General features: G+C 37.5%; 1 protein-coding gene across 1 annotated transcript; it reads left to right on the top strand.

Annotated features, from left to right (window-relative positions):
- The first annotated feature begins 41,722 nt into the window (after positions 1 to 41,722).
- Positions 41,723 to 69,731, top strand: LOC110913856 (protein FAR1-RELATED SEQUENCE 2-like). Its single transcript, XM_022158675.1, has 4 exons — positions 41,723 to 41,832; positions 42,229 to 42,487; positions 42,642 to 42,871; positions 69,620 to 69,731. Exons 1-4 carry the CDS (start codon positions 41,723 to 41,725, stop codon positions 69,729 to 69,731), a joined length of 711 nt encoding a protein of 236 aa, XP_022014367.1.
- The last annotated feature ends 897 nt before the right edge of the window (positions 69,732 to 70,628 follow it).

Below are 70,628 nucleotides of genomic sequence, written 5' to 3'. Positions count from 1 at the left end.
TCTGAAAAGAAATCATCCCAAGGATCAAGCAGCACAAGATTTTCATCATTCGATCCAAATATTTCTGTAACAAAGAATGGAAGAAAACTTCAGTGCAATATTGTTCTTAGTCTTGAAAATGATCAAGATTACACTGAAGAGATTGCTAAAAATCAAATGTCTTTGTTGGGAATGGTTCTTGAGTCTTATAGTAGTTTTGTGGCCGGAAAGATCGGTAATCCAATGCTCACGAAAGAGGATTACGATCAAATTGATGCTGAGGAAATGGAATTAATGGACATAAAATGGTGCATGGCTAGTGTGATGAGATGAGCTGAGAAATTTAAACAAATTACGGGAAGAGATGATTTCCGTGATGCAAATGTTTCAACTTTAGGCTTTGATAAATCTAAAGTTACATGTTTTCGTTGCAGGGAAAAGGGGCATTTCAAGAGAGAATGCAAAAATCGTGAAGCTATTGGAGCCCAAAATCCTTTTGGAAACAATGATTATCACAAAAAGGCAATTTATCATCAAGTCACACCACCAGCACAGCATCAGGCACAAACTGCACATGGGAGAGATGTGATTGACGGGTCAAAAAGAGCATGTCTAAGCAAATATGAAAATTTTTCATGGGATAAATATATTCCAACAAACAGCAAAGTGTGTTTGGCAGAACAAGATGATGAAAAGTTGGCTGAAGGTTTCTGTTGGGACGATTTTTGCCCAGATCAAGATCTCATGGCCAAAGAGATGTCCAAAAACACTTCAAATGTTAATGCTTTCATTGCAAATGCTTACGATCTGAAATGTGCTGAAAAATGCAGGAAAGTCATGGAAGCTGCTGAAGCAAGACGGAGAAAGCTTGAAGAAGAAGAAGAAGAAGAGGAAGAGAGATTAAAAGCTGAAGCTGAAGCTGAGAAAAAGAGAATAGCTGAATTTTTACGATCAAACAGAAAAGTTAAAGAAGTTCCTGAATTTGAAGTTAAAGTTGATGCAAAACCTGTCAAAGTTCCTGAAAAGTGCATGAATTGTGATTCTTTAATCAAGCAGAACAATGAGTTGCTGCATAATATAAACAGATTGAAAGAATCCTATGATACAATGAACAGAGAAATCAACAAGTATACTGATTCGAGTGGTGAACAAGTTGTGGCAATGAATACACTGAAGATAGCGTACCTGAGACAGCTTGATGATGCCAATTTTCATATAAAGAAATGTGCTGATCTAGAGTTGGAATTAGCAACACAAAAGATAGAAACTGAAAAAGGTAAAAAGTTATTAGAAAGTTACTCATGTTCTACTTTTGTTGTTGACAGGATTTATCCGGTTATGGAGAATTTGAAGACGTTTGGAGAAGAGAAGACGTCCAAAGAAAAGAAATCTGTGACAAAAGACGAAGAAAAAGTGAAGATTTCTGGTAAGAAATCAAGTGTGGTCTACAATAGATGTCCGCCCCCGGTCGAAAATGGATATTCACCTCGAAATCCAAATTCCGAGAGAGTCGAAAAAGCTGTAAATTTAGAATGGGAGTCTGGGCCATCGGATAACTTGCCAGAAAATATTGATGTCACATACACGTCATCCGACACTGATCATGAGTCAAAGTTGATAAAAAGTGTGGTCGATCAGGTGTTAGATAAAGATGATAGTGAGGAGTCAAACATGGAGTCCAAACCCGAGTCAAAGTCTGAGTTTGATGCGTCAAAGTCAACAATCAAAAAGGACAAACGGGTTTATGACAAACAATTTTTGCTATCAAAATCTAATTTGAATGATGAATCATTCAAAGTGGCATATACTTTGAAAGATTCTGACAAATTATATTTTGATGATGCTTTTTTAATAAGAAGTGTCAGACTTGAAATGATTCAAAAGGTTTTCAAAATAACAGAAATTAATATTTCTGAAATAAAAGATTTAAATCTTATCAGAAAACCTAAACAATACACTTCAAGAGATCAACAAAGAATTAACAAGAAAATGGGTTACAATTGTGGTTATAGTTTCCAAAAGAAACCAAACCATAATCGTAATTTCAAAAAGAAAGGATTAGGTTTTGTACCACCGAAAAACTATAAAAATGAAAAAATGTATAAACCAAAAACTATGTTTGTTTCAGGGAAAACGACAGAAGCTGAGAAAGAACAATCATTCAGAAAACAGACAAATCAGGAATTCCTTGCCAAGAAGCAAGAAGAGTTAAAGAAGAATGTTGTTCAAGAGAAGATTCAAAAGAGAACCTGTTTTCAGTGTAAAACTGTTGGTCATGTTGCGAAGAATTGTCCAAAGACATTCAAGCCAAAACAGGAAGTCTCTGGTAAAATGAAAGAAAAGGTTGTCGAGAAAACTGAACTGTCAACCCGGAAGTTTACTGGATTTGAAAATTCAATTTTTGAAAAAGGAGAATGTTCAAAGAGTGCGTCAAAAAAAAAAAAATGTAAAAAATCAAAAATGGGTTGTGAAAGGTTCAGGTAACAATTTTGGTGATGAATCTGATTCCACAAAATCAGAGGAGCCACGTGTTGAGAAAAAAGTTGATAGAAAAGTTCCAACTATGAACGATGAAAATTTTCCACCGTTGCGTGCTGAAAATTTTATGAAGAAAGTTGGAAAAGTTGAAATTTCAAATCAATTTTATTCTGACAAGAAGAAATTTGATGTTGAAAAGACTTTTAACGGAAATGTGAAACACATTTTTGGCAAAATGGTCAATGGTAAGGCCAATGGTGTTAAAGAATTTTATGCTGCCAAAAGAGGGGTTCACAAGTCCGTTAAAAGTAAAGATGAAGAAAATGTTGTTACATTCAAGGAAGGTCATGCTTGGGTGGATATATTTTTCAAAGAATAAAAACTTGACTTGCCGGAGATCCCAAGTTGGTAATCGTGGATCATGAATCGACATCATTCTTTATCATGTTTGTATAATGTGTTTGAGAAGTTTTTGCAGAACTTGCCGGAACTCCCAGGTTTGTAAGCGAGGAGTAGGAATCGGCACCTTGAGAATTCAACCAACAGATGGTAATTGGTTGAAAAACAGGTTTGAAGATTTGTTTGTGCTTATCTGCATATGGTAAATCAAGGACATTAATTTGTACTTGAATTTTTCCTACAAGTGGTTGAAAGATAATATGATGAACTACATCCCCGAATTTGTTATTGACAAATCTACAAGTGGTAAAATCAACAAAACTTATTTTCCGGAAAAACCATTCTGATTAAAACAAACGTGAGTGTTTTGAAATCATTATGGGAAAATAGTTTGTTGTGAGGGGGAGTTCTGACTGTTTAAGCCAAACGGATGGAGAATTGAGGCGATTCGATATCAGTTGTCATGTTCTGTACAGTTTGTTTTCAATTTCTTTAAATGTTTTTGAATTTTAGGGGGAGTAAGAAATTTTAGAAAATCCAAAAACATCAGAAAATTTGAAAAAGACAAAAACATGATAAAACTGAAAAATGAGTTTTGATTGCATTTAAGAGGAAATGATAGTACATCAGTGAACTATCACGACATGCTAAAGAAATGTAAAGTCAAAATGTGATAAACGATCTTACTGTGGATGTGTCAGTAGGTTTTCGTACATTTAGTAAACTGTAAAGAGATATAAACCTAAAATTCAAACTTGCTTATTCTGTGGGTTAACAAAACTGCTTGGATATATAGGTAACCCCTGAAATCTTGTTTGAAAGGTCCCTTATTCTGAGATACTAGGTCTTTATACTCAGTGATATCTGGGGTATTATCCAGGGACTTCTGCTGTATGGAAATACTGACCTAGTCCCCGGATAATACTTTCTACAAAAAGCTTTGAAATATAAGCTTGCCCTCAGCATGCTGATGAAACAATAAAATTGATAGTCGTTGCTGTTGTAATTAAAAGATCCTCTAAAGGGGACACACCGAAGGTCGAAGCCGTCATCTCTCTGCGTATACGGAAGTATCGACCTGAGCTCTCACGGCCCTCGCACATAACCCCTTACAGATATCAACTGTGGTATACTCACCTGTAAGACTGAATATTGGGATCTGGATACGGGAGTATATTCAAGTAGTGGGACACACGGATAAGTTTAAGTATCTAAGACACTAATTGCGTATCTCGAGACAGTTGAAATCTGTGTGAAAATTTAAGAGGACAAACATACTGACAATCTAGGTAAATTGTTTAGAGCTTAAAATGAAATCTAGCTTAACGGTGTTGATGATATGTCTCAGAAACTGATATGATCCTCTTGCACAAACTCACAAAAATATTGTCTGTAAATATTTCATTTCTGCATTATTTTGTGTTTTTACAAGTAGTGTTAGTTACTTTCTTTCAGAAAATCCAAAAAGATTTTCGACGACTGATGTTGAGAAGCTGATTTTCGAAGTTCTAAGTGCTAAACATGAAGAACAAGGTTGGGAGAGTGCATGTGAAAATGATAAGAGCTAGGAAAAGATCTTGAATGTAAAATCATTACTGTAGTTTACCAACATAGTTTCTAAATTGTTGAAAAGATTTAATCTTTGAAGAAACTTATGTTTGGGTAGAGATTGTGCAGGAAAATATTTGCCAGGTAATAGAGCCAGGTATCAATCTTGAAGATAAATTTTGAAGCTGTGAATTCCAGACTACGATCCCAGCAGTTTGAGAGGGGGAGTCTGAAGACACCGTGTCAACATCAGAGAGAGAGGAGTTTGCTGATAATGAAGATAGAGTTTGCGGATTCTTGCAATGACAAATACTTCAGAGGAAGATTGAAGACCGATAAAGACTGTAGGTTGACAATCGAGAAGACTCGACACTGAAGACTCCGTCAACATCCGAGGGGGAGTTTGTTGGTGCACTACGTCTGTCGACTACGTCTTATATCGAGTCTAGAGTTGTATAGGTTAGATATGGCACGAAATCCTAGAAACATGAGTTAGTATAGGTTTCGCTTATGTGTCATTGATTGAAGTTTCTCTTATATGACAGAATGTTAGTTTCACTTATACGACAATGTGAACGTTCCGCTCATTTGTTCATGACCGTATAAGCGAGACCTGTCTGCCTATATATAGTGTATGTAAAAGCGAAACTAGTGTGTGTGCTGGAGGTGTTTTCTTCCGGTGAGCCACGAAGCACTGTCGAAGTGCTGTCAGAGTCTGTAAATATTATCAAGATCAATACAACATCAATTAATAGTGAATCTGATTGAAATCGCACCAAATCATTAGTTTCTGCCTCTTGATTTGGATAGCAATTCTTCTGATCGACTCAAACAGGGCCGAATACGATCCTAGAAAATTGAAAGAGGAGGCAATGAATAAAAGTGGAAAAGACAAGAGGGTTCTTTGGAACCTTCTTTTAGAACTTACCTAGGATACTATGAGTGAAGATCCCAGGAATCTCTGTCTTTTGAAGTGGTAAAAAATGAGCAGGAATTAGGCTGCATTTAAAGAAAACGACAGCGCGCTGGACACGGCCCCGTGTTGGTTGGACACGGCCCCGTGTGCAGTTAAAATCCTGACACATTTTGTCCGTATTCTGACAAAATCAGCAGAGAATCTTTTAGGTGGGCACGGGGGCGTGCTAACCTGGACACGGCCCCGTGTCTGGAAGCTGTCTTATGGAGTTTCTCCATTTTCTAAGGAACTTATTGATATCGGGTGGTTCCTTACTGGATGGAACAACCCCAAAGTGCCTAAGATACCTTAATTGTCCTAGACTAAGACGAGAACGCAAGAGGTTGTCGGTGAGGGTGATTCCTATGTTTATTTTAGGTGGACAAGTCCAACCCTTTTCCGGGCTCTCGTTAAAGAAGGTATATGCCGAATCGCTCAGGTCTATGTATGCACCGAACGAAGTCGATGGAGAGTCCTTCACGGCACAATCGGCACAGGGACGACTATCGTCCATGTCTTTGCTAGGTATGAAGGTAGGATTGGGAACAACGGCGTTGTTTTCATGCGACCCCAACATTTCTTCTTGGTCATCGTCTTGGGATGGATTAATGAAATCCTTCCTAAGCTCTTGTAACCAGTTTAGAACTAGATTTTCTAGTTGAAATAATTCGTCAAGGAGCATTTCTCCTAGAATATCTGGCTGGGCGCATTCGAGGGAGAGATAGTGATTATTTTTACTTTCGCCCCTCTTAAGGTTATAGGGAGACGGCGGGCCTATATAGTGGGGCTTATAATTTAGAAAGTAACATTCTAATTCTTTATGTTTGCCTCCACATAATTGACACCACGTACCATAAGAGTGCCAAAAGTAAAAAAAGAATTATCATCACTCATGTTTGTGTCAGAAATTACCAACCGTCGGGATCTAACGGTACTGTTTTCAGTAACTGAATCTTGGGCATGGGGGCGTGTTGAGTGAACACGGCCCCGTGTTCAGCTTACTGTCTGACTTAAAACAAGATTGCCAGTTCCAATGATTTGGGCACGGGGCGTGTTCAGCGGGCACGGCCCATGCTGAGTTCTGCAGAAGCCGAAAAAATTTAAGAAAATCCTAAAAAAGTAAAAAGAAAATAAAAAAATTAATTAGGCCGTTGATTCCTAACTTTCTTAAAATCCTTGTGTCCCCGGCAACGGCGCCAAAAACTTGATGCGTGCTAGTGTGTATATGTTTTAAGTATATATTTTAAGCCCTTTTTACACTTTAGCCAAGTTTTAAATTTATAAAACACGATATTTACTAACACTAAACACACATATGGGCAAGTGCACCCATCGTGGACGTAGTATAGTGTTGGTAAGATACCGAGGTCGTCCAAGGACACAAGAGCTTTTAGTACCGGTTTATCCTCAACGTCTAATCAAATCAAAATGTTAGAAAAAGATTTTTAAACTAAGAAAATAAAACTAACTAAATGCTGAAAAATAAAATAAAAATAAAAACAGATAGACAAGATGAATCACTTGGATCCGACTCGTGTGTTAGTATAACCTTTGATTATTTTCGCACTTTTGCACTTGTTTAAGAGATTATCTTAGTTATTGTAGTAGGCCCCTCTTTTGAAGGCGACGTTACCCTCAACCCAGTAGTTTGAGTCAGCAAGGATACAATCCTAAAGGGTCGGATTATTGAAAGATAATTAATTAAGTTATTAATGCAAATTATGGTAGGCCCCTCTTTTGGAGGTGACGTTACCCTCGACTAAGTAGTCTGAGTCAGCAGGGATACAGTCCTAAATAGTCTGAGTCAGCAGGGATACAGTCCTAAATAGCCGGGTTATAGTATTAATAGTAGTTAACTTATGAGGGGATCAAAGAGTTTGGACCCCCCCCCCCAATCCAATACCTTTGGGTATTGAAAGAGGTCCTACTAAATTTGACCCAGGTCCCTTGCAGGACCTCTAAACGCTAAACAAGGGCAAGACCCTTACCAAACCGTTCCCTTAACCCCCGAGCAGGTAGCCAACATACCTCCATATAGACCGTGGAGATATGAATGGTGAAAATCTTTTATTTTATATAGACAGTAAAATAATGCCAAGACACCACGGACAAACGATAAGGAAGAATCACCTTCAACATAAGCAACTAGTTATTAAAGTCATTAATACAAAACCAATTAAAAAGTGCAAAAGATTAAACATAAAAAGTATTATACTAAACACTTGTCTTCACCAAGTGATGTAAGAGACTTAGGCATACATGGCCTTGATTGTCAAGAACTCTTACGATCAATCTTGGATCCCGAGACGACTCACACACTCTATGATGGACAATGGATGATGGTGGTGGATGATGGTGTTGTGATGGTGGTGGGTGGTGGATGAAGTGTGAGAGAGGTGGTGTGCCAAGGGATGAGTTGCAATGGCTCCAAGCACTCCTATTTATAGGCTGAACAGAAGCCTGGGCACGGCCCCGTGCCCGTCTGACACTATCTCTCTTCATTAATTGTAATTCGCAATTACAATTAATGCACCTGCAGTACTTTGGGCACGCCCCCGTGTTCACTGGGCACGGCCCCGTGGTGAGCAATAGAAGCTTCTACAGGTTTGTCTTTTCTGCTGCTTCTTGGGCACGGCCCCGTGCTCGCTGAGCACGGGGCGTGTTCAGTCTGATGCCTTCTCTGTTTTGCTTGGGAGGATGCTGTCGAGGGGTCGGGCAGTCCACTTTTGTTCCCTTTCTTGTATTTATGTTAGATTTAGCTGTCTGTTTGCTTCTTTTGTTACTTTGAGCTCATTTAATCCTGAAAATACAAAAGGAAGACAAAAATACACTTTTTCCAACATTAGTACTTAAAAAGGGTTAGTTTTATGCCTCATTTGATGTAATTTATATTTTGCATTTTACACACATCAATTGGGCAGAAAAAATCAGAAAACATTTAAATGCTGAAGCTGAGAAAAAGAAGAAATATGAAGAAGAAGAAGAAGAAGAAGAGCAAATGAGACAAGCTGAAGCTGAGAAAAAGAAAAAGGTTGAAGAAGAAATTCAAGTGAGAAAAGTCGAAGAAGTTCCAGCGTTTGAAATTAAAACAGATGCTAATGCAATCAAGATTTCTGAGAAGTGTATGAACTGCGAGTCTCTGATAAAGCAAAACAATGAATTGCTACACAACGTAAAAAGGCTGAAAGAATCATATGATGTCTTGAACAAAGCCATGAATCAATACAATGAGATAAGCAGTGAGCAAGCCACATCAATGAAGACACTCAAAGGAGCATACATGAGACAGCTTGATAGTGTCAATTATTACACTGAAAAGTGTGTTGAGCTTGAGTTGAAACTGGAAACTCAGAGAATAGAAACCGAGAGAGTTAACAGATTATTAAAAAGTTACTCATGTTCTAATTTTGTGGTTGACAGGATTTACCCCATAGTGGAAGGAATGAAGACGTTTGAATAAGAAAAGACTTCGGAAGAGAAGAAGTCTGAAACAAAAGAAGATGATGAAGTGAAGATTTCTGGTAAGAAACCAAGTGTTGTCTATAACAAAATGTCCACCCCTGGTCGAAAATGGATATTCTCCGCGAAATCCGAATTCGGAAAGAGTAAAAAAGGCAACAAACTTACAGTGGGAGTCTGAGTCATCTGATAACTTGCTAGAAAGCATTGATGTCATGTTCACATCGTCTGACACTAATCATGAGTCCGAGTTAATAAAGAAAGTGGTCGATCAGGTGTTGGATAAAGATGAAATAGAGGAGTCAAAGTCGGAGTCAAAATCAGAGTCAAAGTCTAAATCCGACACATCAAGTCAAAAAGTCAACCAGGGCAAAAGAGTTTACAATAAAGAATTTTTGTTATCAAAATCTAATTTGAATGACAAATTAATCAAAGTGGCATATACGTTGAATGATTCAGACAAATTATATTTTGATGAAGATTTTCCAATAAGAGGTGTTAAACCAGAAATGATAAAAAAAGTTTTCAAACTAACAGAAATTAATTTTTCTGAAATAAAAGATTTAAATCTTACGAAAAAACCTAAACAATACACCTCAAGAATTAAACAAAGGATAAACAAGAAAATGGGTTACAGTTATTGTTCGGATTTTCGAAAGAAACCAAATCATAATGGTAATTTCAAAAAGGAAGGTCTTGGTTTTATTCCACCGAAAAATTATAATAATGAGAAAACTTATAAACCAAAAACTGTTTTTGTTTCAGGAAAATCATCAGAAGCAGAAAAAGAACAAGTGTTCAGAAAGCAAACCAACAAAGAATTCCTTGCAAAGAAGCAAGAAGAAATGAAGAAAGGTGTTGCTCAACAGAAAAAGGAGACAAGAACCTGTTTTTAATGCAAAACAGTTGGTCATATTGCCAGGAATTGTCAAATGGCAAACAAATCAAAAAAGGAAGTCTCTGAAAAACTTAAAAAGAAAGTTGTCGAGAAAAACGAATTACCAACCAAAATATTCAAAATTTTTGAAAATTCTATTTTTGAGGTTGGTGAATGTTCGAAAAGTGTTTGCAAAAGAAAAGAGAAACTTAACAACCAAAAGTGGGTTGTTAAGAATTCAAGTGATAGTTCTGGCGATGAATCTGATTCCACAAAATCAGAGGAGCTACAAGTTGTTATAAAAGAAGAGAAATCAGTACCGCCTTTGGATGATGCAAATTTTCCACCATTGCAGGCTGAGAATTTGAAATCAAAAGTTGGAAAAATTGAGATTTCAAATCAATTCTTTCCTGATAAGAAAGAATTTGATGTTGAAAAGGTCTTTAACCCCACTGTTCAAAACATTTTTGGAAAAATGATTGATGGGAAGGTGAAAGGGGTTAAAGAATTTTATGAGAAGAAATTGAAGAAACCAGATGGAGATGGTTCATCCCGGGTTAGTATCTGGGATAGAACCTATCACGAATAAACTCTGGACTTACCGAAGCTCCCAAGTTGGTAATCGTGGAGCAGGAATCGGCATCATTCTTGAATATATTTGTTTAAGTATACCTACTAGTGGTAGAAAAGTGGGTTGTCACCTACAAGTGGTTAATCGAGGTCATTAAATTAAACTTGATTTAACCTTCATTCAAGTGTTTGAAAAACAAAGTGATGAAGTAATCCCCTAATCTATAAATGGTAAAATCAACAAAACTAATTTTCCGGAAAAACCATTTTGATTAAAACAAACTTAAGTGTTTTGAAATCATAATGGGAAAATAGTTTGTTGTAAGGGGGAGTTCTGATTGTTTATGCCAAGTGGATGGAGAATTGAAGCAATTCATAACAGTTGTCATTTTTTGTACAGTTTGTTTTCAAATTTTCCCAGGAAATCAAAATTGAAACATATTTAGATTTTAGGGGGAGTAAAAACTTAGAAAAATTTCGAAAATTTGAAAAATCCAAAAACTTGATAAAATCCAAAAAGCCAAAAAAAAAATCGAAAAATGAAAAAAGAGTTTTGTTGTGAAAAAGAGGAAATGATAGTACATCAGTGGACTATCACAGCATGCTAAAGAGTTGAAAAGTTAAAAATGTGATAAACGATCTCACTACAGATATGCCAGTAGGTTTTTACACATTTAGTAGAGTGTTTTCGAGATATAAACCTAAATTCAAATACTTACTTATCTCGTGGGGAACATTTCTCGGATATATGGGCAACCCCCGAAATCTTGTTTAAAAGACCCCTCTTTCTGAGATACTAGGTCTTTATGCTTAGTGATATCTGGGGTATTATCCCGGGATTTCTGAGTTTGCGGAAGCAATGGCCTAGTCCCCGTATAATACTTTTCGCTTGCTTGAAATAAAAGCATCACCCTCAGCATAAAAATGATGAAACATTGCAAAATGCTAATCATGTGCTGTTGAAGAAAAGATTCTCTAAAGGGAACACACCTAAAGTCGAACCATCATCTCTCTGATTTTGCGACATCTAGGTATATTCACCTGTAAGACTAAATATTGGGATCTGGATACGGGAGTATATTCTGAGGTGGGATATGCGAATAAGTTCAAGTTCTTAAAACATTAATCTCATATCTCGGAACAGTTGAACTTTGTGTGAAAATTTAAGTGGACCAATATACTGATAATCTAAGTGAATCATTTAGAACTTAAAATATTTAAAGCTTAAAGGTGTTAGTGATTTGTCTCAAAGACTGATATGATCCTCTTACACAAACTCACAAAAATATTGTCTGTAAATATTTCTTTACTGCATACCTTTAAATTCAAAAATCCAAAAAGATTTTAGTGTGTTTTAGCATAAAATTTTTAAAAATACAAAAAGATTTCCGACAAATGATAGTGGAGAGTTGATTTTCAAAATTCCAAGTGCTAATCATGATGAACTGGTTTGGGAGAGTTTGAAAAGAGATGTTATTCTTACAAGTGGTCATCAAAGATTAAATCATTTTTGAATGATACCTGCAAGTAGTTTCTAAATTTGCAAAATTTTAAATTTGTGAAACTTATGTTTGTGGAAGAGGATGTGCAGGTTTGAAGATTGAAGATAGCCAGGTTCCGATACCTGAGGATTCTGTGGTTACAAAAAGCCAGATCACGATCCTAGAAGACAAATTCCAGACTGCGATCCCAGCTTATTGAAAGGGGGAGTCTGAAGATAGTCAGGATGAATGCCAGGTTGGGATTCTGATCCTGTGAATAGAAGAATAGATAAAGATTGATAGAGGATGCTTACAATGGAGGATCTTTGGAGAGAGCATGAAGACTGATAAAGGCTGAAGGTTTGACAACCGAAGACTCGATACCGAAGACTTCGTCAACATCCGAGGGGGAGTCTGTTGGTGCATACGTCTGTCGACTTCGTCTTGTATCGAGTCTTGTATTAGATAAGATAGACCAGGGCACGCAAAACGAGAAATGTGGGTGTGAAGGTATTTCGCACGAAATGGTAATTTCGTGTGAACTTAATTTCGCTTGAGTAATTTCGTGTGAAATTACTATTTCGCATGAGAAGGTTCGTGCGAAATCACCGGCCTATAAATACCTATCGTGCCAATTCATTTGTAACGATTCTGATTCCGGTAGCGAAGCTCTTCCGAAGTGTCTACAGCATTGTAATCAATCTGATATCAATAGAAAGACAGTTTAAAGTGAATTCTCGTGCATTACAGCTGAAATAACACTAATACATCTGTTTCCGCCTTTTGTATTGGTGAAGATCTCTTCTGATCGACTCGTTTGGGTCCCAAAACGATCCTATATATAGTTTTATCAGCATAAACTCCTGTAGACCAGGAATAACCACTTGAACCACAATTGTTTACGCTACCGAAATTTATTGTTCTCCATGACTCACGACGTCATGAGTAAACACGAGCAGCAGCTACATTACGGTAACATCTGATGTTCAGCACTTTCAGATCATTGAATTGATCAAAATAAAGTCCACTAGTATCAGAGTTTCGATCATGATTGTAATTGAAGTAGTCATCAGACAAAACCTTATAGCGCCTGGTAGTTGGATTCCAAAGAATCAGCTCACAGCAGTTCCCTTCATTGCAAACTAACAACAAACCATTAAATGACGATAGAATACATAAGAAGCTAGGGTGGACATTGTTAGGAAAACTTAAGGTTTTGCTTCTAACAACATCCAAATTACCAGCAACTACGTCGTCAACGACAATTGACGTGTCTTTAAAGGAGAGTAGTTTCTTTTGTAGTGAATCTCCACTTCGGAAAGCATGCATCATCTGAAATCCATGACTTGACAATTCCCTATAAAACTTCTTGGACAGACATTTGAAACGACCAATATCTTCTGCAGAGAGCCTTGTGAAAATTTCGTCAACAATCACTTGAAACCCAATGTTTTCCATTTTGTAGTGAACCAATGCGTCTTTGAAAGTAAAAGAAATTGTAATGATATTGATAAACAAAAAACTTTTGAAGATGATTGAGTAGATGGATGAAAACGATAATGATCAAAACCTCTGCCCAATATATTTTATATACCCAATGAAGGCGGTTATGACTAAATACATCGTCAGACGAAAGAATATGATGCGACACTCGTTAGGCTTTTAATGCATTTCCATGGGAAAAATATAAAATTAAACACGTTATTATAATTACAATTAACCTCTTCATTTACCATAAGACGCCTTTACCATAAGACAGAACCGAGTGAGTGACGTGCATTAATTGCAAAGTACATATCCCCAGACATTTTGAATTTGAAATTACCGGCAATTTCAAAACCACTGCTAAGGTATATGTTTGCCAAAGGAAACATCTGCTAGGTTATACTTTCTTGGCGATGGGCAGTAGTTTGCCCTCTTGAATGTGGGCCAGACCTTTGACATTTAAATATAGAGCAGTAGTTTGAAATTAAATGCATTTTAACTCAGATAAAAAATCTCAGATAAAAAGTCTATTCACTTAAAGACCAGCAATACAAAGATATTGCGAACATCTGTTAGCCAACAACAGATATTGCCAACAGTAGCAAGTCAAACAGCCCTTAGATTAGCAGAAGATCACCACTAAACAAATGTTCTCTTTGGGCAGACTTTACCCTTGACAGAGAGTTAAAGTAGGAGATGCATCAGTATTTACAATTGAGAGGAGGAAATTCTTCGAAAAGCTCTATTAGGCAACAACAGATGTTGGCAACAGTAGCAAGTCAAACAGCCGTTAGATCAGCAAATGATGATTTACAGCAGATGTTCTCTTTTGGCAAACTTTAACTTTGACAGATCTATACACTAACAGAAATTGATACAACATCAACATAATCTAATTAAACTCAGAGACAATTTCACTTCTACATCAAAAGTACCGATCTGCAATAATCAGATGATATTAAAAATTACATAATAATATTTATTCAGCTTAAAATTAGTAAAAATAATATGCTCCACAAACATTATGAAGATTAAAAGATCAATAATTACATCAAGTACTGAACAACGAAACTTTAAAATCTAACAACAACACCAAGAAATTTATGAATCTAACAGCAAAAATTTAGTGCTTTTAGCTTAAACTCCATCGAGTACCGAACTTCTCAATGTATATCTTCGACAATCGCCATGAACTCCACGGAAGTACTGAATGCATCAACATCAGGTTTCTGGAAACCTGGTCTCTCGTGAAGAGACCAAGATGCAGTACATGAAAACACTTCTTTAGTTGTTGAAGAGTAGCCCTATCCTCATATACTTAATACTTAACTTGCTTCATAAAGAGCTGCTTTAAACCAAACTTTATGCTTCTTTTAATACAAAAAAGGCAGGAAAGACCATTGCTCTAGTAAGATAAAATCTTATCTTACAGCAGTAGCATATCCTTTCTTGCGTTTAGTAGGAACTACTGTGGGTTCTACATCATCATCATCTGCCCAAAGTCATTTTAAATGTACATTTAATAATCTTTCTTTCTGTTTAATTTAACTTTATGCTTCTTTTAATACAAACCTATAATAACCCGCAACAGATTGTATGAATTTCAAACAACTGTGATTAGACTGAAATATAAAGCGAGAATTAGAGTATATCACTTCAAAATTAAAAATTCAAAATTTCAAAATTAGAGTAGCAAAAAAAAACATACTTTAAACGATGTTGGAACAATGATGCTGGAAACAACCGTAGAACAATCATCATCATCTACTCAGATCATTCACAAACATCATTTAGTCATAACTTAGATTAAAAAAACTTTAGTAAAAATAAAAAACAAAAACAAATATAATCATATATATCACATTACTATCATCAAGGCAAACCACAAAAATTTGTTTTGAAAGTGAGTCAGAGAGAGCTTCTGTTTTCTCTTATCCTTTATGAACAAATGTCGAGTATTGAGAAGAAGAGATTTGAGAGAGAGATACATTAGAAATGTGGTTTGAAAATACAAAAGAAGAGAACACGAGAATGTAAATATGAAGAGTGAAATGAGAATATAAATCAGTTTATATAAGAAGATGATTGACATAAGTGAGTGAGTGACATGCATTAATTGAAAATTACATATCCCCATGCATTTTTGAATTTCAAATTACCTGCAATTTCAAAACATCTGCTAACATATACGTTTGCCAAAGAAACCATCTGCTACTTTCTTGTAGATGGGTAGTGGTTTGCCCTTTAGAATGTGGGCCAGACCTTTAACATTTGAATACACAAGGCAGTGCTTTGAAATTAAATTAAATGTATTTTAAAGTGATTTATATATTAGGCTTTATGATGTAATAATGACATAAAAAAAATATTGTTGGACAGCCTTTCCTGCTGACACATCAGCTTTTCTTATGTAATTTGGTTTTCTCCTTTTACAGAAAGTATAGATAGATAAATAGTTATGAATGTAATTATTCATACATCCTGGGATGACTAAATATCATATTTTCATAAAAAGTATCTGAATCTAAAATTGACTTTCCACAATTAGATAATAAATCTTTGTAATAGCCAGGTTGACGATTCTTGATAATTTATTGACTAGGTGAAATGCCAAAACCATATTCGTTATTCAAATTATTCGTATAGTCTCCATCCCAAACGTGATTTCCTGCCAAAGAAGAGTAAAGCTTTTGGGTGAGTTATAACTTATAAGATGTAAATATATACGAAAGATGTCTTACTACGTTATCATTACCAAGAATATCAAATTAGAACAAAGTAGCAAAAATATGAAAATATATAGGAATTCCTAATGATCTTATACGTATGTCTAATATATCATTCAATATATGTAACCAAATAATACTAATCAAACTTATCATGCATATGTACGTAGGAACATTAGTTCCAAATATCCATATGTATCAAATTACTATGTTAGATGGGGCGTTGATGCCATATAAGCATTTACTATGTGACATGCCTAGCTTAAGAATCTTATGTTAAATGGTAGGAGAATCAGTACTTGAAGTGGATCCCAACGGTTACCGAATTCGGAAATCATCATGGGCATACCTCATATAGCAACCGGTGGTTATTGTTGCTGCAGCTGTTGCACCACTACAACACCGTTTCATCTCTCCTTATACACGGACTTGTAAACAATTAAGGCATTATTCTGGGTTTAAAGCACTAATACATTGCATAACCATGAACAAAGTTTGACGTGAACCATAAGGCATAGTTCCATAAGCATAGTAATCATACTTCTTTGTCATCACTCATCGCTTCTTTCGATAGTTTATTCACCAAAGCCTTCATGGTTTTTTCAAGCCCTTGAACATCCTTTGTTTTATTATCACTAGTTTCATGGGCAACAAACCAAGAATCAAAATTAATTACATTATTTTCAAGACCATATTGTACCATACATTTGCTCCTCCATGCCAAAGCTTGGTTTTGCTTTGGGCAGCTCTTTAGAAGAAGTGGAATTGTGTTGTTCACGCAAGATGCGCAATCTCCGGTTTTCAAATAGCCTGCACACAAACATACGGCGAAAACCACACCGGCTCTTCCAACCTGGATACCGTTTTTTACGGATACACTTAGCTTATCCATTGCAGTCATGATGTCTTTCTCGTATGGGCTGTTCGCTAGAAAGCTTCCTGAGTCTTTTTTGCATCGGAAAATGTCCGCGTAGAGTGGTTCACTCACGATGAAAGTTGCCTGACCATGAAACAATAACAAAATTATGGATTTCATCTTCATATGGTTCTTTCTTTCTAGTGATAGTGAATCCTTGTGTTTTTATAAGCAAAAACTTAAGGACGTAAAATGTAAAGTGGTTTTGAAGCACCAATGGGGTGGTGGTCCATTGCAAAGGCAAAACCTTTAAACACTCGGGAGAGGGAGGTCTTGGGTTCAAGTCCCATAGACGACATGAAATAAAAGAAATTTGCCGTTTAAAAAAAAAGCCGACCAAATTGCACTTAAACTTAGGTAAATTACTTTTATGTAAAGCTAAATTTTGATAACTTAGTTTTAAATTATGTTGACGAAAAACGGTTTAATCCCGATAATTTCAGTTATCCTACACGAACCTGCACGTCAAATGAGGATCTAACTCTATATGTGGTTCAAACCACACCGAACCAACATTGCACACAATATTTTTGTAAGAAACAATCTACGTGTCTTATAAAACCTTAATTTTTACAGATATTATTTTCTTTCCGTTTAGTGTTAAATATTTTAAAACATGTTGCGTTATTTATATAATCATAGTTCTAGTTGTTGAAATGGAATACGTATTAAAAAAAAGTTTGGCGTTCAAAAGTTCACAAGTTAAAATAGAGTTTGAGTTTTACACACAATTTTGAATTAGACCTATAACAACATTCCACATCACATATAAAGTAACATGTACCAAACAATTCTAACCAAAGTAACGTGACTTGCTAGTTTTTTTTTTTATTAGACAAAAACATGTGGTACGATCCAAATAGTTACATTTTGAAGTACAAACACATATAATATATATTTAATGGTTAATTAATATATGATAAAAAAGAAAGTGAATGAATAGTGCTTCACTTTCTTTTTTATCATATATTAATTTAGAATAGAATACATCATTAAGAGATCAGCAAATGGTATCGGGTATAGGTACCGGTCTTAAATTTACCAAATCGGTGTATTTTCGGTAACGGTTCTGCACAGTTATTCCCCGGTTTTTACCCTCAAATACCGGTGCCGTACCAGTACCGACCGGTACCGAACCGTACCATACTAGGTATATTCGGTACCGGTACCCACTTTTGGGGATTTCGGTAACGGGAACAGTGCTTTATAATTTATTTTTTAAATTAAAATTAGAATGGAATACATCATTAAGAGATCGGTAAATGGTATCGGGTATAGATACCGGTCTCAAATTTACCAAATCGGTGTATTTTTGGTACCGGTTCTGCACAGGTATTCACCGGTTTTTACCCTCAAATACTGGTAGCGTACCAGTACCGACAGGTACCGAACCGTACCATACTAGGTATATTCGGTACCGGTACCCACTTTTGAGGATTTCGGTAACGGTATTTTTGGTACCGGTTGGTACCGAGCTCATCAAATCCTGTAGCAACGCAGCAATGCAAGTTATTGCACCGTTTAGATTACTTTTCATACACACAGTAAGTAAACTGTATTTCGTTTGAATGAGGTTTTATATACACAACAACTTATTTTGCTTTCTTTTTTGTCTTTTTCTGTAATGAATGAATTGTAACATGTAAATTAACTCGCATATTTAGAATATTGATGAGCAAATCGTATAAAATCCTGTAAACGAATCGGCATCGTATCGGTACCAAATTTACTATACAAAATCATTTTCGGTACCAATTTGGTACCCACCTTTTGGCGTTTTCAGAATCGTTACTTTCGGTTCGACACCGGTCTAGCACCATACCTGTATTTATTGATTTTTACCTTCAAATACCATATCGTATTGTACCGAGCATTTTCGGTGCCGGTACCTAATTTCGATGATTTTCTGGATCGGTACTTTCGCTGTCGTTACCGGTACCGAGCTCATCCATATTTTAACGTTTTAGCACCGTAATAATTGAACTGAAAACAACCGAATTTCCAACGTGTAGGACGTGTGGGTCCTATTATTATATATTAGGTTATTTAAAATTGTTTTTTTATGACGGAGTGATTATCCTTACCACGTCATTTTATTTATGTTTTGATATTTGGTATCTGTTTGCCGTTGTTGACTCGTCTTTTGTAGTCATTGGGTCCCGCCGCAACGCGCGGGCGGAAAATAACTAGTTATATATAACATGATTCGTGGTTAGATGTCATTGAGAAATGGGAAAATGTCAAAGTATGCAAAATGTTCTAAGTCATTCAATTTTTTTTGTCTCTATAAATAACACTAAGGCTGGAGGGTGTGGGATAAAGCCCCTAGGGGCTTTATTACGTCATGTCAGCTCCACGTCAGATCCACGTCAGCCAGGTGACTTGATCATGCCTTCCCTTAACTTGCAGGGTGTGGGATAAAGCCCCCGTTATCATTACCTAATTATTTTTTATTTAAATTTAAACATTATTTAAGTTTGATATATTAATTTATAACTCATAATTTAAATAATAAAAACAAAATGCCATAATTTGAATAAAAAAATACAATGTCATAATTAAAATAAAAAAACACAATGTCATAATTAAAAAAAAAAAAAAAAAATACAAAGTCACTCGTCGTCTCCTCCTTGTTCACGAGCACCTAACCGATCTCGTTCAAGAACCGGTTGTCTGGTACGCGGTGTAGAGGATTGGACTTTTTCTCGCAAAAAATAATTAATCGTATCCTGCGTAATTGCGATAATCATATCGTCAAGAACACCGTCGGATGAAGAGCTCGAAGAATCGGATGATATTCTTAAAAATGATTGGGTAGAATTTATGTGTTTTTTTTTGTGATTGATGTGTGTTTTAGTTTGTGATTGGTGTGTGTTTTAGTTTCGGATAGGTTTGTATTTATATTTGAATTATTTTTTTTTTTAAAGTCAAATGTTGCCAATGGTTGGATTTGACCAACCTACCTCGATTATGCCAATTTGTTTCCGTTAACATGTTAGCGAATGCACCATGGCGCCCCTTGTTAAATCGTTGGGTATGGGTGGTGGCTCCCCTCCGGCGCTATCGGTGGTGAGGTGGCAGGGGTAACGCCCTCCACACCCTCCAGCCTAAAGGTAATACTGTCAAAAGGCTCATTCACATGCCACTCATATGCCAAAGACCATGCACATGCAAGTCATATGCATATTCCATAATCTTTTTAAACTCTTGTAACTTTTCTATATGTGATTATTAATTATTTTTAAAATACACCATAAAATCGAGTGTTTTATTATCTTTCCAACGAGTATACAATTGCTATACTTTTAAATTAAAAAAAATGACATGAACTGGGTGTTTAATAAAAGACCATAAAAACATCAAGTTTAGAAAAAAAAACGCCATGAAAAATAGCCATTGAAAACGCCATAAAACACCCAGTTCAGAAAAAATGGTATGAAAAATACTCAGTTGAAAACGCCATAAAACACCCAGTTTAGAAAACACCATGAAAAATTCAATTGAAAACGCCATAAAAACACTTAGTTCAGAAAAAGACCATGAAAACTTAGTTGAAAACGCCGTAAAAACACATACTTTAGAAAACGCCATAAAAAACTTAGTTGAAAATTCCATAAAAACACTCAGTTCAGAAAAACGCCATAAAAACACCTAGTTTAGAAAAATACCATAAATCTAGGTGAAAACGCCATAAAAAACAAAGTTGAAAACGCCATTTAAAACTCGGTTCATTTTTTTTAAAAGTATATCAATAGTATACTCGTTGGAAGGATAAAAAAACGTTGATTTTTATGGTGTAATTGTTTTAGAAAAATAATCACGTATAAAAAAGTTTGTGGCGTTTAAATATGATGAAGGAAAATGACATGTAGCATGTGCACCATTCTTTGGATCTTCCAATTTTACACCTCCAGGTAGTTCTAAGATACCCATTATTTAGAAAAATGTCACCGCATCATCTTAGCCACTAATCACAAAGATCTTATGGCTGAAAATCGTTCTCACCGTTTTCAAACTTCAAATCATTTTCTCCTGAATCCATGTATATATATATAGTGGAGGGTTCAAATAAGAAGAAATTTTTTGTAAAAATAAAAAAAATAAGTTGTAAACCAATAGAAATGCTCCATTTTACTTCATTTAATATGTGTATTTAATGTTATTAATAAGGGCATATAGGTAAATTTCTAATTGTAATTAATTAGCTAACTAATGAAACTTGTAACTCACTTTTAAATATAGTCTTTCAAGATAAAATAATTTAGGGTGAAGGACAATTTTCGACATGTGTAGGATAAATTTTAGTATGTGTAGGATAAATTCTTAAATGTGTATGATAAATTTAGATATGCGTAGGATAAATTTCGGTAAGTGTAAAGTATATGTAGGATAAATTTTGAAATGTGTAGAATAAAATGTTTTTTACTTTATTAATGAGAGATAACATAATTAATGGGAGGAGTTATAAACTATTTAATGTTTTACCATTATGTCATTTCTTCTTTTTCTTCTCACATTAAATTTTCTTCTCAAATGAACCATCCATATATATATATATATATAGGTTTAGGTAAAATGAAAACTAAAACGAGTTGTGAGAACTTAGAAAACTAGGTCTTACGAAAGATTTTTTTCAGAAATTTTTTTTACCAAATCCTAAAAAAATCAACTTTTCCAAAAAAAAAAAATTAAAATTTCATTTTTTAAATTTGCAGCATACATATATATATATATATATATATATATATATATATATATATATATATATATATATATATATATATATATAGGGTGGGAGTTGGCTACAAAGTTCATTTTTCCTACAAAGTGTCAGAAGTCATAAAACCCTATAATGTCAACCATAAAACACACTCAAAACCCACAAATAACAAAATGAAGATTACTAAAATACCATATTTATGGTTTTGTGTTTGGATGATAAGGCTTTGATTATCAAATGACTAACATTAGTGTGTTTTATGTTGATTATCATGTTTTGTTTTATATGCATAGTTCTACGATGGTGTATTTAAAGTTTTTATGAAATGTTAGGGTTTGATATTGTGTTTTTGTGATCTTCACTCAATTATTTGTGGGCTTTGACTATGTTTTATGGTTGAAATTATGGTGTTTTATGACTTTGTACATTTTATAGGAAAAATGGACTTTGTAGCCCAACCCCACCATATATATATATATATATATATATATATATATATATATATATATATATATATATATATATATATATATAGGCAGTTTAACGTACAGTGGCTCTTATCGTAGAAAATGTAGGCGATCATCCTAGCCGTACGATCTGGTGCGAATTCACTCTTGAACATGTGATTTGTGCTGAAAAACCAACAGCCGAAATTGCTTTATATACCAACATGCGATTTCATCATGTTTACCAACATGCGAAATTGCTACAAAAAACTAACATGAGATTTCCAACATGTTTTTTTATAACATGCGGTTTCACAATCGGGTACGAGAAGCCCTATTGTACATTACACTTTTTCTATATATATATAGGGGAAGGTTCAAATGAAAACCACTAGTTATTGTGAAAACTCAAAAACTAATTAAAAAAGCCAAAAAAAACATACATATTTTTTTTTTGCATACCAATTTTCGTAGGTTTTTTTATATAAAAAAATTTCAATTTCTTTTTTGTAGTGCACATGAGTAATACTACACATGTGTATGTGTACTATACATGTGTATTATTACACATGTGTACTACAAAAAAAAATTTTGAAAATTTTTTTATATATAAAAACCTGCGATTTTTATAAAAAAAAATTGAAAAAAAAATTTTTGGTGTGTTTTTAGGCTTTTTTTAGTTAGTTTTCGAGTTTTCACAATAAAAGTGGTTTTCATTTGAACCATCCCCTATATATATATATATATATATATATATATATATATATATATATATATATATATAGGATAGGAGTTGGACAGAAAGTCCAAATTTCCTAAAAAGTGTAAAAAGTCATAAAACACCGTAATGTCAACCATAAAACACACCAAAAACCCACAAATAATATGATGAAGATTACTAAAACATCATGTATGTGGGTTTTGTGTTGTGTTTTAGATGTTAAGGCTCTGATTGTGTAATGACAAATATTATTGTGTTTTATGTTGTTTAGCATTGTGTGTTTTATATTCATAGTTCTACGATGGTGTGTTTGAATTTTTTATGGACTATTAGAGTTTGAATATGGTGTTTTAGTAATATTCATTCTATTATTTGTGAGTTTTAGGTGTGTTTTATGCCTGAAATTATTGTGTTTTATGACTTTTTACACTTTTTAGGAAAAACACACTTTCCGTAGGATCCCCACTCTCTCTCTCTCTATATATATATATATAGGAGAAGGATCCGTTAAGAACCACCCTTTATTGCGAGAACTGCGAGAACCAATGTGAGCACAACCAAAAATACCTAAAAAGTCAAAAAAAAATCAAACAATTTTTTTTAATATTTTGTTATTAAAAGTCGCTATTTTCGTCACTTAAAAAAATTTCTTTTTTTTGAAGACAAAAACTAGCAATTTTTTTTATTAAAAAATAGTAAAAAAATTATGTGTTTTTTAGATTTTTTTTAGGTTTTTGGGGGTTTAGTTTTATTGTTTAGTTTTTAGCATTTAGCTTGGGTGGGGAGGGGGTTTATTATTATTTTTTTTTATTTTTTTTGGGGGGGGGGGGGTGGTGGTGGGTTAGGCTTTTTTTAGGTTTTGGCGGGGTAGGGGAGTTTATTTTGTTGTCTTCACATTGGTTCTCGCGGTTCTCGCATAAACCCTACCATATATATATATATATATATATATATATATATATATATATATATATATATATATATATATATAGGGGGCTGCTAGAATGAAAACCACCCCGAGTTGTAAGAACCGCGAGAACTACACCCCACGGAGCGCCGTTCGCTGCGATTTTTTTTTACAAGTAGATGTGTGCATTATAAACATGGCCGTAAAAAATCACGGCGAACGGCGCTCCGTGGGGTGTAGTTTTTTACACCTCAAGTTTGGTGTTTTTTAATTTTTTTTATTTTTTCTTTTTTTTTCACCAAACTTGAGGTGTAAAAAACTACACCCCACGGAGCGCCGTTCGCCGTGATTTTTTACGGCCGTGTTTATAATGCACACATCTACTTGTAAAAAAAAATCGCGGCGAACGGCGCTCCGTGGGGTGTAGTTCTCGAGGTTCTTACAACTCGAGGTGGTTTTCATTCTAGCGGCTCCCTATATATATATATATATATATATATATATATATATATATATATATATATATATATATATATAAAGGATAAATTGAAAACCCGGTTGAGTTGACTAAACCCTGAAAACCCATTAATACCATTGATCAAACTAAATGAATGGGTAAGATTAAGTTTGAGCCGTGTCCTTCTTTAGTTCCATTTTCAATATTTTTTTAATACATTGATTGTACGTTAAGGGTAATATGGGAAACGTATTTTCACCTCTTACAAGAAAGACAAAAAGACTGTATATGCAGACCTCTCAAGATGTCATTTCCCAATGTAAGATAATATCAAAAAAAAAGGTAAAAAGTACAAATTCATCTTTCCTTAGAACTGAAAAACAACCTCTTTCTCTCTTATAGTTGTTTTCAAACCTACACCATAATTTATCTTTCCTACTCTCTCTCTCTCTAGTATCGACCCTTTTTGTTTTCATTTTCAAATATATATGTAACACTTAATTCAAAATTTAATACCTACTGCATTTATTTTATATACATAATAAAAACTTGAACTATATATGTAAATAATTACAAGCAATAACGTCATTTTTATCCAATGTTTGCAAGAATCTTGATCCGTATCTTCATAATCACTTTCATCACTACACCAACATTATTTCTGTAACACAAAAAAATGTAACAGTGTATACGACAATATTTTTTTGTAACATATTTTTTTTTGGTTTTGTTACATGTGTTACATAGAAACGTAACATATAATTTTTCTATGATCAAATGTTACATAGAAACGTAACATATAATTCTTACATTATTTCTGTAACACAAAAAATGTAACAGGCATTTTTGCTTTGATTGTTACAAAAAAATGTAACGGGCATTATTTATGTAACACAAAAAAACGTAACTGGCATTATTTATGTAACACAAAAATGTGTAACAATGCACTTTATTTTCAGTTCATACATTATTTATGTAACACGAAAAAATGTAACATGCATTTTTTTCTTTGATTGTTACATTTCGTAACTAAGATGCAAAGAATTGTTACATCCAACAACACTAGATTTTTTAGATTCAACCATAAAATCAGTAATAAAAAAACAACATATCCAGAAAACAAGAACTTAATAACATTAATCTTCTTAAACAAGAAAATAAAAAAAAGTTGCAAATCTACAAAACACAAAAAATTGCAAATCTGGATGACCTTTTAGATCTGGAACACAAAAAAATTTCAAATCTGAAAATTACAAAAAAAAGTGAAGATGTACAAAACACAAAAAAATGAAGATCTACAAAAACACAAACATACTTATGGATCTGGAGGATCTTATAGATTTGGAACATCATGTTCAACATCAAACATCTTTTGGATCATCTTCAACATCGAACCGTCATCTGAAACATCATCGAACATCTTCAACCGGATCTGGAGCATCTTTTGGATCTGGTAGCATCTTCCCGGAGCATCTTCAACCGAAGCATCTGGAGCATCTTCAACCGGAGCATCTGGAGCATCTTTTTTTATTCGGATCATCTTTTTTGTTTGGAGCATCTAGAGTTTTGGTGGTTGATTATGAAGGATTTTGATAAGAAAAAGATTTTTTTTTTGTTTCAGATCTTAAGTCTGGAAAATGGTTATCTATAGAGAGAGAGAAAGAGAGAGAGAAGTGTGTGGGATGAGGTAGAGAAGTGTGAGGGTGATGAAGGTTAAGGGGATGTCAGCACAAAAGCTTCTCCATGGGTGGTGGGTTTGTTCCGAATTCTTTGATCTGAACAAAGTGGTGGTAGGTTTTTTGGTAGAGGAAAGATATGAATGAGGAGAGAGGTAGTGTTAATTGAGATGAATGAGGTCTGATGGGTTATTCATTTGAGAAATGCTTCAAAAAAGTAAAATATGGATCTGTTCTTCATCGAGATGTGAGATATATGACACCATATTTATAATACATAAAACAAAAAGAACAAAAGATGTGTGATAGAACAAGTACACTGCCTAATAGAACAAGTCAGCCGTCCCAGCCATACACATTCAGTCAAAGATCAAAGAAAATGACGAAATTACCCTTGTCTCATCTTACACATACATGTGACGTGGCTCAATCCTATCCACATATAAGGGTTTACTGGGTTTTCTCAACTAGGATGAGTTTTCTCATTATAATTAGCCTATATATATATATATATATATATATATATATATATATATATATATATATATATATATATATATAGGGAGGGGCTCATGCGAGAACCACCCTTATTGTGAGAACCTTGAGAACCAATGTGAACATAACCTAAAATAGCTAAAAAAACCTAAAAAAACCTAAAAAAACCTAACCCCCCCCCCCCCAAAAAAAAACCTAACCCCCCCCTAAGCTAAATGCTAAAAAAACCTAAAAAAACCTAACCCCACCCCCACCCCCTAAAAAAAACCTAAACCCCCCTCCCCCACCCCCCAAAAACCTAACCCCTCCCCTCCCTCAAGCTAAAATGCTAAAAATTAAACCCCAAAAAACCTAAAAAAATCTAAAAAAAATAAAAAAAAATCTAAATTGAATTTTTTTAATATTTTTCATGTTAAAATCGCCACTTTTAGAAGCCAAAAAAAAAATTTTAAAAAATTTTTTTTGGCTTCGAAAAGTAGCGATTTTTTTATAAAAAATTCAAAATTTTTTTTTTTGTGATTTTTAGCTATTTTTAGGCATTTTTGGTGTGTTCACATTGGTTCTCGCGGTTCTCACAATAATAGGTGGTTCTCGCATTATCTTCTCCCTATATATATATATATATATATATAGAGTGGGGTTCCTCTACAAAGTGTGTTTTGTCTAAAAAGTGTAAGAAGTGACTATGGCCATTAGATTAGGTAATTAATGGATAAGATTAAATGAATGGCAAAATTGTAATATTTATTTTGATTAATTTATTGAATTAAGGTATAAAAGTAAATTTTGTATGCCTAAATTTAGGAATCACATGTAACTTCTCCCCATCTTTTTAAAACATCAATAACTTTTTATAAATAATTTGTTGTTTTTTAAAAATTATACCACAATAATGAGCGTTTTTTTGTCTTTAATATGAGTACCATATTGCTACATATCTAAAAAATTAAGATTCAAGTAATTCAGACACTAGTGTCTTTTATATTGTGTATTTCACTGGTGTGTTTTATATTATACATTTCAGACACTATTGTGTTTTATAGGTTTTAATTGTGAAACTAGTATAACACAATGGAAGAAATCTATTGATGAAACACAACGTCAAGAAATAATGAATGTGTTTTATGTTTCGAAATATATGAGGGGTGTATTTAATTGTGAAAATTGATATAAGACGATGTGAAGAAACCGTAAATTGATAAAACACAATGTTAAGAAATGATGAATTTGTTTTATGTTTCGAACTTCGGAGAAATTAGTTGTGAATACGAATGATGTAACTGCCAATTTTGAATAGTTAATAGACATAAGTTTCCATAAAAAGAGCCTTTATTTGTTATGATATAAAATCTTCCATAAATAGTTGTAATTATTCAATTACCTTAATGCCCTTTAGTAAAATTACACTAGATGCCACATGTCACAAGGAGATTGCTTCTTACACTTTGTAGGAAAAGTAGGCTTTGTAGCCAACTCCTACCCTATATATATATATATATATATATATATATATAAACGGGATCAAGAGAGAACGGTGAAAAGTGTGAGAACGGTGAGAACGGATCCTGGCCCAACACGTGGCAGGGGGCGCTAATTGTTATGCGGGGGTACGATTGTCCTTTTATACGTTCCCTCCTTATTCGCGTTATAAACCTCTTTCAAATTTAAACTCCAAAGATTTATTGTTAGATGTTACCTCCTTTGCAAGTTTTCTCAGATTTATGGCGTCTAACGTGGATTCTGTTCAACAATGTGACATCTGTGCTTGTAATCATTATAAACAGTTCAGTTATCAATGAAATAAAGTTATTTGATCCCAATGTTTGGTTATTTGTGTTTGATGTTTTTCATGTTTTGACTTTTATTCGATTTCAAACTCTATATCGCTTTCTGGAGAATTATGCGCAAACTGGTGCGAAAACGCAATCAGTTTAACGCGACAAATACTCCGGAACATCAATTATTGCTTAACATACCTTAAATAACCTTTACATAACTTAGAAATAAGTTTTGAAGGCTTTGGTATGGCAAAATCTAGTTATTCGCTTACAGGGACTAAAATTGACAAACTGCGAAAGTATGTCGATTTGAACTATAACGAACATTCCGGAACATGCCCATAAGTTAAACACACCCTAAGTATCCTTTACATAGCTTAGAAATAGACTTTGAGGGGTTCGGTGTGCTAAAATAAACTTTTGGGTCATTCAGGGACTAGAAGCGTCAAAAAGTGCATAAGTTTGCATTTTCGCACATAACTTACGTTCTGAATACATCCGGACATCCAAAAATTTATGCAAGCATTACAATATTTTATTTTAGTGTTTGGCATGAGAAAAATCCATTCGTCGCGCAATTTGGATCGTTTTTCGCGCTTATGCGCATTCCGTCGTAATTAAGCGAACATCGCGATCGTACGACCAAACGAACCAACATCCGAGATATTTTTGAGCATGTTTTGAGTTCCCTATACTTTAACTTCATTTTAGAGGCTTGAAATAAGGTTAACGGTTCTTAAACGTGCCAAAAATGGGCCAAATTGCATGTTTATGTAGTGCAGGGACTAAAACTGCAATTTCTGAACTGTGACCCTCAGGCGGGGCGCGTAAGATCCTATGTAATTCTTACGCGGGCCGCGTCAGCCTCCCAAATCAGCAAAATTGTTGCAAACAGCTGGTTGCAACTGTTTAGCACCCAAAAACCATTTGCAAATGGTTTTTAACAATCCTAGGGGCTCCCATGGGTTTGTAATTCAGTGGGTGTGTGTTGTACGGCTCAGATTAAACGCTTGGGGAACAACAAACGATCTTAACGGTTCCATGTTTCCTATAAATACCCAACCCCAACTTCATTTAAACCCACTTGATTCTGAGATTTTCTCTAAGTTGGAGTTATAAACACTTCATACCTGAGAAATACTCGGAAATCAATCTTGAGGGGACCTTCTGTAAGTATTCTTTCGCGTTTTTCGTTCGTTTTAGCGTTAAAGTCAAGCTGTGTTTGACTTTCTGCATTGACCAGTTTATGGTCAACGCGAAGTTCGTTTGAACTTCATAACGTGAGCGTAATCACGATGGTTATAGTACCTAGTAACTATACCTACTGATTACCACGTTATCTAGGCTCAGTGACGAGTCGTAGTTTCGGCCAAAATGCGTTTTCTCGCGTATTTTGTAACCAAACTACTCTAGGGTATTAAAACCGTTTGTTTTAATACCAAACCTGTTTTCTAACATTACTAAACATGTTCTAGCATGTTTAGCTCGTCGCTTTTAGATTTGTGCTTGTTTAGGGTCGTAAAGGTAAGCGATCTAATCAATCGCTTATGCTTACGAACCCGACCCATTTGGTCGATCGTTAGGATCCGACCAAACACTTTAGGTGACCATAGTTGTATAGGGAATAATCTTCCGAGGTTATACCTTATGGTCACGACGTTTAAGTAGTTGTATGATAAGTAGTTCTTATGCCTTAGGTAAATTACCAAAATACCCTTTTCGCACCAAAATTCATTTTAAGCCTATGTAACATAATTTTTGGTATCTAAACTGATTTAACAACAATATTAAACATGTTAAGGCATATCTTGCTTGTCATAGGGCTAGTTAGGCATTCCAAACGCGTTTTACGCGAATGACGCGTTAAAGTAGCATAAGCTACCTAAACGAGTCGTAACGGGTCAAGAGCACTTAGGATAGGTTTCATTTTAGTACATAGGCTTTGTCAAACCATATTACATAAATTCTCACACTTATTTGGTTTACGAACCCTCGTACTACCCGATCCTCCGATAGGGCCGTTTATTAATGTAGATACCTATATAGGTGCCGTTTGATTCCGTGATCTACTAGCATTGCTTGGTGGTTATCCTACGACTTTTAAGCAATCTCAAGTGAGTACATAGTCCCCTCTTTTACTGTTTTCCAAACATTTTGGGGTGAAACACATGTGCCTACTTGTTACTTTCGTGCTTTCTTGTTTTCACGTCATATGCTTGCTATGTTCTTAATACACTTATAGTACATGATTTCATTACATCGTTTTGCTATGTATGTTGACTGAGCATGCTAGCACATTGATTTACATTACGTTGCTTTGCTACAGATGTTTACTTGGCATATTAGCACATTGTTTTACATTACATTTTCTGCTATGTATGTTGACTGAGCATACTAGCACATTGATTTACATGACTTTTCTGCTTTGTATGCTGACTTAGCATACTTAGCACATTGTTTTCATATAACATGTTTACATTTGATATGACATTTGGTTTGCATAAACGGGACTTATATACATTCATTAACATTAGCTACGCCGCTCGGTAGTAAGTAATGGTACCATAGGACTTGACAAATCCCGTTCCTGACATCCTGGGTTGGTTTGGATGAAAGGAATGACTGAATCCGAAAACATTTCTTTTGATAACCTTTACTTAAGGTTATCCGTCTGTCTCAAGGCTTGAATGTATGCGTTAACTTACCACATAAATGTTTGTATCATTTAAAACATGCTTTTACTTTGCAAAACATAACTTTTTGATATACTCAAAATACTTTGTTTTGTACATTTTTACATTTGGTTTAAGTGAACACATTTTACTTAACATATATGACATTTGTTACATATACATGACTACATTTTGGGACTTTTTAAACATATGACAATGGTTTAGACAAGAACATTTGATGGTTGGTTTAAACATGGACTTTGTACATTGGTGGTTTGTTTAATGACTTAAGTAACGATATGGGTGTAGTATGATACAAGCATGGTGGATACGCCGCTGGTACTTCCTATATATAAGTGCTTGTATTGTATTACATGTCATAGCGTTATTTAAATCATTTAGTTTGGACTTGCACATTTTTACACAAATAACATATTTTCACAAGACTTTGTTTTATAAAACAATTTATTTCTCACAACTTATTTCTACTTGGTTATTCTTTAACCATACATTATTCTTTACTGATACATATCATCTGATTTCATCACTTTTCAACTGATTTACAAATCAAAACATTTTACAAGGTTCATGACTAGCTTTTATTAAACACTTTTCTTAAACCTAAGTCATGAATCCTATTTTTACAAACCTATGTTACTCACAGGCATTCTTATGCTGACGTACCTATTTTCACATGTGTTTCAGGAGCTAATGCATAGGACGATCGTGACACGCTAGGGTGGACTCGGGCCTTAGTGACATAAAACAGAGCTAGACTTAGTTTAATTACATTATGTACTCTTTATTTCAGTAGTTTTAAGACAATATAACATGTTGGTTCTTGTTTTGAACAATGTATTCCACCCTTGGGTGATGAATAAAATATTATTTTAATTACCTTGGTTGTGGAACAATAATTCTGTTACAACACTCCCCGACGTTTCCGCCACGATTTGATGTTTTACGTGGTCGGGGTGTGACAGAAGAGTTGGTATCAGAGCCAATGGTTATAGGGAATTAGGTTATTAGTAATGCTTTGACCTAGACTATAACCTTTCTAGGACCCCAACACAAGTAGTCTTGTGTTTAGATTTTAAAACATACACTTCACCTATCCTTAGGTGATCACCAAAACAAGAACCCAGTTTTCTAAAACGATTTTTGAAAAACAATCCTCTGTTTTCGAATGATTTATTATATGGTTTTGAACCCTTTTGATTTTTCAAATTGATTTTGAAAATTTATCATTTGTTTTAATGATTCTTTTGGCCTTGTGCCTTCCAAGTTTTCAAAATCTCGTCAAAGTTTTGGGTTCTAAATAATGTGAACACGTGCAAACTGGAAGGGTGAATGCCTGTACCCTGGGTTTTCTGTCTAAGGCTAGAGTGTTCGTACAAATCCACATAATCGGACCAGTCACTCTTACCTGGGAACTCCTGGGGTGAGTGTTCACTTATAGGCGAGCATGTCTTCGCTAAGCATTATTTATGGACCCATTTACTTTGATTAGTCACTGTGTGTCATTTGTTTGCTTTGTGATACGGACGAATGACCACCATCCTTGCTTTGTTGATTTTGTTTCATCTTGTTCTTTTCATCTAATCATCTCACCCGTTTCCTCTCATGTTTTCCTCTTTTTAGCATGCCTCCTCGACGCGAAAATTAGCTACCTAATGCCGAACTGGCAGAAATCATCGCACAACATATGGCTGCTGCGTTCCCGAATCTTATTGCTCAGTTTAACCAAGCCAACATCAATCAGAACGCTCCTTGTAACTTCAAGAGCTTCAATTCGGCTAAACCACTCAAGTTCAGTGGTACTGAGGGGGCAACTGGGTTCCTTCAATGGTTTGAGAGCATTGAGAATACTTTTCGTCATGTTCAGTGTCCTGATAATCGCAAAGTCGAGTTTGCTTCTAGTGTTTTTCAGAAGAGGGCGTTGACATGGTGGAACGGGGTTATGAGAGATCGTGGTGCTGAAGTTGCTTTAGCACAAACATGGGCTGAGTTAAGGACTCTCATGATGAGTGAGTTTTGTCCTCGTCATGAACTACGAGCGTTGGAAAGGGAGTTAGACGATCTAAAGCAGTTTAGTGGTGAGCACCGGGCATATACTGACAGGTACGAAGAGTTGAGTTTGTTATGCCCAACGATGGTTACCCCACTTGATAAGGCTATCGAAAGATACATCGATGGTCTACCTGACTCTGTGCAAGACATAGTTACTGGTAGTAAACCTACCACTGTTCGTCAGGCAATCGAACTATCTGCAACACTGACTGAGTCGCAGATTTGAAAGGGTAAGTTGCACAGGAAGGGTGACAAGAAGGGTAAGAAGTAGGAGTCTGACAAGAAGGATAGCAAGAAAGGTAAAAACAAGAAGGGGAGTGATGCGTTTTCTTCGAAGGGGTCTAGGAAGCGGAAGGCTTCCCAAAATTTTGCCGTTACTACACAGACAAATCAGCCTGCACAACAACCTGCCAAGAGGCCTTATCTTGGCAACGCACCATTGTGCAACAGGTGTAACGGCCATCACCAGCCACATCTTCAGTGCCATCAATGCACTAACTGCGGAAGACCTGGTCATCTTGTTGCCACCTGCCGCATTCCTGCTAATTTGAATCGGGCAGCTCAGAACCCGACTCACCAAGTTGCTCAGCCTCTTGCTCAGCAACAAGGCCAAGCAGCACGACCTCACTTCCCACCAGGTTCTTGTTACAACTGTGGGGATCTGACCCACTACCGTAATCGATGTCCAAGGTTGATAAATGCAAACCCAGTTCAAGCTCAGGCTCGTGGACGAGCTTTTAACATGAATGTTGTTGAGGCGCAAGCAGACAACGAAGTGGTGAACGGTACGTTCTTTGTTAATATTCAACCTGCGTCTGTTCTTTTTGATTCAGGGGCCGATAAGAGTTTTGTGTCGTTATCTTTTGAGCCCTTGCTTCGCGTGTCTAGAGCGAAACTAGGTAAGCCTTTGACAGTCGAAGTTGCGAATGGTGAACCCGTTGTTCTTAATTCTGTTCTTCGCAACTGCCAGCTGAACCTTAACGACCATCTTTTTCCTATTGACCTCACACCTATGCAACTTGGAAGTTTCGACATTATTGTTGGTATGGATTGGTTAGCCAAGCATCGCGCAGAGGTAGTGTGTTTTGAGAAGATCGTGCGTGTTCCGCTTTCGTCAGGTGAGATACTACAGGTTCGTGGTGAGAAACCTGTTAGTAGCCTCAAGCTTATGTCTTGTTTTCAAGCTCGGAAGTATCTGCGAAAGAACTATGTGGCCTTCTTGGCACATGTTACAGCAGATAGAGGCAAAGGTAAAACTATGCAAGATATTCCTGTTGTTCGGGATTATTCGGAGCTGTTTCCTGAAGAGTTACCTGGTCTACCTCCAGCACGCCAAGTCGAGTTCCGAATTGATCTTGTACCTGGTGCAAATCCTATTGCCAGGGCTCCATATCGTCTTGCACCGTCTGAGATGCAAGAGCTATCTAAGCAGCTTCAGGAACTTTCTGACAAAGGTTTTATCCGTCCTAGCTTTTCACCTTGGGGTGCTCCCGTTCTTTTTGTCAAGAAGAAGGATGGATCCTTCAGAATGTGTATCGATTATCGTGAGCTGAATAAGCTTACCATCAAGAATCGATATCCCCTACCTCGCATTGATGATCTCTTTGACCAATTACAGGGTGCTACTTGCTTTTCGAAGATCGACCTTCGTTCTGGGTATCATCAACTTCGTGTGCATGAAGAGGATATTCCCAAGACAGCATTCCGCACTCGATATGGGCATTATGAGTTCACAGTCATGCCATTCGGTTTGACCAATGCTCCTGCTGTTTTCATGGACTTGATGAATAGGGTCTGCAAGCCTTATTTGGATAAGTTTATCATCGTTTTCATTGATGACATCTTGATTTATTCTAAGACGCGAGCTGATCATGAGCAACATCTTCGTCTTACTCTGGAACTCCTAAAGAAAGAGCAACTTTTTGCCAAGTTCTCCAAGTGTGAATTTTGGCTTAAGGAAGTTCAATTTTTGGGACATATTGTCAACGAACAAGGTATTCATGTAGATCCCTCCAAGATCAGTGCGATTAAGGATTGGGATATGCCTACTACTCCTACTGAGGTTCGTTCTTTTCTTGGTCTTGCGGGTTATTACCGCCGCTTCATCGAGAACTTCTCAAAGATTGCAGTTCCTCTAACTGCTCTAACTCAGAAGAACAAACCCTTTGAATGGGGTTTTAAGCAAGAGGAAGCATTTCAGACCTTGAAGCAGAAGCTTTGTAATGCACCTATTCTGACTTTGCCCGAGGGCAATGACGATTTTGTTGTTTACTGTGATGCATCGAAATTGGGTCTTGGCTGTGTTCTGATGCAAAGGAACAAAGTCATAGCCTACGCATCTAGACAATTGAAGGTACATGAGAGAAACTACACCACTCATGATCTTGAGTTGGGTGCAGTTGTCTTTGCTCTCAAAATCTGGAGACATTATTTGTACGGCACAAAATGTGTGGTTTTCACAGACCACAAAAGTCTTCAGCATATCTTCAATCAGAAAGAACTCAACATGAGGCAAAGATGTTGGGTCGAACTCCTAAACGACTATGATTGCGAAATTCACTACCATCCTGGTAAAGCGAATGTCGTGGCTGACGCATTAAGTCGTAAGGAACGTACTATGCTTCATTGTGTTCGTGTTCAATCTGCTATTCAAGCTCGATCTGATATCCAAGCACGCATTACTCAGGCTCAACAGGCTTGTGTTTCACAAGACTTGATGGGTAAGGAATTACCCTATCACATTAAGCCTGATCTTGTGCTGAAGGAAGATGGATCATATTATTTCATGGACCGTTTGTGGGTCCCAAGCCAAGATGATCTTCGCACTTTGCTTATGGATGAGGCCCATAAGTCTCGTTACTCTATTCATCCTGGCTCAGATAAAATGTATAAGGATCTTCGTACTCAGTATTGGTGGCCTGGTATGAAGAAAGACATTGCCTTATACGTTTCAAAGTGCCTTACTTGTCTCAAGGTCAAGGCTGAACACCAACATCCTTATGGTCTTTTGGAGCAACCAGAGATCCCAGTTTAGAAATGGGAAAACATTGCCATGGATCTCGTTACCAAACTTCCGCGCACTAAGAAAGGTCACGATGCCATTTGGGTAGTTGTTGATCGTCTTACTAAGTCAGCGCATTTCTTGCCAATCCGTGAGGATTTTTCTGCTGAAAGACTGGCCAAAATCTATGTGGATGAAATTGTATCTCGACATGGTGTTCCTTTGAACATTATTTCTGATAGAGATGCTCGCTTCTCTTCTCGATTTTGGAGAACCATGCAATCTGCTATGGGGACCCAACTCAATCTGAGCACAGCTTATCATCCACAAACAGATGGCCAAACTGAAAGAACAATCCAGACTTTGGAGGATATGCTTAGAGCTTGTGTGATCGATTTTGGTGGTAGTTGGGATTCACATCTTCCATTGATTGAATTCTCCTACAACAATAGTTATCACTCCAGCATCAACATGGCTCCTTTCGAGGCTCTCTATGGTCGAAAATGTCATTCACCAGTCTGCTGGAATGAAATAGGTGAGGCTCAGCTTACTGGACCTGACCTCATTCTAAAGACGACTGACAAGATTAAGAAAGTTCGTGATAACCTATAGACAGCTCGAAGCCGTCAAAAGAGTTACGCGGACCGACGACGCAAGCCCTTGGAATTTCAAGTCGGTGATCGTGTATTACTCAAGGTCTCACCTTGGAAAGGTGTGATCAGATTTGGAAAGAAGGGAAAACTTGCACCTAGATACGTTGGACCATTCAAGATCGTCGAAAGAATCGGTAAGGTAGCCTACAGACTTGCATTACCTCCCGAACTTGGAAATGTTCATCCAACTTTCCACGTATCCAATCTCAAAAAGTGTCTAGCTAATGAGAACCTCCACATACCGCTTGACGAAATCCGTGTTGATAAAACACTTCATTTTGTTGAGAAACCTGTGGAAATTATGGATCGTGAAGTCAAATGGCTTAAACGCAAGCGCATTCCGTTGGTTAAAGTTCGCTGGGAATCTAAACGTGGACCTGAGTTTACTTGGGAACGTGAAGATCAAATGAAGGCGAAATATCCACATCTTTTCCCACGAGTTTCCTCTAAACAAATTTCGGGACGAAATTTCCGCAAGTAGGGGAGACTGTGACATCTGTGCTTGTAATCATTATAAACAGTTCAGTTATCAATGAAATAAAGTTATTTGATCCCAATGTTTGTTTATTTGTGTTTGATGTTTTTCATGTTTTGACTTTTATTCGATTTCAAACTCTATATCGCTTTCTAGAGAATTATGCGCAAACTGGTGCGAAAACGCAATCAGTTTAACGCGACAAATACTCTGGAACATCAATTATTGCTTAACATACCTTAAATAACCTTTACATAACTTATAAATAAGTTTTGAAGGCTTTGGTATGGCAAAATCTAGTTATTCGCTTACAGGGACTAAAATTGACAAACTGCGAAAGTATGTCGATTTGAACTATAACGAACATTCCGGAACATGCCCATAAGTTAAACACACCCTAAGTATCCTTTACATAGCTTAGAAATAGACTTTGAGGGGTTCGGTGTGCTAAAATAAACTTTTGGGTCATTCAGGGACTAGAAGCGTCAAAAAGTGCATAAGTTTGCATTTTCGCACATAACTTACGTTCTGAATACATCCGGACATCCAAAAATTTATGCAAGCATTACAATATTTTATTTTAGTGTTTGGCATGAGAAAAATCCATTCGTCGCGCAATTTGGATCATTTTTCGCGCTTATGCGCATTCCGTCGTAATTAAGCGAACATCGCGATCGTACGACCAAATGAACCGACATCCGAGATATTTTTGAGCATGTTTTGAGTTCCCTATACTTTAACTTCATTTTAGAGGCTTGAAATAAGGTTAACGGTTCTTAAACGTGCCAAAAATGGGCCAAATTGCATGTTTATGTAGTGCAGGGACTAAAACTGCAATTTCTGAACTGTGACCCTCAGGCGGGGCGCCTAAGATCCTATGTAATTCTTACGCGGGCCGCGTCAGCCTCCCAGATCAGCAAAATTGTTGCAAACAACTGGTTGCAGCTGTTTAGCACCCAAAAACCACTTGCAAATGGTTTTTAACAATCCTAGGGGCTCCCATGGGTTTGTAATTCAGTGGGTGTGTGATATACGGCTCAGATTAAACGCTTGGGGAACAAGAAACGATCTTAACGGTTCCATGTTTCCTATAAATACCCAACCCCAACTTCATTCAAACCCACTTGATTCTGAGATTTTCTCTAAGTTGGAGTTATAAACACTTCATACCTGAGAAATACTCGGAAATCAATCTTGAGGGGACCTTCTGTAAGTATTCTTTCGCGTTTTTCGTTCGTTTTAGCGTTAAAGTCAAACTGTGTTTGACTTTCTGCATTGACCAGTTTATGGTCAACGCGAAGTTCGTTTGAACTTCATAACGTGAGCGTAATCACGATGGTTATAGTACCTAGTAACTATACCTACTGATTACCACGTTATCTAGGCTCAGTGACGAGTCGTAGTTTCGGCCAAAATGCGTTTTCTCGCGTATTTTGTAACCAAACTACTCTAGGGTATTAAAACCGTTTGTTTTAATACCAAACCTGTTTTCTAACATTACTAAACATGTTCTAGCATGTTTAGCTCGTCGCTTTTAGATTTGTGCTTGTTTAGGGTCGTAAAGGTAAGCGATCTAATCAATCGCTTATGCTTACGAACCCGACCCATTTGGTCGATCGTTAGGATCCGACCAAACACTTTAGGTGACCATAGTTGTATAGGGAATAACCTTCCGAGGTTATACCTTATGGTCACGACGTTTAAGTAGTTGTATGATAAGTAGTTCTTATGCCTTAGGTAAATTACCAAAATACCCTTTTCGCACCAAAATTCATTTTAAGCCTATGTAACATAATTTTTGGTATCTAAACTGATTTAACAACAATATTAAACATGTTAAGGAATATCTTGCTTGTCATAGGGCTAGTTAGGCATTCCAAACGCGTTTTACGCGAACGACGCGTTAAAGTAGCATAAGCTACCTAAACGAGTCGTAACGGGTCAAGAGCACTTAGGATAGGTTTCATTTTAGTACATAGGCTTTGTCAAACCATATTACATAAGTTCTCACACTTATTTGGTTTACGAACCCTCGTACTACCCGATCCTCCGATAGGGCCGTTTATTAATGTAGATACCTATATAGGTGCCGTTTGATTCCGTGATCTACTAGCATTGCTTGGTGGTTATCCTACGACTTCTAAGAAGTCTCAAGTGAGTACATAGTCCCCTCTTTTACTGTTTTCCAAACATTTTGGGGTGAAACACATGTGCCTACTTGTTACTTTCGTGCTTTCTTGTTTTCACGTCATATGCTTGCTATGTTCTTAGTACACTTATAGTACATGATTTCATTACATCGTTTTGCTATGTATGTTGACTGAGCATGCTAGCACATTGATTTACATTACGTTGCTTTGCTACATATGTTTACTTGGCATATTAGCACATTGTTTTACATTACATTTTCTGCTATGTATGTTGACTGAGCATACTAGCACATTGATTTACATGACTTTTCTGCTTTGTATGTTGACTTAGCATACTTAGCACATTGTTTTCATATAACATGTTTACATTTGGTATGACATTTGGTTTGCATAAACGGGACTTATATACATTCATTAACATTAGCTACGCCGCTTGGTAGTAAGTAATGGTACTATAGGACTTGACAAATCCCGTTCCTGACATCCTGGGTTGGTTTGGATGAAAGGAATGACTGAATCCGAAAACATTTCTTTTGATAACCTTTACTTAAGGTTATCCGTCTGTCTCAAGGCTTGAACGTATGCGTTAACTTACCACATAAATGTTTGTATCATTTAAAAAATGCTTTTACTTTGCAAAACATAACTTTTTGATATACTCAAAATACTTTGTTTTGTACATTTTTACATTTGGTTTAAGTGAACACATTTTACTTAACATACATGACATTTGTTACATATACATGACTACATTTTGGGACTTTTTAAACATATGACAATGGTTTAGACAAGAACATTTGATGGTTGGTTTAAACATGGACTTTGTACATTGGTGGTTTGTTTAATGACTTAAGTAACGATATGGGTGTAGTATGATACAAGCATGGTGGATACGCCGCTGGTACTTCCTATATATAAGTGCTTGTATTGTATTACATGTCATAGCATTATTTAAATCATTTAGTTTGGACTTGCACATTTTTACACAAATAACATATTTTCACAAGACTTTGTTTTATAAAACAATTTATTTCTCACAACTTATTTCTACTTGGTTATTCTTTAACCATACATTATTCTTTACTGATACATATCATCTGATTTCATCACTTTTCAACTGATTTACAAATCAAAACATTTTACAAGGTTCATGACTAGCTTTTATTAAACACTTTTCTTAAACCTAAGTCATGAATCCTATTTTTACAAACCTATGTTACTCACAGGCATTCTTATGCTGACGTACCTATTTTCACATGTGTTTCAGGAGCTAATGCATAGGACGATCGTGACACGCTAGGGTGGACTCGGGCCTTAGTGACATAAAACAGAGCTAGACTTAGTTTAATTACATTATGTACTCTTTATTTCAGTAGTTTTAAGACAATGTAACATGGTGGTTCTTGTTTTGAACAATGTATTCCACCCTTGGGTGATGAATAAAATATTATTTTAATTACCTTGGTTGTGGAACAATAATTCTGTTACAACACTCCCCGACGTTTCCGCCACGATTTGATGTTTTACGTGGTCGGGGTGTGACAAACAAAGTAAAATTCGTTGGCATTTTCTATTTTTGTTCCAGCAAATCATGCAACACATATGGCGTTTTGTTCTTTTATGCTTGTTTCATTGTTTTTTTTATATTAGTATTTTTATAATGTGTTGTATGATTTTCAATGGCGTTATTCAATTTTGCAATTTAATCGCGTTTTAATTGGTATTTAAACAATTACTAAGAACTGATAATTGGAGTTTTCAATTTTAATTTTAATTGTCGTTTACGATCTAGTATATTTCTTATGTTTTTACGATCATTGGCGATTTACATCTATTTGATTAGTTTTGAATGTTATTTCATAGTATTTGTAAACATCAGCTATTATCATTTGTTAATTTGTGTAAACATCAGTTTTGTTAATTATGGCGCTTTCATTATGATGTTATATTTGTTAATTATATATGTTGTTAAGTGTTTTTAATAATTCATCTCATGGCGTTTTCATAATGTCATTTTTAAATTATGTGTTTATTATGTCTTGTTTATTATTCAATTAATGGCGTTTTAATCTATAATGTTATTACGAGACATTTTCTATTTTTAATGGCGTTTTCTGATTTTTCTGTTCCTCACTATATTTTCTCAGACGAAGTTGCTTCCTCGAGTCAAAGGCTTTGCCCCAAAACTGGATTATCATTTATCATTCCTGACGTTAGTGAAGAAATAAAGCCCACAATGGACATGGTATTCTCAAGCCTCGATGATTGTTATTCAATGTATATCAAGTATGCCAGGGAGTGTGGGTTTTCAGTCAGGAAAGGGACTACAAAGACAAACTCTAAAGGTGTGTTACATATTAAGTATTACTTGTGTACGAGATCTGGGTTATACAAGGACAAGAAGGTTGATACGTTGGACCCCAATAAAAAGGAGCGATTAGTGCGATCCAACTTTTCAAAGAGGACTGATTGTGGTGCACTGTTAGGTGCAACTTTTGAGGATGGATCATGGAAGGTGTATAAGTTTGTCGATTTGAGCACAACCATGATCTTGTTTAACGTTTTGATAAGCATTTTCTTCTAACGGCACGACACCTCGCTCAGCTCCAGAAGCATGTTATACACAGCATGTCTAAGCTGAATTCGGGTCCCGTCAAGGCGTTTAATGTTATGAAGACTTGTTTTGGCGGTTCTGAAGATGTGGGTGCAAGTAAAGTTAAATTTAAGAACTATAAAAGGCAAATTAACTTGTTTATAGGGGAATATGACGCCGATATGGTTATGAGACATTTGAATGAAAAAAAAAACATTCCCAGCCTAATTTCTCGTATGATTACTTCACAGACGAAGAGAATCGTTTGAAGGGACTTTTTTGGTGTGACGATCAAGCCAAACGAAATTACCACGTGTTTGGTGATGTGATTTCGTTTGACGCCACGTATCGTTCCAACAAGTAATATTTTATTATTCAACTTCTTCTGTTTTTTGGCGTTTTATGAGTTTATATGCAATGGCGTTTTTATTAGTTTACATGATATGGCGTTTTATTAGTTTACATGCAATGGCGTTTTATTAGTTTACATGCAATGGCGTTTTTATTATTGTTCCAGTTCTCATGGCGTTTTCATATGCAGATACTCTATGGTGTTTATACCGTTCACTGGTATAGACAATCATCACTGCAATGTTACATTTGGTGCAGCATTATTGGCGTCGGAAACTGCTGATACGTATATTTGGTTGTTAAGAGTTTTTCTAAAAGCTGTTGGTTCTCAACCAAAAGTTGTTATCAATGACCAAGATCCAACAATGAAGAAGGCTATTTCTGTTGTATTTGTTGACATGAGGCATCGGTTATACATGTGGCATGTGATGCATAAACTTTCTCTGAAGGTTGGTATCCTTATCTTTACCTTTGGCATTTTAGGATACACTGCGTTTTGAAATACATGGCGTTTTGTACCTTGTTAATGTTTTTATAATTGAGTTCTGTCTTTGTAAAATTTTATATGTTTTTTTATGCATGGCGTTTTCGTGTTATACATAGGTTGGTGTTAGGCTATGCAATTCCACCAATTTCAAAGAACGTATTTATGGTGTTGTGTGGACGGATATTCTCACACCTGAAGAGTTTAAATCAGAATGGGAAGCAGTTATCGCAGAGTTTAATTTAGCAGATAATGACTGGCTATCTGATATTTTTGCACTTAGGGAATCTTGGATCCTTACATACTATAGAATGGCAGAGATGTCGGGTCTTATGCGAACGACATCGAGGTCGGAGAGTGAGAATCATTTTTTTGGTCAAGTGTGCAATTCGAAAGCTACTCTTGTTGAGTTCATGACTCATTATGAAACTGCAATAAAAGCACAACGTCACACTGTAACACCTCGTAAAATCACGACCGATATTATAAAGACACGTGTCATGGATTTTAAACGTGTAAAGAATTTTTTTAAGGGACTTAATATAACAACCCTCGGTAAAACCGACACCCTCATAATATTTCTAACACCCTAATATATTTTAAATATCTCAATGTGTCTTTATATGTGCCACGTATGTGAAAACCGAGCCCAAAATACAAAATAACATATAATATAAATAAAAACAATAAAAACTAAGTTGAGGCGGGCCGCATGAGACCTCACCTCAACTTAACGCGGGCCGCGCGAGAGTATAACCAGATTTCGTTTAAATCTTTAGTTCATGCGGGCCGCGTAGAAGTGCATCCAAGTTAATGCGGGCCGTGAGCGATCTGGAATGTGGCGCAGCCCTGGGCCGCCACGTGGCCCAACACACGGCGAAGCTATACGATGACCGGGCCAAGCTACGCGTTGACCCAGCTTTGACGCGGGCCGTGTAAGCTCAGCCCAAATGTCACGCGGGCCGCGAGGAAGTCCAATTTCAGCATTATAAATAGAAGGCAATGGGCCTTCAGTCTGCTCGTTCAATTTTCGCTTCTCAAATCACAATTTCTGTAGTAGTGTTATTATACCCGGGCATTATACCCCCTAAAATAGCGAGGTTCTGCTACGATGTAAGTATTATAACCCCTGGAGACGTATTAGATACGCTGCCCGATTGATCTAGGGTTCCGTAACGGCTGTCGTGGTTCTGCCCGACGTAGTCGTTGGAATGCCGTCTCGGGGAGGGTATTACTAATGTTAAAATGGGTTATTATACTAACACACGTGCATTTGTGTAAATTATAGATATTCACCAGGAAACCCTAAAGAATAACCTAAGACAGCAATGTGAGTAATCTCCTTTTTGTTAACAGTTTTTACAAAACCTTAACCTTTTTACAATGCAAATTAGCAGTGATCGAGTCTTTGTAATTCTACAATTACTGCCGGTATGTTGGGGTTTTGTATACAAAATGTGAGTAACGTTACCATTGGACGAAGAGTTAGCCAATGTGTAATATGACCCTCAGTCAGACTTGACACTACTGAATGAGTAATTGGGTAGATATAAACATTGTAATCGCCCTCAATACTGTTTAAAGTAAATTAATATTTCTTGATTAAACTGGGATTCACTCACCAGTATTTCCCACTGACAAAACCTTTTTAAAACGCGTTTCAGGTAACAAAATGTGAAAGCCAAATAGAAGCCAGCTGGACAGCACTGAAGGCTTGGAAAAGTGGCTATAAAAGTTACCTAAATAAAAGAAAGCGTTTATTTCAATAAAGTGGGATTTATCCCTGTAAATCAGTTTGTAATAAAAACTTGGGTTTTACCCATTTGTTTAAGATTATAAAATATGGTGGTTTACTCTGATTTAATATTTCCTAACTACGATCCTGATGAAAATTTCCGCTGCCAAATAAGTAATTAACGTGATACCACCGATACTGGCTCACGGCCGCCCGTTCCCGGGAGAAAGGGATCGGGGGCTGTGACAGAAGGTGGTATCAGAGTTATGCCACTGATTCAGCCACAGAAGTGTTCTGCTGACATCAAAATTCAAATTGTTAGGAAATAAACTATGGAAATACGTGTATAATTGTATTTCTTGCTATGTGTTATCTGACTATTTGTTAGTTTACAGTATGAGTGACCAAGGACCTTCTGACGCCTATCGTCAACTGTCTGGTTCGCCTAGGAGCGAAGGCACCTCCTCTTCTCAGCCTGCCCTCTCAGGGTATTCTGCTGACACAGAAGAAGGGATCTTTGTGTTTAAGGCTCAGTCTGAAGAGCCATTTCCTCAGAAAAAGAGGGGATGGTTCAGTAGGGGAGCGCACGAGCGTAGGAAAAGAATGAAAAAGTTGCAGGAACAGCGAGTGTTAGCCGCAGCAAAAAGAGAAACTGATGCTTATAATCAGGATATGCTCAATAGGGGTATTGCTAATATCCATATTTTAGCAACCACTGCTGCTGACCCAAACCTGGAACAAATGCTAGCACCACAACCACAAAATCCTGACCAACCCATGGAAGTAGAAAACCAGATAGAAATGCCTGATTACAACCCGGAGGAGATACCTAGGGTACCTGCACCTGATCCTCTAGACCCAAACAACTATGACCCCTGGTGGGACGATGTTAGGGACTACGTGCAACAAAACCCAATACAGGAAAATGTGCCAATGCCCAACTTAGGAGCTTATCCAGGGTTAGATCCTCAAGATCCCTACAACATTAGTGATGCATATGTTAGGGAAATTTTAGAGAATCCATACCCGTACCAAGCCCCTATGCCTCCGTATCAGGAACCCGTACCTCAGTTTCCAAACCCAGTCCTAGAACCTGCACCCCCAATGAGTGCAGAAAATGTCCAGGAACTTAGGACTTTTGAGGAGGAAATTTTAGAAAGCAGTGATCGTATGCGACAGGTGGGAGAACGCCTCGTATGGAAATACGATGAGCGTAATATGGATTTTTGGATGAATCCATATCAGTGAAGGTGATGGTAGAAACAGTAATAATAATAATAATAAAATAATATATGTGTGTATGTGTTAAAAAAAAAACTAAAACTACGGATGCCTACTATTAGTATTGTAGCTTTACATTTCAGTCAGTATTGTAATTTAAATTTCAGTACTAGTGTGTAATGATGCATACTATATAAATAGAGTAAAAGTCGCAATGCTCGACGTTTTTGGTTAAACGTGCGTGTCATGTGATTGGCTATATTCAAATATTAATTGTGATATTAATATTTGGTAAATGTTTAAAAATTCAGATGGCCGACGAGGGAAATCAAGATAATCTGAATAACGATAACCAGAGTAACATTAACGTGGTTAATGAGAATCCGGAAAACAATAACAATGGAAACCAAATGGATAATAGTGCCGTTCAACATATAGTGGCACAAGGAATTATAGATGCAATGCCATTTATTATTCAAACGGTTCAAGAAGCGAATAATAAAAGTAAGCATAGCAGTAAACGACCAAGTGAACCGGAACACAGCGTGAACAATGGACCCGTACTTCAAGCGCCCATTCCCAAAAGAAGAAGAACCATGCCATATGGTTGTTCTTACAAGGAATTCTGGTCCTGTAAACCAATAGAATTCTCGGGCAATGAAGGACCCATTGCAGCTCTATGCTGGATGGAGAAAACTGAGGCTGTTTTAAAAATAAGCAAATGTGCTGAAGAAGATAAGATAATGTTTGCTTCAAATCTGTTTAAAAACGCAGCCTTAGAATGGTGGAACACTATCCTCCAGTCAAGAGGAAGTGATAGGATTTATAACATGGAATGGGAGGAATTTAAGAATATGGTAGAAAGGAAATTCTGCCCTCCCAATGAAAAGGAACAAATAGCAAATAAGTTTCTGAATCTAAGAATGACCGGGGTAGACAGTAAGGGTTACACTACCACATTCTTTGAATATGCTAGAATAGTACCAACCCTTGCATCACCTGAACCGGTATTAATCTCCCGTTATATCTGGGGATTAATTGGAGAGATTAGACATGTAGTCAAGGCAGCTAGACCCCAAACCATAGAGGAAGCTGTAGAACTAGCCAATACCTTGACAGATGAGTTAATCCGTACTAGAGAAGAAGATCAGAGGAGAAACCTAACCCAAAGGCTTACCCAAGAATTCCGTTCTGGGAATTCCAACCGTAGGAATATAGGATCTACATCTGCACCTTATTGCAAGTATTGCAAAAGGAAGCATTCTGGAAAATGCTCCATTTATTGCAATTTTTGCAAAATATCAGGTCACAAAGAAGAAGACTGCAGGAAGAAAGCCAATAGCAGGGTGTGTTTCAACTGTGGGGAACAAGGTCACATCAAGACCATCTGTCCAAAGTTAGCCCCAACTGCAAACAACAAGAACACTAAAAATGCTAGAGCATTCGTTCTAACTGCAGACGAAGCTAGGATGATTCCGGACGTCATTGCTGGTACGTTTTTAGTTAATGATATTTTTGCTAAAGTATTATTTGACTCTGGTGCCAACCAAAGTTTTATTAATACTTCATTTTGCAAACTCCTAAATCAATCATTAACTAAACTACCACAAGAATGTCTAGTAGAGACAGCAAATGGAGAAACCATTAAGATTTCTGAAATCTTGCAGGGAGCAAGAATAGAAATTTTTAATCAAAAATTTATTGCAAACCTTTACCCAATGAATCTGGTAGGATTTGATGTCGTATTAGGAATGGATTGGTTAATAGCCAATAAAGCCAATATCTTATGTGATCAAAAGTCAATTCAGGTAAAATCACCAAGAGGTGAAAAGATCACAATTAAAGGAGATAAGTTATCTAGATCCACTAAATTCATCTCTGTGATGAAAACTGCAAGTTGTATAAGGAAAGGATCTATAGTGTATTTGATTTCTATAATCACTAACACTAAAGGAAAAGAATTAAAAGATATTCCAGTAGTGTCCCAATTTTCAGATGTCTTTCCAGAAGAATTGCCAGGACTATCGCCAGACAGGGAAGTTGAATTCAGAATTCACCTGTTACCAGGAACAGCACCGATTGCCAAAGCACCTTACCGTTTGGCACCCGCTGAAATGCAAGAACTAAAGAAACAATTAGACGAATTGTTGGAGAAAGGATTTATACAGCCAAGTTCATCGCCATGGGGAGCGCCGATTTTATTTGTTAAAAAGAAGGACGGATCAATGCGTATGTGCATTGACTACCGTGAATTGAACAAAGTCACGATTAAGAATCGGTACCCATTACCGAGGATCGATGATTTGTTTGATCAACTTCAAGGAGCTCGATTTTTCTCTAAAATCGATTTAAGATCAGGATATCATCAACTAAAGGTACAGGAAGAGGACATTCCTAAACCGCATTCAGAACAAGGTATGGTCATTATGAATTTACTGTCATGCCATTTGGTTTAACCAATGCCCCAGTCGCATTTATGGACATGATGAACCGAATATGTAAGCCATATTTGGATAAATTCATAATTGTTTTCATAGATGATATTCTAATTTACTCTAAAAGTAAAGAAGAGCATGCAAAGCACTTGCATTTACTTTTAAGTTTATTGAGAAAGGAAAAGCTTTATGCTAAATTTTCAAAGTGTGAATTTTGGTTAGAACAAGTACAATTTCTCGGACATTTAGTTAACCATGAAGGAATTCATGTAGACCCAACAAAAATCGAGGCAATTACCAAATGGAAAACCCCAGAGTCACCAACTGAAGTTAGAAGTTTCTTAGGATTGGCCGGTTATTATAGAAGATTTATTCGAGATTTTTCTAGAATAGCCATTCCTTTAACTAAGTTAACCTGTAAATATGTTAAGTTTGAATGGGGACCAAAACAAGAAGAAGCCTTTAGAATTCTTAAGCAAAGATTAACCCATACACCCATACTAGCATTACCAGAAGGAACTGGAGATTTTGTAGTCTATTGTGATGCTTCTAAGTTAGGATATGGATGTGTGTTAATGCAACGCCAAAAGGTTATAGCTTATGCATCTAGACAGCTTAAGAGTCATGAAGGAAATTATTCGACCCATGATTTGGAATTAGGAGCCATAATTTTTGCCCTTAAGATTTGGAGACATTATCTTTATGGTAGTAAGTTTACCATATTCACAGATCATAAGAGTTTAAGATATGTATTCGGGCAAAAAGAATTGAATATGAGACAGAGACGCTGGATGGAATTACTTAGTGATTATGATTGTGATATCCAGTATCATGCAGGAAAAGCCAATGTGGTGGCTGATGCTTTAAGTCGAAAATATCACGAAAAGCCAAAAAGGGTACGTTCTCTTAAATTAAATCTACAAGTAGATTTAAACAATCAGATTAGAAAAGCACAAGAATCAGTAATCAAGGAGGATACTGAAAAATTAAAAGGAATGATTAAGGAATTAGAACAAGGAACAGATGGAATTTGGAGGTTCCATAAAAAGAGAATGTGGATACCTAAATTAGGAAATTTACGTCACCGTATATTAGAAGAAGCCCATAAGTCTAAATATACGATGCATCCAGAAAGTGATAAAATGTACCAGGATTTAAGGAAAAATTTCTGGTGGATAGGAATGAAAAAGGATATAGCAGCTTATGTTTCTAAATGTTTAACTTGCTTACAAGTTAAAGCTGAACATCAGAAACCCTCAGGTTTGTTACAACAATTAGAAATACCAGTTTGGAAATGGGAATTGATAACAATGGATTTTGTTACCAAATTTCCTAAAACAAGGAAAGGAAATGATACAATCTGGGTGATTGTAGATAGGTTAACCAAGTCAGCTCATTTCTTACCAATGAAGGAAACCTTTAGTATGGAACAATTAGCCAAATTGTATGTAAATGAAATCGTTTCTTTACATGGCATTCCTTTATCAATTGTTTCTGATAGGGATAGCCGTTTTACCTCTCATTTTTGGTCAAGTTTCCAAAAAGCAATGGGAACCAGGATAAATCTAAGCACAGCTTATCATCCTCAAACGGACGGACAAAGCGAAAGGACAATTCAGACAATGGAGGACATGCTTAGAGCTTGTGTAATTGATTTTGGAGGTAATTGGGACGAGCACTTACCTTTAATAGAATTTTCTTATAATAACAGTTATCACACAAGTATCAATGCTGCACCATTCGAAGCACTTTATGGACGAAAGTGCAGAACCCCAGTCTGTTGGGCAGAAATTGGGGAAAAACAATTATCTGGACCCGAGATAGTACAAGAAACAACTGATAAAATCATTCAAGTCAAGGAACGACTGAAAACAGCACGTGATCGCCAAAAGAGCTATGCTGATAACAGACGCAAACCATTAGAATTTCAAGTGGGACATAAAGTATTATTGAAAGTCTCTCCCTGGAAAGGAGTGGTAAGATTCATCAAAAGAGGAAAGCTTAGTCCCAGGTATATTGGACCTTTCAAAACTTCTTGAAAGAGTAGGACCGGTAGCCTATCAGCTACAACTGCCAGAGGAAATGGCAGGAATACATGATGTGTTTCATGTATCTAATCTCAAAAAGTGTTTAGCCGATGAATCACTCGTAGTACCTCTCAAGGATATAGAGGTTAATGAACAACTCAAATTTTTAGAGAGGCCTCTACAGATTGAAGATAGAAAAATTAAGAATCTCAAGCATAAGAGATTAGTTCTGGTCAAAGTGAAATGGGACTCCAAAAGAGGACCTGAATACACATGGGAACTTGAATCAGAAATGCAAAAGAAATATCCACACTTGTTCCAGTAGATCTCGAGGACGAGCTCTAAAACAAGGTGGGGAGGATATAACAACCCTCGGTAAAACCGACACCCTCATAATATTTCTAACACCCTAATATATTTTAAATATCTCAATGTGTCTTTATATGTGCCCCGTATGTGAAAACCGAGCCCAAAATACAAAATAACATATAATATAAATAAAAACAATAAAAACTAAGTTGAGGCGGGCCGCATGAGACCTCACCTCAACTTAACGCGGGCCGCGCGAGAGTATAACCAGATTTCGTTTAAATCTTTAGTTCATGCGGGCCGCGTAGAAGTGCATCCAAGTTAATGCGGGCCGCGAGCGATCTGGAATGTGGCACAGCCCTGGGCCGCCACGTGGCCCAACACACGGCAAAGCTATACGATGACCGGGCCAAGCTACGCGTTGACCCAGCTTTGACGCGGGCCGCGTAAAATGTCACGCGGGCCGCGAGGAAGTCCAATTTCAGCACTATAAATAGAAGGCAACGGGCCTTCAGTCTGCTCGTTCAATTTTCGCTTCTCAAATCACAATTTCTGTAGTAGTGTTATTATACCCGGGCATTATACCCCCTAAAATAGCGAGGTTCTGCTACGATGTAAGTATTATAACCCCTGGAGACGTATTAGATACGCTGCCCGATTGATCTAGGGTTCCGTAACGGCTGTCGTGGTTCTGCCCGACGTAGTCGTTGGAATGCCGTCTCGGGGAGGGTATTACTAATGTTAAAATGGGTTATTATACTAACACACGTGCATTTGTGTAAATTATAGATATTCACCAGGAAACCCTAAAGAATAACCTAAGACAGCAATGTGAGTAATCTCCTTTTTGTTAACAGTTTTTACAAAACCTTAACCTTTTTACAATGCAAATTAGCAGTGATTGAGTCTTTGTAATTCTACAATTACTGCCGGTATGTTGGGGTTTTGTATACAAAATGTGAGTAACATTACCATTGGACGAAGAGTTAGCCAATGTGTAATATGACCCTCAGTCAGACTTGACACTACTGAATGAGTAATTGGGTAGATATAAACATTGTAATCGCCCTCAATACTGTTTAAAGTAAATTAATATTTCTTGATTAAACTGGGATTCACTCACCAGTATTTCCCACTGACAAAACCTTTTTAAAACGCGTTTCAGGTAACAAAATGTGAAAGCCAAATAGAAGCCAGCTGGACAGCACTGAAGGCTTGGAAAAGTGGCTATAAAAGTTACCTAAATAAAAGAAAGCGTTTATTTCAATAAAGTGGGATTTATCCCTGTAAATCAGTTTGTAATAAAAACTTGGGTTTTACCCATTTGTTTAAGATTATAAAATATGGTGGTTTACTCTGATTTAATATTTCCTAACTACGATCCTGATGAAAATTTCCGCTGCCAAATAAGTAATTAACGTGATACCACCGATACTGGCTCACGGCCGCCCGTTCCCGGGAGAAAGGGATCGGGGGCTGTGACACTTAAATTGTTAAACAATGTAAATATGTTAATAAAGGGATCCAAAGTGTCAACATGCCATTCCTATGCCTCTGATTGATCTCTCATGACATTCGTATTCTTTAATGAATAAATTATCGAACATTGAAAGTCGTTTGTGCTTAAAATAAGGATCTTATGAAACATAGGAATTAAAAGTGTCAACATGTTGGAAGTAACCTCTGAGTGACCTTTTAACGAACCTAAAAATATTGTAACAATTATATAATTCGATATCAAAGATAACGGATATAAATCTTGTGAAGGTTCAATGTATACAAAACTCCAAGGCAACACAAATGCATGGAGTACGTTCTGAATGATGTAGACCTGAAATTGAGGGCCCTTACTACTGATAATGACCAGAGATTCAAGGTTTGATAGGTTGCATGGTCAAATGTTAAAAGTTCTCAAATTTTTGTCTTCTGGCCAAGTTTTACGGACCACAAAGTGACCACCTTACGGACCGTAAGGTGACTGATCTGGGCGATAAAGATTAAAAAGCGGGTACGGACCGTAAGGACCTTAGCTTACGGTCCGTAAGACCTGTAACTGGGCAGAAAAATGGACAGCTGCCTCTTCAGCCTATTCCACCGCCTTAGATGGATGGTTTCCGAATTCAGTGGCTGCACCAGTGGTTTTCCATGCATAGGGGACACTTGGATTCATCAAGGATCAAAGGTAGACTCATGTGGAATGATCTTGTGCAATTAAATTTCCTATATAAGGAGCCTTTGTTGCAATCTTGTTCTTGCACATTTGAAAATCATTCTTACACATTCTCTAGAGTTTACAGGAGCTCAAGCTAGTTCTCTTAAGTTCCAAATTCGTGTTAAGGACCATTGTAAGTGTTCTTAACCCCCTAAGTTAGAGTTTTATTAGTTTAATGACCAAAAGTCAAAGCCGTCGTAATTAAGCTTTGACTTAGTGATTAATCACTAATGGTCAGTCATTTTTCGAATTGAAAGTGACTATGAGTGGTAATTACGTGGGTAATAAGTCCTTAAAAGGATACCCCCTGATTATCTGTCACACCCCCAATTTCCACGTGTCACCGGTGGGCCCGGTGTGGGGTACAGTGACGTAGTTGGCATCGTCATAGACAATCAACACAATATAATAATGCACAGCGGAAGCAGAATAGAAACATTTCAACTTTAAATTAAAATGCAATATTAAATATCACAGTCGTTGAAATGGATCCACAGGCGGATCAATAAAAATAGAAATAAATAGTTCAACAGATAAATGTCGTCCGAGTTTGCGAGACTATTGTGGACGCTCTCTAGGAAACAGCCAGCCTATTTCCGTATAGTACCTGCACTTAATCTTTTGGGAAAATACGTCAGTTTACACTGGTAAATACAAATCGACTGACTCATTTTGAAAATGATTGAAAATTTATTTAAATGCACAAGGCATAAATATTTTTATTAACTTGGGATAATTATATAATATAAACTTGTGAACGAATTACATGCACTTATATCTCTGGTGGCCCGGGATCTACTGTCCGGGCTAGAGATTTAATTGACACACCACATTAAAGAGTTATACACGACGAGTGTACGCCTACACCCCGTGCTCTGGTCGTGGCCATCTCGTAAGAAAATGCCAAGGATATCCGGGACACGGTCAACAACCCCCCAAAGCCTTTAAGTAAGACAAGACTGTTTAAACGAAAATCACACAAGCTATTCAAGACTGTACACCCATAGGGCGCAGGACTTGTGCGCCCGATCAAGCGGTATTTTAAATACCGTACCCCAAGCCCGTATAGGGAAAATAAGTCAAAATGTATTTACCTGAGCAAGTATAAGTCACAAACGATAAGTGGTGGTAGCTTTTACCGGGCTTCCTAATCTGGAACAAAGGTTTATAATTAACCTATTAGATTTCTAACGGCCTTTTATTTAAGCTTAAGCTTTGACCGGTTAGTTTTAGGAATGATACGGTTTACGCACGATTAAGCGAAAGACCGGATAGAATGTGATTTAGACCCGACAAGTTTGAATACTTGTATAATATGGGTATACTAAATACATTCTGGATTTTGAAGTAAAAATGATATCGTTGGACCCGTTTCGGTCAATTTACGCAAACTAGTTACGTAAACCGAACCGAACGCGAAAAGGGCGATACGGGTAGACCAATGATTCAAATGCAAGTTCCCTGAGATAATATGCTTAAAATATGATATTATATCAGTAAGTTATGTCCTATATTGCCCGGGATAATTTTAAACTCAATTCATGCCTTAGAAGGGCATTTTGGTCATTTGAAAGATAAGAAAAGGGTAAAATCAGAAATCTGAGTTTCGGGTCTGGTTCATACAGTAAATATACTTAATATAACATATTATATCAGTGGGGTATGACCCATATATCAAATATATCATTTAAAACCAAACTATGCACCGTAGGGGCAATTTAGTAATTTCACAAGGGCTAAAAATGCCAAAACTGGAAACCTGAGTTCAAAATATCATACTTACTGTTATTATATGAAAATGTGTGATTTACATCAGTAGGTATAAGTTTTATAGGTTTAAAACAAGTACAACGCTTACTATGCGCTTAAAACGCTAAAAATACGATTTAAGGGCGTTTTCGGGTTTTCACAGTAAATCTGAGATTTTTATATTTCCAGAAGTCTTATACTAATTTATTCATCATACAAAATCAGTAGAAAAAGGTTTCGGGTCAAACGGATGTGTAAAACTCCTTTTATAGCTAAAACGGTCAAAACCGACATAAGCCGAAATGACGAGGTGATCTAGGATCCGTTCAGCCAAAAATTAATTAAAAATCACCAAAATTCCCAGAATATTATATATAATCAGTTGGTAAAAAGTTTTGTACCAAACGTGGCCAGAAACGGGTTCTACGCAAAAAGGACCGTTTATGTAAATTTATAATATAGTTTTACGCTAATGGCCATAACTCACAATCTGGACCACTAACTGATCCGAAACTTTCGGTGCAAGTTTATATAAATAAAATAAAGATTTCTATCCTTTCACTTTTCCAAAAATCCCGTTTTAAATCAAAAAGGGCAAAATAGTCAACTTTGTGCATAAACCGGAAACAAGCATTCGAATAGGCTAAGCATAGACTCAATCAACGAAAATTCCAGAAAGTTTAACTAAAATAAAAGTAGTCAAAAATACTTTCCAATACAGATCTTGAACATGCATGTACGAATCCGAATCGATAGTCTACGAAATAATCGTTTTACAAGACTTTCGGTTCCGATTCGTGGCTATACTATAGATTGTCGAGTTGATGATGATTAAAACACATTTATATATATGTTACAAGTTATTTTCAATGATCAATCAGGTTGCATGTCATCTATATCATTAATCATGTTATTTTTCGCAAAAATCACTTCTGTTGACTTTTTAGAACCATGTTTGACTCGACATTAAGCATGCATGTAGTGGGAATCAGTTAGTACCCTTTAGAGGGTTTGTTTCCCACATAAATACCAATCTATAACAAGTTTCAATTCGAGAAATTACTGAAAGAAATCCGTTTAATCAGAAAGTCAAAGGTTATGAACACCCAGTTTGACTTTTACTAATAATCAAAGCAAAAACGGATTATAGAACGAATTGAATGCTTACAATGGTCCTAAAGATGTTTAGTGGACACTAGAAGTCGGCCTTGATGATCAGTTTTCCTCCAGAGAAGCTTGCTTGAAGTTCTTGATAGAGAGCACTTTGGTTACAATGAAGAATGATCAAGAATTGATCAATAATCTGATTTAAATCAGAATTTTCGAGGCTCCTGTAGTTGTAGGCATGCATGACATGCTATTGGTGCAAAAGGAGGTGCAATTGAGCTGTTTACCACCCAAATTCGGACCCAAATAGACCCAAAACCGAATTCTGGTCGCTGGCAGTCCCACGCGGCCCGCTTGGGCTTTCCCAGGCGGGTCGCCTGACCCTTGTTTCAGCCAAACAACTTTCCAATGTTGACAGCTTTGACCCCTGAACTTGTACGTGATGTTTCGGCTACTTTTCTCGACCCGTAAACCCCCAAACTTGGTTTTTAAGAACCTTAGGACTTTTACCAACATGGTAATGCCCTCGGATAACTTTGCGCTCAACCGAAAAGTCCTGAATTCGACGTTGACGCTTTTAGTCCCTTAAGTACGGTTTTGGCCATAACTTTCTCATACGTTGACGAAACTTCATGAAATTTTTACCACATATTCTAGTGAGTATATTTTAGCTATACAAAGCTTCGGGTCTGCCAAAAGTTCACTCAGAGGTATAAATTAAACATGTTGACACTTTTGGCCCCTATAGTTTACAATACTTCACTTTTGGGCAATTTCCGCGTCGTATGATCCATGAACCAACCGTTAAAGGTTATAAACATTATGTGGGGTTATCATAGAGTCTATTTATCCATTGTTGACACTTTGGACCCTTACGTTCCATAGTTTTCATTGTTTGTCACTTTTAGTCCCTCTAAAGTATGTTTTCACATAACGGAACCTTATGACACGTGTCAAGACATTATCGGACGGAATTTTTCGAGGTGTTACATCCTCACCCCCTTAAAAGAAATCTCGACCCCGAGATTTATTCAAACAAATGGGGATATTTTTCTTTCATCGTGGATTCCACTTCCCACGTGTATTCGGGACCTCTACGGGCATCCCATTTGACCTTAACAATAGGCACTTGCTTCCTTCGAAGCTTCTTTACCTGTCGATCCTCAATCGACAAAGGTTTTTCAACAAACTTTAGACTTTCATCTATGTGTATATCTGTATGTGGTATAACCAGTGAATCGTCAGCGAAACACTTCTTCAAATTACAGATATGGAACACGTTATGAATAGCACTAAGCTCTTCAGGCAAGTTTAACTTGTAAGCGACTGCCCCGACACGTTCGATTATCTCGAAAGGTCCTATGTATCTCGGGCTTAGCTTGCCTTTCTTTCCAAATCGCATTACACCTTTCCAAGGTGATACCTTAAGCAACACTTTTTCACCCACATCAAAGTGAAAATCCTTGCGCTTAGGATCCGCATAACTTTTCTGCCTATCCCTGGCAGCTTTCAAACGATCACGGATCTGAACGATCTTGTCTGTCGTCTCAAAGACGATATCTGGTCCAGACAACTGGACATCTCCAACTTCTGCCCAACAAATGGGCGATCTACACTTTCTACCGTATAGGGCCTCAAAAGGCGCAGCCTTTATGCTGGAATGGTAGCTATTGTTGTAGGAGAATTCAATCAGTGGTAGGTGCTTATCCCAACTACCACCTAAGTCGATCGCACATGCTCGAAGCATGTCTTCCAAAGTTTGAATAGTACGCTCACTCTGACCATCGGTCTGAGGATGGTAAGCCGTACTAAAATTCAAACGAGTGCCCAACGACTGTTGGAAACTTTTCCAAAAATGTGACGTATATCTAGTATCTCTATCAGAGATAATAGATATAGGTATACCATGTAGCGCTACTATCTTATCGACGTATAGTTGTGCTAACATATCTGAGCTATACGTCTCCTTGATGGGTAGGAAATGAGCTGACTTAGTCAGTCTGTCAACTATGACCCATATGGTATCATTTCCCTTTTTCGTTTTCGGCAACTTGGTGATAAAATCCATTGTCACCATTTCCCACTTCCATTTGGGAATTTCAGGTTGTTGAAGCAAACCTGACGGCTTCTGATGCTCAGCCTTGACTTGCGCACAAGTCAAACACTTGGCCACATACTCGGCCACGGACTTTTTCAAACCAATCCACCAGTAGTTTGATTTTAAATCCTGGTACATCTTATCAGCTCCAGGATGAACGGAATATTTAGAGCTGTGGGCTTCCTGGAGGATAACATCCCGAAGTCCTCCATATACTGGAACCCATATTCGTCCGTTTAGGCGTAACATTCCATCCTTGTCGTGGGATAACTGCTCCTCAGTTACTCCCAACTTTTCTGCAGGATAGTTAGCTTCCAGCACAGCTTCCTTCTGTGCAGCTAACACCCTTTCATTCAAATTATTTCTGATTTCAATGCGCTTGGCATTGATTCTGATCGGTTTAACCCTTTCCTTTCTACTTAAGGCGTCGGCAACCACATTTGCCTTGCCTGGATGGTATCTTATCTCACAGTCATAATCATTGAGGGTTTCCATCCATCGCCTTTGACGCATGTTCAATTCCTTTTGATTGAACAGATGCTGAAGACTCTTGTGATCCGAATAAATTATACACTTGGTTCCATACAAGTAATGTCTCCATAACTTCAAAGCAAATACAACCGCACCCAATTCCAAATCGTGGGTGGTGTAGTTCTTCTCGTGCACCTTTAGCTGTCGAGAAGCGTAGGCAATGACTTTGCCTTTCTGCATGAGTACACAGCCCATGCCAGTATGTGATGCATCACAATACACCACAAATTCATCTATTCCATCAGGCAATGTCAATACTGGCGCATTGCTCAGCTTCTGCTTCAGAATGTCAAAGGATTCCTGCTGCTTAGGGCCCCAATCAAACTTAATCTTCTTACGGGTCAAAGAAGTTAGGGGCGCAGCAATCCTTGAAAAGTTCTCGATGAATCTCCTATAATATCCTGCCAATCCGAGGAAACTGCGAATCTCGGTAGGAGTCTTCGGCTCCTGCCAATTCATGACTACTTCGACTTTAGCGGGATCTACTTGGATACCACGCTCGCTAACAACATGTCCAAGGAACTGGACTTCTCGAAGCCAAAATTCACACTTCGAAAATTTGGCGTAAAGCTTCTCTTGATACAGAAGTTTGAGAATACAACGAAGGTGTTTCTCATGGTCAGCTTGGCTCTTCGAATAGATAAGGATGTCGTCAATAAAGACGATAACGAACTTATCTAAATAAGGTTTGCAGACGCGATTCATGAGATCCATGAACGCGGCTGGTGCGTTAGTGAGCCCAAACGGCATCACTAGGAACTCGTAATGTCCATAACGAGTCCTAAACGCGGTCTTGTGTACGTCTTCATCCTTGACCTTCAACTGATGATATCCTGACCTTAGGTCAATCTTGGAGAAGTAACTGGCTCCTTGTAACTGATCGAACAGATCGTCGATCCTGGGTAACGGATACCGATTCTTGATAGTGACCTTATTAAGCTCACGGTAATCGATGCACAGACGCATCGAACCGTCCTTCTTCTTAACGAACAGGATTGGCGCTCCCCAAGGAGATGAGCTAGGCCTAATAAAACCTTTAGCTAAAAGCTCATCCAACTGCGTCCTCAACTCCTTCATCTCCGTTGGTGCCAATCTGTATGGTGCTCTTGCTACAGGTGCAGCACCTGGAATGATATCTATCCGAAACTCTACTTGTCTATCCGGTGGCAATCCGGGTAGTTCTTCAGGAAATACCTCAGGGTATTCCGAAATAACAGGAATATCTTCAATCTTCGGCTTCGGCTCATCTATGGTAACTTGTGCCATATAAATGACACATCCCTTCTGCATGCATCTGGATGCTTTGAGCATGGACACTTGCTCCGGCAATCCATGCTGGGTGTCTCCTTGAATAGTAAGTGACTCACCAGACGGAGTCTTAACTATTACTTGCTTTCTATTGCACAGAATCTGGGCTTGGTTACTCGACAACCAATCCATGCCTATCACTATGTCGAATCCAGCTAACTTAAAGGGAAGTAAGGATAACGGGAAAGAATGATTCCTAATGGATATAACACATCCATCTAGAACAGTTGAGGCGGTTTCTATGGTTCCATCGGCTAATTCCACCTCATATTTTACACTTAAGGTTTTAACAGGAAGGTTCAACAGTTTACAAAACTTATCATCTACAAACGACTTATCAGCTCCTGAATCAAACAAGACTCTAGCAAAAACATCATTTACAAGAAACGTACCGGTAATGACGTTATCGTCAAGGACTGCTTCCTTTGCGTCCATTCTGAAGACTCTCGCATTAGTCTTCTTCCCTTCCTCGGCCTTCTTTGCAAACTTTGGACAGTTGGGCCGAATGTGCCCTTTCTCGTTGCAACCAAAACACGTTGCATCCTTCATCTTCTTGCAATCCACAGCTTTATGATCTGTGGACTTGCAGATTCCACATCGTTTCTCTAAAGACTGGGATTTCGTTTCTAACCGACACCTCCCAAAGTGGTGCCTCCTGCAGATCTTGCATCTGGGTTTCTCACCCGACTGATGATCATTTTTCCTAGACCCCGACCCTTTCCTGTGGTCGTTGTTCCCTCTATGTCGCTTTTCAGATCTTCGTGAGGTGTCATCCTCACGTTTCCGTTTGTTCTCCTCAGAGCTCTTCATGGCTCTCAATCTAACCACGTCTTGAGTGAGGGAGAGGGATAGATCCGCTACGGATCTAAATGTAGTAGGTCTTGAAGCTTTGACGCTGGCCTTAATCTCCGGTGCCAGACCCCCAATGAATCGAGCAATCCTACGCGGCTCCGGGGTCACCAAGTAAGGCACTAAACGAGACAGCGTGTTGAACGTAGTAAGATACGCTTGACAATCGAGGTTCTTCATAACTAAGGATACAAAATCCGATTCAATTCGCTCGACCTCGTGCTGCGGACAGAAGTTCTCTTTGATCAGGGCCACAAACTGTTCCCATGACAAACCGTACAGTGTGGTCTTACCGGCAGCTTGTAGGAGTGACTTCCACCATGCTAACGCATCTCCTTTGAATGACTGGGACACGTACTTCACGACGTCCCTATCAGCACACCCGCTGATATCAACTACAGTGTCCATCTCGTCAATCCACGTCATGCAGTCGACGGCTCCTTTTTCCCCAGTGAAATCTCTGGGCTTGCAAGATACAAAGTATTTGTACGTACAGGACCTGCTGTACGTGTCACGTTTCAGTTCAATCTCCTGCTTTGGGACGCTGCTGTGGTTGGAGGAATGATTATCATCCTCGGCTTTCTTCGGCTCACTCTTTTTAGACGGCGGCTTACTATGAGCCCCAGAATGAGTCTTAGCCTTGACATGCGTCACTGAGCGGGTTCTACTCTGAGTACCACTAGATTCTTTGAACTGCCTATCCATAGCCTTGGCGACAGCATTATCTATCAGTGCTTGCAATTCTGCACCGGTAACGTGAATCTTTGCATTATCTGAGCGTTCCCCAGAATGACTGTTGGTTTCTTCCGATTTGGCCATCGTAGCTTTAAGCTACAATAAAGGACAAGGTCTTATTTAGAACCTAACAGTATTATCGTTCTAGACGATTTATTAACCATGGTATCAAAAACCTTAGCAGTTAATTTAATAAATTTCATTCAGGCTCTTATTAGCAATCAAGGAATGAAATTATATATATCGGCACCATAGGCCTAGTCACAAGGACAATCACTAAATTATAAATTTAGATTTTTATAGGATTATAAATTGTATAATTAAACAAATAATCCTTTATTAGACAGAGAGTCATAAACCACAACTGTCATTATATAACATAGTTATAACCCGTAGGTATCAAGTCATTAATAGACTTGTGTACAGATAAAATCTGTAGATATTTCTTTACTAGGCAGGGAGTCATAGACCACAACTGCCACTATATGACATAGTCATAACCCGAAGGTATCAAGTCATTAATAGACTTGTATACAGATAGAATCTGTAGATAATTTATTAAAAAGGTGGGTCGTGTGATTCTACAGATCACGCTTAGCCCAGAATGTTAACATGTTCTCAGATGTTAACAGGGAGTTGAATCCTTTCAACCAGGTTTTACCATCAGGGCCAGGCCTGTTAATAAGGCATTCAGGCTAGGTTATACCTTACTAAGATTCTTATAAAATGGCAAATCAAATAAAAATTGATATCTTCCATTATTTTAATATTATTCATGCATATAAATAAAATGATAAATTCAAATTAACCATTTAAATTTCCAATAAAATACCAGTACATAATTGCCCTAAACGGGACTTTGAAATAACATAACTAGCAGGAATAACATGCCCGCGCAGGGGCTAAACAAGTACAACAATAACAAAATAAAATAAAACAAACCCACGCAGGGGTTAACAGGATAACATACCCACACAGGGGTAGAGAAAGATAGATATACCCACGCAGGGGTAGAGTACTGGAATAAATGTCCACGCAGGGACATGAGTACACGAAATAATAATCGAAGGATTCAACGATCCTTCTTGCTCTTACCCTTGAGCAAATCGAATACCTTCTTAAACAGGCCACTGGTGCGTCGGCGATCCTCTCGCATATTGTGCTGAAACTCACGTCGCATGCTGTCAATCCCCTGCAGGATCTCCTGAACCTGCGGTGGCGACATCATAGGCGCCGGTGGTGGTGGCTGGTAGTGCTGCGGCTGCGGCGGCTGGTAAGGCTGCGGCTGCGGTGGCTGCTGGTAACCCGGAGGGTAACCAAAAGTAGATGGGCCAGCAGCCCAAGGGTCTCCAAGTGGACCACTATGTGGGAGTGAGCTGTAGTTCACAGCTTGCCAATAAGGGTCTCCCGTGTAATCATAACCCTGAGGGAACACCTGCTCGAACGGGTTGAACTGAGCGGCACTAGCATAAGCCGGAATCGGCTCTCCAAAATTTTGCGGCGGCAGAGGCGGGATCGGAACAGAAGTAACCTCCGATACTGGATGCTGAGACTCCCCTGTCTCAGACTCCCCGGGTAGAGACGTATAGCGGCTGCTACTAACACGTGGAGGGGTGCCTATGCGAATCCCTCCGCGCGTAGACATGCGCGCATTCCTCCTAGGCCTCTGAGGCGGAGGAGGTAAAACTGGCGGCGGCGGTGGTGACGGAGTGATCACGTCACGCCACAGGGCCTCAGATAGGTCCTGCGGTAGAGGCGGCTGCTGCTGGAGCTGCTGCTGCTGCGAGTGGTGCTGTGAGTGCACCGGCGAACCATGGAGCGATTGAAGCATCGGAGTGCCATGGAGTGATTGAAGCATCGGAGAGTTGTGGCTAGGGGTGAAGTACCAATCATGCTGCTTGAACCTCTCCTGGAAGCTGTCCACACCATTAAATGGTGATCCTGTGTATGGCGACCCATCCGATATCTCAATCGGGTGGTTTGGTGTGCCTGATGGTGGGAGCGAAGGGTCCGTCTCCTCGTCTACGTCCATCTCGTGACTACCAGAAAAGTGGTCCTCCTGTCCAAGTGGGTTATGGCCCACTGGCTCCTCCACATAAGCATTAGGGTTATACAAACCCTGGTAGGCTGGCGCGGGATGCTGGTGCGGTGACTGGTGCAACGGTATGTATGATCCAAGCGAATCATGGGGCCCGTTCTCCGAATGGGGCCCAAACGAGTGGGGTAATGACGGAGAAGTGCTCGCGGAAACCGAATGCCTAGCAGGCTCGGCAAAAGACCTCCAAAGGTCGTTGGCGGCTGTGTGGTGTGTAGCAGATGGGGCCCGCCTATGCGAGGGGCCAGCCTCATGATCGTGCGATGTAGGAAATCCTCCACGACCTCTCATCCTTGGCGGCATCCTGATCCTGTCAAAAGTCAAACAAGTTGCACAACAAAATATATAAGACAATGCATTAATAAATAAAAATAAATTAAACGAAATGTCGAACATTTCCTAAGTTCTTTGTCTAGACTCGAAAATCGAGGAATGTGCAATTGTGTAACTGAGATTAAACACATTAGGATAGTGTTTAATTCACTCAGCGTTGGCTCTGATACCAACCTGTCACACCCCCAATTTCCACGTGTCACCGGTGGGCCCGGTGTGGGGTACAGTGACGTAGTTGGCATCGTCATAGACAATCAACACAATATAATAATGCACAGCGGAAGCAGAATAGAAACATTTCAACTTTAAATTAAAATGCAATATTAAATATCACAGTCGTTGAAATGGATCCACAGGCGGATCAATAAAAATAGAAATAAATAGTTCAACAGATAAATGTCGTCCGAGTTTGCGAGACTATTGTGGACGCTCTCTAGGAAACAGCCAGCCTATTTCCGTATAGTACCTGCACTTAATCTTTTGGGAAAATACGTCAGTTTACACTGGTAAATACAAATCGACTGACTCATTTTGAAAATGATTGAAAATTTATTTAAATGCACAAGGCATAAATATTTTTATTAACTTGGGATAATTATATAATATAAACTTGTGAACGAATTACATGCACTTATATCTCTGGTGGCCCGGGATCTACTGTCCGGGCTAGAGATTTAATTGACACACCACATTAAAGAGTTATACACGACGAGTGTACGCCTACACCCCGTGCTCTGGTCGTGGCCATCTCGTAAGAAAATGCCAAGGATATCCGGGACACGGTCAACAACCCCCCAAAGCCTTTAAGTAAGACAAGACTGTTTAAACGAAAATCACACAAGCTATTCAAGACTGTACACCCATAGGGCGCAGGACTTGTGCGCCCGATCAAGCGGTATTTTAAATACCGTACCCCAAGCCCGTATAGAGAAAATAAGTCAAAATGTATTTACCTGAGCAAGTATAAGTCACAAACGATAAGTGGTGGTAGCTTTTACCGGGCTTCCTAATCTGGAACAAAGGTTTATAATTAACCTATTAGATTTCTAACGGCCTTTTATTTAAGCTTAAGCTTTGACCGGTTAGTTTTAGGAATGATACGGTTTACGCACGATTAAGCGAAAGACCGGATAGAATGTGATTTAGACCCGACAAGTTTGAATACTTGTATAATATGGGTATACTAAATACATTCTGGATTTTGAAGTAAAAATGATATCGTTGGACCCGTTTCGGTCAATTTACGCAAACTAGTTACGTAAACCGAACCGAACGCGAAAAGGGCGATACGGGTAGACCAATGATTCAAATGCAAGTTCCCTGAGATAATATGCTTAAAATATGATATTATATCAGTAAGTTATGTCCTATATTGCCCGGGATAATTTTAAACTCAATTCATGCCTTAGAAGGGCATTTTGGTCATTTGAAAGATAATAAAAGGGTAAAATCAGAAATCTGAGTTTCGGGTCTGGTTCATACAGTAAATATACTTAATATAACATATTATATCAGTGGGGTATGACCCATATATCAAATATATCATTTAAAACCAAACTATGCACCGTAGGGGCAATTTAGTAATTTCACAAGGGCTAAAAATGCCAAAACTGGAAACCTGAGTTCAAAATATCATACTTACTGTTATTATATGAAAATGTGTGATTTACATCAGTAGGTATAAGTTTTATAGGTTTAAAACAAGTACAACGCTTACTATGCGCTTAAAACGCTAAAAATACGATTTAAGGGCGTTTTCGGGTTTTCACAGTAAATCTGAGATTTTTATATTTCCAGAAGTCTTATACTAATTTATTCATCATACAAAATCAGTAGAAAAAGGTTTCGGGTCAAACGGATGTGTAAAACTCCTTTTATAGCTAAAACGGTCAAAACCGACATAAGCCGAAATGACGAGGTGATCTAGGATCCGTTCAGCCAAAAATTAATTAAAAATCACCAAAATTCCCAGAATATTATATATAATCAGTTGGTAAAAAGTTTTGTACCAAACGTGGCCAGAAACGGGTTCTACGCAAAAAGGACCGTTTATGTAAATTTATAATATAGTTTTACGCTAATGGCCATAACTCACAATCTGGACCACTAACTGATCCGAAACTTTCGGTGCAAGTTTATATAAATAAAATAAAGATTTCTATCCTTTCACTTTTCCAAAAATCCCGTTTTAAATCAAAAAGGGCAAAATAGTCAACTTTGTGCATAAACCGGAAACAAGCATTCGAATAGGCTAAGCATAGACTCAATCAACGAAAATTCCAGAAAGTTTAACTAAAATAAAAGTAGTCAAAAATACTTTCCAATACAGATCTTGAACATGCATGTACGAATCCGAATCGATAGTCTACGAAATAATCGTTTTACAAGACTTTCGGTTCCGATTCGTGGCTATACTATAGATTGTCGAGTTGATGATGATTAAAACACATTTATATATATGTTACAAGTTATTTTCAATGATCAATCAGGTTGCATGTCATCTATATCATTAATCATGTTATTTTTCGCAAAAATCACTTCTGTTGACTTTTTAGAACCATGTTTGACTCGACATTAAGCATGCATGTAGTGGGAATCAGTTAGTACCCTTTAGAGGGTTTGTTTCCCACATAAATACCAATCTATAACAAGTTTCAATTCGAGAAATTACTGAAAGAAATCCGTTTAATCAGAAAGTCAAAGGTTATGAACACCCAGTTTGACTTTTACTAATAATCAAAGCAAAAACGGATTATAGAACGAATTGAATGCTTACAATGGTCCTAAAGATGTTTAGTGGACACTAGAAGTCGGCCTTGATGATCAGTTTTCCTCCAGAGAAGCTTGCTTGAAGTTCTTGATAGAGAGCACTTTGGTTACAATGAAGAATGATCAAGAATTGATCAATAATCTGATTTAAATCAGAATTTTCGAGGCTCCTGTAGTTGTAGGCATGCATGACATGCTATTGGTGCAAAAGGAGGTGCAATTGAGCTGTTTACCACCCAAATTCGGACCCAAATAGACCCAAAACCGAATTCTGGTCGCTGGCAGTCCCACGCGGCCCGCTTGGGCTTTCCCAGGCGGGTCGCCTGACCCTTGTTTCAGCCAAACAACTTTCCAATGTTGACAGCTTTGACCCCTGAACTTGTACGTGATGTTTCGGCTACTTTTCTCGACCCGTAAACCCCCAAACTTGGTTTTTAAGAACCTTAGGACTTTTACCAACATGGTAATGCCCTCGGATAACTTTGCGCTCAACCGAAAAGTCCTGAATTCGACGTTGACGCTTTTAGTCCCTTAAGTACGGTTTTGGCCATAACTTTCTCATACGTTGACGAAACTTCATGAAATTTTTACCACATATTCTAGTGAGTATATTTTAGCTATACAAAGCTTCGGGTCTGCCAAAAGTTCACTCAGAGGTATAAATTAAACATGTTGACACTTTTGGCCCCTATAGTTTACAATACTTCACTTTTGGGCAATTTCCGCGTCGTATGATCCATGAACCAACCGTTAAAGGTTATAAACATTATGTGGGGTTATCATAGAGTCTATTTATCCATTGTTGACACTTTGGACCCTTACGTTCCATAGTTTTCATTGTTTGTCACTTTTAGTCCCTCTAAAGTATGTTTTCACATAACGGAACCTTATGACACGTGTCAAGACATTATCGGACGGAATTTTTCGAGGTGTTACATTATCACTCTAACTTGGTCAATTGTCGGGTCAAACTTATTTATAAAAAGTCAACAGAAAGCTATTTTGCAAATAAACTCATACTTAACAATGTAGAAGCCATGAAACCTGTTTTAACACTTGTATAAATTGGTAATTAATGTAAGAACATGTCTAAGCATGTTTATCCCGACAATTTCAAGTTTAGGCTCGATTCGGAACCGAAAGTCGCAAAAGTAGACTTTTGCTTTGACTTTCAGTTCTGACCCGATTTAGCTTAGTTTAGATATGCCTTAGAGTTCCATTAGGACCAGGTTATAGGTTAGTATAACCCTCTGAGGTTATGCAACTTGGTTCCTTATTTATCCGATTCATTTGCACGTTTCCGTTATATGCCTAAATGTTGACCATTATGCCCTTTGGACCATAAAACGAGATTTTCGAAATTTTGAGAGGATAAAAAACTTTACTACTGGTTTATAAACTTGTCCTAAAAATTTGACATCAGTTTGAGGTCTAATTAGGAGTTATGCCCAATATCGTAATTTAGAAGCTTTTTATTAATTTAACGGCATAATTAGCATAAAGCCTATCTAAACCCAAATTTTGACACCAAACTTTTTACCCACTGATGTAATATAATATTTTGGGATTTTTAAAGATTTTTAATTATTTTTAAACTGATCATAACATAGGGTTATTGCTTGATTCGGTAATTGACGGTTATACCCTTTTTGCTAATAAAATAACTTTTACATAACATTTTAATACCAAACCTTTTGCTACTGATTTTATATGTTAAATAAAATATTTTAAGCCCTCTGGACTGATAAAAATCTCAGCTTTAGTTATATAACCCGAAAATCGCTTAAAACCGCCTTTTACGCGTTTTAAACGCATAGTATAGGTTAAAACTATTTTTGACATATAAAACTTAATACCTACTGATGTTTTAAGTAAATTTTTATACTTTAACAGTAAGCAAAAGTTTTGAACTCAGATTTTCAAATTTGACCTTTAAAGCTTATGTGAAATTACCAATATGCCCATTCGGTGCATAGTTTGGTTATAAATGATAAATTTCACATATATGCAATACCCTACTGTTATGACTTATAAAAATAAATATTTTTACTGATATTTTCAGACCAGAATCTCAGATTAATATTTAATCTCTTTTATAAGCTTTAAAATGACCAAAATAGCCCTATGGGGAATAAATTGATTTTAAATTCGTTTTGGGCATAATGAAAGGTATCCTACTGATATCATAACATATTTAAGGCATATTAACTTGTGAAACCTGTATATGACTCTTCTAGTTACCCGTTATGCATTTTTGCGTTCGGTACAGTTTGTGTGACTAGTTTGCATAAATTGACCGAAACGGGTCAAACCTTATCATTTTTATCTCAAAATCCAGAATGTGTTTAGTTTACCCATATTATACAAGTCTTCAAACTTGTCGGGTCTAAACCACATTCTAATCCGGTCTTCGCTTAATCATGCGTTTTGGGCCGTATATCTTCCTTTAAAACTAACCGGTCTAAGTTTAGACTTAAATAAGACTCGTTAGGAATCTAATAGGTTATTACAACCTTCGTTCCAGATTTAGGAGCCCAGTAAAAGATATCTGCATTTGCCAATTGTATACGGCTGGGATAAATTGTATAATTTGCTCAGGTAAATACTTTTAACTTATTTTCCCTTATACGGGCTTGGGGTACGGTATATAAAATACCGCTTGGTCGGGTATTGAATTTTTAATCGCATGAAGGTTAAATTATTGAGATAACCCGTTTAATATGTTTTGTTTATTTTAAGCCTTTGGGGGGTTAATGACCATGTCCTGAATATCCTTGGCTCATTCATTGAAATGGCCACGACTTAAGCACGGGGTGTAGGCATACACCTGCCGGTGCGTATGTAAAAATAATATACCCGCCTGATCGAGAATAACTCGCCGTGGGATATATTATGTTGTGTGTCTATTAATCTTTAACCCGGTATTCAGCCCGGGCTACTGAACGCATAATAAACTTGTAATTCTTTAACAAGTTTATTTTTAAATAATTATCCCAAGTTATAAAAGATCATTTGTGCCATGTGCACTTAAATAAATTTTCTTAAAACATTTTCAAAATGAATCGGTTAATTGTATTTACCGGTGTAAACTGACGTATTTTCCAAAAGGCTAAAGTGCACGTACTAGGCGAAATAGGCTGGCTACTTCTAGCATCAATAAAGAGTCTTGCAAGCTTAGATGTTTATAAATCTGTTGAACAGTGTTCCTTTTATCTTGATCCGCCTGTGGATCCCTTACAACCGTTTTTGTAATAATTGATATTACTTTCATTCGGTTTGTAATGTTTTTATCTTTCGACTTCCGCTGTGTATTAAACTATGATAAATTGTCTATGATGATATCAACTATGTCACGATACTCCCCACCGGGCCCACCGGTAATACGTGGAAATATCGGGGTGTGACAGGTTGGTATCAGAGCCAACATTGAGTGAATTAAACACTAGCCTTTTGTGTTTAATCTCAATGACACAGTTGCACATTCCTCGACTTCCAAGTCTAGGCAAAGAACTTAGGACTAATCCTAATTTATTTTATTTTGTCCTTTATTGCTTTCCTGGTTGTTTCTTTTGTTTGGTTGACAGGAACAGAAAATGTCGCCACGATTCAGAAGAGGAGGATGAGGCAAGGCGCCATTCACCAGCCATGACCATGAAGCCGGACCTTCCCACCGGCGAACCCCTTCTGTTACCATGAGCACCAGTCCTCAAGAAGACTGAAGGACCTATCTGGAGCCCGCGAGGCGATCTGTCTCGCTAAGTTCATCGCCCTCTTACCATCATTCCTTTGGGCCATAATCGGAGAACGAGCCCAATGATTCGCACCATTCTTACCTGCCACTTCAACGGTCGAGTTCACACCGTGCTTTCGAGGACCCGACCCCATATTTCCAGAGCCGGTTTAACCCGACAAATCAGATTGAAGAACCAATGGGTCATAACCCATTGGGCCCAGAAGACCATTTCCCTGGAGCTCAGGACATGGAGATGGATGATGATCTGGATCCCGCCGAACCTCCATCTGGGACACCTACTCACCCCATCGAGATCTCGGATGGGTCATCTTTTCATGGATCACCTTATCGTGGTCCAGACAGCTATGAGGCAAGATTTGCCCAATACGATTGGGTGTTTACTCCCTCCTACCACTCAGCGCCTCAGCAGCAACAGCAGGATCCCTCTGAGGATTCACATTTCGTAGCGGTCACTCCACCGCCACCGCCGCCAGAGCAATAGCCGCCTCCGGAGCCACTGAGGCGGAGAAGATCAAACGCACGAATGTCCGTGCGAGGGGGATTTCGGTTCAGCACTCCGCTACCTTCCAGTGGCAGTCACTACCTGCCACTTTATGAAGACCTGCAGATGGGTGGGCCTTCAAACCCCGTTTCTGAGGTGGACTCTGCGCCAGTCGCACCGCCACCAGTGGGTTATGATAACCCAATTCCTTCATACGCCGATGCAGCGGCATATAACCCTTTTGAGCAGCCAGCCCATACTAACTACAACTACGCCGAAGTTGACCCATACCTTGTAGCGGTAAACTACAATGCTCTTCATCCTGAAGGGCCCTACGGAGCCCCATATCATACTAGGT

The sequence above is a fragment of the Helianthus annuus genome, chromosome 15, assembly GCF_002127325.2.
Source record: "Helianthus annuus cultivar XRQ/B chromosome 15, HanXRQr2.0-SUNRISE, whole genome shotgun sequence".
NCBI lineage: Eukaryota > Viridiplantae > Streptophyta > Magnoliopsida > Asterales > Asteraceae > Helianthus > Helianthus annuus.
This window is presented reverse-complemented; position numbering and strand designations above follow the sequence as displayed.

What these genes read in the sequence shown, in the direction of transcription:
- LOC110913856 (XM_022158675.1), top strand. Translation starts at nt 41,723, where the DNA reads ATGTCTAAGCTGAATTCGGGTCCCGTCAAGGCGTTTAATGTTATGAAG. An exon ending in TGCATAAACTTTCTCTGAAG is followed by an intron (nt 42,488 to 42,641) that starts GTTGGTATCCTT and finishes TGTTATACATAG; the next exon opens with GTTGGTGTTAGGCTATGCAA. An exon ending in CTTATGCGAACGACATCGAG is followed by an intron (nt 42,872 to 69,619) that starts GTCGGAGAGTGA and finishes TTTGGTTGACAG; the next exon opens with GAACAGAAAATGTCGCCACG.